Source organism: Taudactylus pleione, unplaced genomic scaffold (genome assembly GCF_031769625.1).
Source record: "Taudactylus pleione unplaced genomic scaffold, aTauple2 ptg000390l, whole genome shotgun sequence".
In the NCBI taxonomy this organism is placed as follows: Eukaryota; Metazoa; Chordata; class Amphibia; order Anura; family Myobatrachidae; genus Taudactylus; species Taudactylus pleione.
This window is the reverse complement of record NW_028284791.1, coordinates 3029163-3101251: the sequence shown is the minus strand read 5'-3', so window position 1 is coordinate 3101251 and position 72089 is coordinate 3029163. Positions and strand designations below refer to the sequence as shown.

Below are 72089 nucleotides of genomic sequence, written 5' to 3'. Positions count from 1 at the left end.
CTTATACAGGCACACACTGCTTATACAGGCACACACCGCTTATACAGACACACACCGCTTATACAGGCACACACCGTTTATACAGGCACACACCGCTTATACAGGCACACACCGCTTATACAGGCACACACCGCTTATACAGGCACACACCGCTTATACAGGCACACACCGCTTATACAGGCACACTGCTTATACAGGCACACACTACTTATACAGGCACACCGCTTATTCAGGCACACACCGCTTATACAGGCACACACTGCTTATACAGGCACACACTGCTTATACAGGCACACACTGCTTATACAGGCACACCTCTTATACAGGCACACAGTGCTTATACAGGCACACCTCTTATACAGGCACACACTGCTTATACAGGCACACACTGCTTATACAGGCACACCTCTTATACAGGGACACTGCTTATACAGGCACATGCCGCTTATACAGGCACACACTGCTTATACAGGCACACACTGCTTATACAGGCACACCTCTTATACAGGCACACTGCTTATACAGGCACACACTGCTTATACAGGCACACTGCTTATGCAGGGGCACACCGCTTATACAGGCACACCTCTTATACAGGCACACTGCTTATACAGGGACACACCGCTTTTACAGGCACACCGCTTATACAGGCACACACTGCCTATACAGGCACACTGCTTACACAGGCACACCGCTTATACAGGCACACCGCTTATACAGGCACACACTGCTTATACAGGCACACACTGCTTAAACAGGCACACTCCGCTTATACAGGCACACACTGCTTATACAGGTACACTGCTTATACAGGCACACACTACTTATACAGGCACACCGCTTATTCACGCACACACCGCTTATACAGGCACACACCGCTTATACAGGCACACATTGCTTATACAGGCACACCTCTTATACAGGCACACACCGCTTATACAGGCACACACTGCTTATACAGGCACACCTCTTATACAGGCACACCACTGCTTATACAGGCACACACCGCTTATACATGCACACTGCTTATACAGGCACACACTGCTTATACAGGCACACCTCTTATACAGGCACACACTGCTTATACAGGCACACTGCTTATACAGGCACACACCGTTTATACAGGCACACCGCTTATTCAAGCACACACCGCTTATACAGGCACACACTGCTTATACAGGCACACTCTGCTTATACAGGCACACACTGCTTATACAGGCACACACCGCTTATACAGGCACACACCGCTTATACAGGCAAACACCGCTTATACAGGTACACACTGCTTATACAGGCACACCGCTTATTCAGGCACACACCGCTTATACATGCACACTGCTTATACAGGCACACACTGCTTATACAGGCACACCTCTTATACAGGCACACACTGCTTATACAGGCACACTGCTTATACAGGCACACACCGTTTATACAGGCACACCGCTTATTCAAGCACACACCGCTTATACAGGCACACACTGCTTATACAGGCACACTCTGCTTATACAGGCACACACTGCTTATACAGGCACACACCGCTTATACAGGCACACACCGCTTATACAGGCAAACACCGCTTATACAGGTACACACTGCTTATACAGGCACACCGCTTATTCAGGCACACACCGCTTATACAGGCACACACCGCTTATACAGGCACACTGCTTATACAGGCAAACACTGCTTATACAGGCACACACTGCTTATACTTGCAGACTTCTTATACAGGCACACGCTGCTTATACAGGCACACACTGCTTATACAGGCACACCGCTTATACAGGCACACACTGCTTATACAGGCACACTGCTTATACAGGCACACACCGCTTATACAGGCACAAGCCGCTTATACAGGCACACTGCTTATACAGGCACACACCGCTTATACAGGCACACACCGCTTATACAGTCACACTGCTTATACAGGCACACACTGCTTATACAGGCACGCACTGCTTATACAGGCACACTTCTTATACAGGCACACACCGCTTATACAGGCACGGCGCTTATACAGGGACACGCCGCTTATACAGACACACGCTGCTTATACAGACACACACTGCTTATACAGGCACACGCCGCTTATACAGGCACGCCACTGCTTATACAAGGACACACCGCTTATACAGGCACACACCGCTTATACAGGCACACCGCTTACACAGGCGCACACTGCTTATACAGGCAAACACTGCTTATACAGGCACAAGCCGCTTATACAGGCACACTGCTTATACAGGCACACACCGCTTATACAGGCACACACCGCTTATACAGTCACACTGCTTATACAAGCACACACCTTATACAGGCACACACTGCTTATACAGGCACGCACTGCTTATACAGGCACGCACTGCTTATACAGGCACACACTGCTTATACAGGCATGCACTGCTTATACAGGCACACTTCTTATACAGGCACACACCGCTTATACAGGCACGCTGCTTATACAGGCACACACCGCTTATACAGGGACACGCCGCTTATACAGGCACACCACTGCTTATACAGGCACACGCCGCTTATACAGGCACGCCACTGCTTATACAGGCACACACCGCTTATACATGCACACTGCTTATACAGGCACACACTGCTTATACAGGCACACACTGCTTATACAGGCACACACCGCTTATACAGGCACACCGCTTATACAGGCGCACACCGCTTACACAGGAACACACTGCTTATACAGGCAAACACTGCTTATACAGGAACACACTGCTTATACAGGAACACACTGCTTATATAGACAGGGCTACATATTCACACACACACATACAGTACATACAGGCATGGTAACACAGAGCCACACACATACATACAGACAGACATGGATACATATAGAGACACACACATACTGTACATACATACAGGCAGGGTCACATACATACACACTGTACATACATACATACATAGACACAGGCAGGGTCACACATGCACATACATCATACATACATACAGGGATACATTGTGGGCCTGATTCAGCAGTGTACGCAAGTGCACTGCTGATCGCAGATTCCCGATTATCGGGAATCTGCGCGTGCGCAGGACCCATTCTGCAAGTGTGTGCGACCACTTAATACGTCTGCCTGATTGGCAGGCAGTGGCATTTAAGGGCTGGTGTGGGGTCATGGTCGGCCGCCGTTCCTGCAAACGGGGGCGTGTCTGTCCCATTTTCCAGGAGTGGCAAGCCCAGGATCGCAGTGTCCTGTACTCGCAAGCCGGCCAGCCTGAGTCAGCCGAGGCCCGGCGCCATCCACTATCACGACCATCGACCACCAATGGTCGCAATGGTGATCCCAGCCTGCGACCTCCGTGCGTCAGCCCACCTGGAAGCTTCCTCTCTGAGGTCTACGGCCAATCTGCCCCTTACGAATTAAATACTAAAGCTGCATACACACACAACGATTTTGTTACCAACGATTTTATGAACGATTTTCTGTCAGATTTTTTAAAGTGTAGTGAACGATTTTTTGAACTACGAACGATTTTTGTAATTTCCCTTAATGAAAATAGTTCAGTTGGTCAGTCAGAATGAACTACAAATGGGAACGCGCATTAACGATAATCGTTCGTCGTTATAACTCAGAAACTGCCCGATTTTTTCGACGATTGAACGATAACGACATCGTTAAAAAAATTGTTACGTGTGTATTCACCTTTAGGGATCTATTTATCAACATTATTTTTACTAAAATAATGTGAAAAAGGGTGTTTTGTGTTTTCACACCCTTTTCACATTATTTTAGTATCACCTATAGTTATTACAGGGCAATTGGAATAGAATTCAGAAAATTCTACTCCAACCCCTAAGTATCACTTATTTTTAGTAAAGCAGATCGCATTTCCCATAACTGTAATGGGAAATGTGATCCGACCATAGTTACTAAAAATAAATGTGAAAAAAATATCGGGGAAAGCCCTGTGATAATAACGCCACCTGGAGGTGGCGTTATCCAGGGTCTCCCCCGGTTACCGGACTCCTGGCCTGCTGTAACGGGGAGAGCAGAGCCGGGAGTCGGACCCAGTAATCAGCTGTGTGGTCTAAACAGACCGCAAGCTGATTACTGTAAAAAAAAGAAGAAAAAAAAAATAGTAAAAAAAAAAATTACTTACCTGACTCCAGGGACTGGTGATCGGGCCTCCGGTGATAACTCCCCCTCCGGTCAGCTGGTCTCCCACAGTGCACTGCGGCCCGGTCATCAGGTGATCGGGCCCCAGTGCAGTATGGGAGATCACCTGACCGGAGAAATGGAGACCATCACCGGAGGCCTGGAGCATGCAGGTAAGTGTAATTAAGGGAGGGGGGGTCGCGGGGGTCCGCAATCACGGGGACGGGGCTTAGCGTCGGGGGCGGGGCTTAGCGCCAGGGGTGGGGCTTAGTGCCGGGGCTTAGCGCCGGAGGGGGGTTAGTAGCGGCGACCGGTCGGCGCATGCGCGGGCTCTTAATCACGGTATTTTTTGTGAAAATACCGTGATAAGGCTCCGAGGGGGATTCGCAGGGACAGAGCTTTATCGCAAGCTCTGTCCCTGCAAGGGATTTGTAGTAAATCCCTGTGATATTGTCTGATTTCGCAATGCGAATTCAGTCGGTAATATCACACTACAATCTGCATTACCAATGCGGATTGTAGTAAATAGAGCCCTTTGTATTACTGCATGTCAGGTGGTACCTAAATGACTGATAACAATATACAGTGCTAATATACAGGTGCCAGTACTCCATACTTGCCGACATTCAGCTCCCTCCTTCCAGGCGGGAGTTGAATTTCTGCATACAGCGGGGGGCGTGGCCGGGCGGTGATAAAGTATTGGGGACTTGACCGTCATCGTGGCCCCACCCCCTCAAGGGGCTACGATGACGCGATTCAAGTGGTCGGCGGCCACCGGGAGGCTTACCTGCCTTTTCAGGGGGCCGGGAGCGGCACCCAATATTCGTGAGGCTCCAGGCCAAATCGGGAGGGTAGGCAAGCCTGCAGTACTCACCTAAAGTTACGAGTAGATCCAAGATTTATAGCAGCTCCCACAATCTGGATACAGTAAGTGCGCAGGTAATTATTGTATGAATATGTGAGATTTCACCGATTTCTTCCCGTTTCTGGTACCAGTTGTAAGAACTATAAATTATACCACAACAAAAAGGTGCCGGAAACGCCATGAAATAGCGCTGTTGTACTGAGATGACCACGCTTTGCTTTGCAGGTAGCGGAGCCATTCCTGCCATCTGGGGATGTGATCATTTCCTGGGGTACTGCCGCATTGCCTGCTTCGCTCGGGAGTCTTCAGTAGGCCCAAAGGACTGCACAGAGGGACTGATGTAAGTAACCTGTCATCTACCTACCTGGCAGCAACTACAGTACCGTGTCCCATTTCTGATGTTAGACTAGAAAGTTACAAAGGATATATATGACATAGAGATATATTTGTGATTAATGCTGTTATTAGGTATACTGTGTCACAGGTTATTACCACAACTGACATAATACTGGCCATAACACTAATGCTGACATTACTGGGAATCAACAATGTTGGCATCTTACTAATCATTATTGTGGCCTATTACTGGGAACCATTACTAACATTACCCAGGCCTGGCTGGTTTAAGCTGATTGGTCTGAAACCAGGGACAGACTGGGGCTGCTGAGCATGGCCTCGCCTCAAAAGGGGCGTGGCTTTTTCTCATTGGGTTTTCCGCGAGTCAAGGTGTGTGGCCTCATGGCACGCACGCCCCTTTTTTCAGTATATCGGCCGGATGGTCAGTCCGGCCCTGTCTGAAACTACAGTGTTCCAAACTGAACAGGATATCCCACTATATTGTACAGGGTTGCACTGAACAGAGCTTTCTCAATATATTCCTCTTATTAGGTAACCATTTCTAAGAAAAACTGATCTTCCACCGACAAAAGAAACCTATTGTGCTAAATGTATCTTTTCCACAGATGCTGCGTCCCAAACATCTTTGGGGATCTCTGGTGACGGAGGAGCGAGGAAGATGAGATCTCGTCAGGCAGTGATCTAGTGATTGCAATTTTGTGACACAATGCAAATAATCTTTCTTTTGTAAGCCAATGCCATTACAGAGCCTAGCGCCCAGCTCTGCCACCCACAGTGTATCTGTAGCCCCAGCCATTACACAGCCTAGCGCCCAGCTCTGCCACCCACAGTGTATCTGTAGCCCCAGCCATTACACAGCCTAGCACCCAGCTCTGCCACCCACAGTGTATCTGTAGCCCAAGCCATTACACAGCCTAGTGCCCAGCTCTGCCACCCACAGTGTATCTGTAGCCCCAGCCATTACACAGCCTAGCGCCCAGCTCTGCCACCCACAGTGTATCTGTAGCCCCAGCCATTACACAGCCTAGCGCCCAGCTCTGCCACCCACAGTGTATCTGTAGCCCCAGCCATTACACAGCCTAGCGCCCAGCTCTGCCACCCGCAGTGTACCTGTAGTCCCAGCCATTACACAGCCTAGCGCCCAGCTCTGCCACCCACAGTGTACCTGTAGTCCCAGCCATTACACAGCCTAGCACCCAGCTCTGCCACCCACAGCGTATCTGTAGCCCCAGCCATTACACAGCCTAGCGCCCAGCTCTGCCACCCGCAGCGTATCTGTAGCCCCAGCCATTACACAGTCTAGCGCCCAGCTCTGCCACCACCCACAGTGTATCTGTAGCCCAAGCCATTACACAGCCTAGCGCCCAGCTCTGCCACCCACAGTGTATCTGTAGCCCCAGCCATTACACAGCCTAGTGCCTAGCTCTGCCACCCACAGTGTATCTGTAGCCCCAGCCATTACACAGCCTAGCGCCCAGCTCTGCCACCCACAGTGTATCTGTAGCCCCAGCCACAGGGAGCTCCACCATATGCACAGTATTACACTAGTCTGTAACGGGACTGGGCAAACGGCATAAAATGACCGGGTCACTCAGACACCGCTGGATGACATTAGTCACTGTTTATCAAACACTATGCAGGGTTCTCTCACTCAAGTCTATATATACCGGGGGGCAATGCAGGATTGTCACAGGTGGCTCCCACTCTCCCCTTCTGTCACCTCCTCCAGGCCTCTCTCATGTAACCGGCTTAGTGGATTAATCGGCAGCATCCCCATCATAGACGCATATCTGCTATACAGTAGAACCGTCTCTCTTCATAAATAATTACATTTAAAAAAAAATATGAGTTTGATTGTTTTTTTGGGGGGATATTTTTGGAAACTGGTGTCAAGTTGTCTAACTTGCAGTATGAAGCTGGCCGTAAACTGCGCAGCTTTCATCCTACTGGCCAACCAACCATTGTCTAACCTGCAGTATGAAGCTGGCCATACACTGCGCAGCTTTCATCCTACTGCCCAACCAATCATTGTCTGACCTGCAGTATGAAGCTGGCCATACACTGCGCAGCTTTCATCCTACTGCCCAACCAATCATTGTCTAACCTGCAGTATGAAGCTGGCCATACACTGCGCAGCTTTCATCCTACTGCCCAACCAATCATTGTCTAACCTGCAGTATGAAGCTGGCCGTACACTGCGCAGCTTTCATCCTACTGCCCAACCAATCATTGTCTAACCTGCAGTATGAAGCTGGCCGTACACTGCGCAGCTTTCATCCTACTGCCCAACCAATCATTGTCTAACCTGCAGTATGAAGCTGGCCGTACACTGCGCAGCTTTCATCCTACTGCCCAACCAATCATTGTCTAACCTGCAGTATGAAGCTGGCCGTACACTGCGCAACTCTCATCCTACTGCCCAACCAACCATTGTCTAACCTGCAGTATGAAGCTGGCCGTACACTGCGCAGCTTTCATCCTACTGGCCAACCATTGTCTGACCAACTAAACCATCCTGCAGTTGGCCTCTTAAGCCACATATCCACTACACGACTAATGAACGATTGTACGATAACGACATCGTTATCGTTCATTGCACTGTGCAGTGGATATTGGGTCTCATTCAGACCCGGTCGCAAGCGCTGAGGGCTCGCAACCGGGTCGATGTTTTGGCCCTGCGCAAGCCCTGGAGCGAGAGAGAAATTCTCTCGCTCTGGAGCTCTCTACACAAGGGGCGGCTGTCGATGTCGAATGACAGCTCGCCCCGTTTTGTAGGCGTGGCGAGGGTTTTTTTTTCCAGAACGGAGGTGTTCCTTAAGGAACGCCTGCCGTTTTGTGGGCGGCCGCACTGACATCGGCAGTGATGTCAGTGGGGAGTTTCCTGCTCGATCAGAGCAGGAAGCACCCTGGGGCTTGCGGCTGCCGAGACCCAACCTTAGGGTCTGGTCGTAAGCCCCGATGGTCGCGATGGTCTTGACCATCGCGACCATCAACCTGGTTGGTTGTTAAGCTGTGGGTGTTAACCCACAGCTTAGCTAGCGACCAGGAGGCCGCACTTCGAAAGTGAAGCGGCCGCCTTCATTCAGAGAGAGCGGTCGCTTCTTGCCCACACTGAACGATATGTCGGTCAGTGCCGGCACCCTCCCTCATCCCCGAACATGCACAACCTGATGATATCGTCAGGTTGGGCAGTATGTTCAGGCGATGACAGATGCCGACAATGACCAGCAGGAGCGCGCATAGCTGGTGCGTTGCTGGCATATTCACTGCACGATTAATCAACGATTGAATGATATCGATGTCGTTATCGTTCAATCGTCCATTTATATCGTGTAGTGGATACGCGCCTTTACACCGCCATTGTTTTCATCAGACCTGCCCAAAATTCTGCCTCAAAAAAGTTGTTTGTCCGAAATGATTTCTCCCTCGTACACTCAGCAGATTATTGGCTGACTGCTGGCTGGATGTAAATATTGGGCTGGTCAGCAGGGTCTAGCCAAGTAGCAAGCTCCACTCTCTAGTATGTAAAAAAATTATAATGATAATATATATTTTAAAAATAAATGTGCGGGAAGTACCCCCACTTATTAACCAGCACTTTCAGTCTAGTGCTGGTTACCCCAAAATGAGGAGGAAAACAGGCATGGTGCCCCTCCTGATTTCAGGGTAACCAGCACTAGGCTTTGCCAGCCAAAACTGGCGGAACCATAGAGGGGAGCCCTGCTGTTTGGGGTCCCCCCACCATGCTTCCAGCCAGACCTGGCCACTCACATTTTCCCCAAGGTGGTTGGGCGCACAAAAATGAGAGTTGGCCGCATCTCCTGGGTATAACCAGCCCCGGTGCCCCATTACTGATATTCTCCCCACCCCAGGATGGTGAGAGAGGAGTTGACAATATCATAAAATAAAGACACTTTGACATTGGCGAATTACATGTCTCAGCATGGTCTGGTTGCTAAACATGGCTGCTTGGGCATGCTGGCACTTGGAGAACCACAGATACCAACTTGCCCTGGCACCAAGAGTTCACCAAGGGAAGATGTAAAAAAAGACAGGACACCAGTTTCGGGAAAAAAACATTATTTAGTAAATAAAGACACAATCGCAATTTACTTTCAGCCTTATTAATTAACGGCGTACCTATGCCAATGGGCGTGCAGTGGTCCAAGTGGAAAAGGGGGAAAAAAAGCAAGATAATGAAAATAGCCTGTCTAGTTCTTCCCGGCGCACTCTGCCATGAGTGCCATCAGGGACCCCAACCACTCCATTAGGCATCTCAGACCAATTGCCACCTCTCTGTGACGTGTTCATCCAAATCCATCCAGTGGAAGGGCCAGAACAGGCTCCCGGGGGTCACAGTTCTGGCCAGCGTACACCCACGGGAGATGTGACCAGGACACTATCCCCCCTAAAACCTGGCCAGGATCTAACTGTATCACCTCACGTTGGGTTCATCCCATTCGGTGCAGGAGTGTCTGAATGCAAAACCGGACAGACAGACAAACGGACCAATGAAATTTATATATAAGATAGAGATACCATGAGTATAAGGAAGCAGCAGCAGGAGACGTAGGGGGCGATTCAGACCCGGACGCTAATCCGCGATCGCTGGCATCCAAAAGGGGCCGGGTATGCAAATTCCGTGTTCGCACTGTCTGGTGTAAGGACGCCCTCTATGTCTTAGAGAGCGACGGAAGAGTGAGCGCACGCCGGTGTAATGACGCCCACTTTAATTTCTTAACACACGTCATCACCAGGAAGTGTATGATTAATCAGAACCATTGAGAACCATCGGAGCTGCACGCAGCGCTTGAGGTAGCCCCTACCCCACCGCAAGTACTGCGATAACTGCAGGCTGAAATACAACCAAGTGACGTGTACAATGACGCTTCCATGCTAATTATGCACACCCATAAAACGCAGTTTTGACGCCCAGATATACCTGCGTTCACAGCACCACTCCCCCGTTCACAAGCACCTTCCCGTTACCACCCACAAACGGCGCATTCTGTCACTCACAGTACCATCCAGTCTGTGTACGAGCGCACAATTCCCAAGCGCAGTGAGTGACTTGCACATGTGCATATTGACGCATGCGCAGACGGGTGACTAACGACCCTAGCGTGCTTTCGCGGCTTAGCATCCGGGTCTGAATCAGGCCCTTAGACTATTTCACGACCATTGGAAAAAGGTATTTAGTACAAGAAGGCCCCAGACTAATGGCAGATAATCGTTTGTTACCAGACACTGCACGATTATCGATCCATTCAGTTGGTAAGTTGGAATGATAATCGTGCAGTGTTTGCCCAGCTTTACTCTGAACTATGGAAACATAGTTTCGATAAATGGGGATAGAGTGCGATCACCCCCTTATGGGCACCATTATTAGTTTGTGCCTGACAATGATGTAAAGCAGTACAAATAGATAAATTACACAGATTGGGAGGAAAGGGGGTGGACAGTGCAGAAAATTGACGGGAACAAAAGGTCAAGAGTTTTCTTTGTCATTTAACCCTAATCCTCCCCCTGGTGCCTAACCCTAACCCTCCCCCAAGTGCCTAAACCTAACCTAGTGCCTAACCCTCCCCCAAGTGCCTAACTCTAACCCTCCCCCAAGTGCCTAAACCTAACCTAGTGCCTAACTCTAACCCTCCTCCAAGTGCCTAAACCTAACACTCCCCCAAGTGCCTAACCCCAAACGTCTCCACTGGCAGCCTAACTCTAACCCTCCCCCAAGTGCCTAACCCTAATCTAGTGCCTAATCACAAACGTCTCCACTGGCAGCCTAACTCTAACCCTCCCCCAAGTGCCTAAACCTAACCTAATGCCTAACCCTGGTGCCTAACTCTAACCCTCCCCCAAGTGCCTAAACCTAACCTAATGCCTAACCCTGGTGCCTAACTCTAACCCTCCCCCAAGTGCCTAAACCTAACCTAACGCCTAACCCTGGTGCCTAACTCTAACCCTCCCCCTGGTGCCTAACTCTAACCCTCCCCCAAGTGCCTAAACCTAACCCTCCCCCAAGTGCCTAAACCTAACCTAGTGCCTAACCCTCCCCCAAGTGCCTAACTCTAACCCTCCCCCAAGTGCCTAAACCTAACCTAGTGCCTAACTCTAACCCTCCTCCAAGTGCCTAAACCTAACACTCCCCCAAGTGCCTAACCCCAAACGTCTCCACTGGCAGCCTAACTCTAACCCTCCCCCAAGTGCCTAACCCTAATCTAGTGCCTAATCACAAACGTCTCCACTGGCAGCCTAACTCTAACCCTCCCCCAAGTGCCTAAACCTAACCTAATGCCTAACTCTAACCCTCCCCCAAGTGCCTAAACCTAACCTAATGCCTAACCCTGGTGCCTAACTCTAACCCTCCCCCAAGTGCCTAAACCTAACCTAACGCCTAACCCTGGTGCCTAACTCTAACCCTCCCCCTGGTGCCTAACTCTAACCCTCCCCCAAGTGCCTAAACCTAACCCTCCCCCAAGTGCCTAAACCTAACCTAGTGCCTAACCCTCCCCCAAGTGCCTAACTCTAACCCTCCCCCAAGTGCCTAAACCTAACCTAGTGCCTAACTCTAACCCTCCTCCAAGTGCCTAAACCTAACACTCCCCCAAGTGCCTAACCCCAAACGTCTCCACTGGCAGCCTAACTCTAACCCTCCCCCAAGTGCCTAACCCTAATCTAGTGCCTAATCACAAACGTCTCCACTGGCAGCCTAACTCTAACCCTCCCCCAAGTGCCTAAACCTAACCTAATGCCTAACTCTAACCCTCCCCCAAGTGCCTAAACCTAACCTAATGCCTAACCCTGGTGCCTAACTCTAACCCTCCCCCAAGTGCCTAAACCTAACCTAACGCCTAACCCTGGTGCCTAACTCTAACCCTCCCCCTGGTGCCTAACTCTAACCCTCCCCCAAGTGCCTAAACCTAACCCTCCCCCAAGTGCCTAAACCTAACCTACCTAACTCTAACCCTCCCCCAAGTACCTAAACCTAACCCTCCCCAAGTGCCTAACCCTAACCTAGTGCCTAACCCCAAACGTCTCCACTGGCAGCCTAACTCTAACCCTCCCTCAAGTGCCTAACCCTCCCCCAAGTGCCTAACCCTAACTTAGTGCCTAACCCCAAACGTCTCCACCGGCAGCCTAACTCTAACCCTCCCTCAAGTGCCTAACCCTAACCCACCCCCAAGTGCCTAAACCTAGTGCCTAATCCCAAACATCTTCACTGGCAGCCTAACTCTAACCCTCCCCCAAGTGCTTAAATCTAACCTAGTGCCTAACCCCAAACCTCTTCACTGGCAGCCTAACTCTAACCTTCCTCCAAGTGCCTAACCTTAACCACAAAAATGTTGAAAAACCATAAAAGACACGTGACCAGCAGCGCTATACATACTGTTAGCAGCAGCGCCTTCATGAAAATCGGTTCAGTATTTTTTGCACCAACCTGGAGCAGACAGGCACAATGTTCTTATTATATTAGTATAAATTAATTACCGGCCATGTTCTGTAATGCACATGCATCACTGTGAAGCCACGCCTCCTTTCCTATCCCAGATGTTCCTCCTCCTGGAGTAGGTTGGCGCATTTTGCTAGGCATGCCAAGCTGGGGAGATCTCGCGTTTGTGGGCAGCTCTGGATCGGTAGCAAAAACACATCTTCCGTTTGCCATTGGGTGCACCTTGTGTCCCACTAAGAGCAATGTAATAAATAGCTTCCCACAATCAGGGCGATGTGCACATATTGTGGGCGAACACTCAGCCTTTCACTAGCGACAATCCCAATGACTCCTTACTCACATGATTAAGGGTTTAAGTATAATCTGATGAAAGTGGTGACACGAGGGTGCATCACACTGGGCAAAGAGTACACTTCATAAATAAGGCCAAGTGACTTCTATCCATCTGTCGGTGATAACACTGTGCACCAGATAACCTATGTGTATCATTATGTTACTGGAATGTATCACATTGAACCTATCTCCAACCATTACCAGCGTATCAGCACAATTAGGCTGTTGCAGAATATACAGCGCCAGATAACCGACAAGGCAGGTAGGACGCTCACTCTGGGGCTCCCAAACAAGGTCATAATTATCCCTGGTGGGCCATACTGCTTTTGTTTGCCCCACCACTTACTGAGGAAAGGTGCCCAGCAGCAGGGGCACTGTGTGGCATAATATAAACTGAGGGCGCTGTGTGGCCTACAGATGGGCCCAGCTAGTTTGTTGCTCCATATGACATGTAGCGTGCCATGCATCTAGCGCCACACAGAAGCCTTGAGTCGCGCCATACAGTATGTTTTGTAACGGAATGTAGCGTAGCACTGGAAAAAAGTCATAGCGTGTAATACAACTTTTTGTCCACCAGGTGTCACTTTTTCTAAGCTATATAGCGCATGCGTCAGATTTCTAATGCATTTTCTGTATCACCTCCCGATGATTGACTGACAGAAGCTGTGATTTGGTACACTATAGTACAGCATTTTCCACATGGTATCAGAGCTGTAGAAAAATGTCTAATTAAGTTTTAAATCATTACATTAATTGTGTGAGTCCTGTACTTTTTTATAAAAATATTTCACACGCACGCAGTTTTTAATGAGGCAGGATAAATAATCACTAATGCCCCCCAACCATCATTCGCTTCTGTTCAATGCTGCCAAACTCAATACATTGCCCACAACTTCATACCACCTGGCATTTCTATGCTACTTAATGCCACTGTACTGCTGATGCACTGTGTGCTCAAGAAAGTGGTGTGCGGCTCTCCATACAGTACCCACATAGCACCCTGTGAGTTGCGCTATGGCGTTTAGAGTCTCATAGTACTGCGCATGCCCAGTGGAGTCGGTCGGGAGACACACACACAGTGCATCCCAGACTTAGATATTATAGTGATTTCATGACTTAGAAACTAGTAGTGGGCCGTTTGAAAAAGGGGTCTCTGTATTACAAACTGACTGTGCGTTTTAAGCCACACACTTGCGTCACTGTCAGCACTGTCGGCGCTGTACCAGACTTAGATACTATAGTGATTTCTTGACTTAGAAACTAGTAGTGGGGGTCTGAGTGAAAGAGGGGTCTGTGGATCACAAACTGACTGTGCGTTTTAAGCTGCACACTTGCGGCACTGTTGGCACGTTGGTGCTGTGGTGGCTGCCAGCTCCAGGGGTTGCACATGGGATCTCCGGTGCGTGCCCAGTGGAGCCACTCCATACGCCATGTAGTGCCCTGCATCAGGTCCCTTCCCCCAAAGCAAGCAAGAGCCTTTCATTACCATAATAAAGGACGCTTTGTTAGCCATTTAAGCTGTCAGCTCAAGGTCTGTCCTTGTGTCCTGACAAGGCGAGGAATGGCGACCATTGCCAATTACTGCGTACGGCATTTACACCACGGACACCTCCGAGTCACGCCCACTGCTCAGTGTTACACTGAGACGCCCCTGCAGCTCAGATAAATATTACCTCCACACTTCGCTAAACAACCGCCGCTCCTCGCTTATCTTTAGGACGGTCAGCAAGAGGTCTTAAGTTCTAATTAATACATACGGGTAGAGAGCTTAGCGACCTGGGCACAATGATCCCTGGAATGGATTGCCATTATATCGCGATTGATGCTACGTCCCCCTAGTCTGTTAATGGGCTCTTACACAAGACATAAAGCTGGTACTGTGTGCACTTGAGTTACTGAAACATCGCTGCCCCGGTAGATGCCTATATTCTGCATAGCTGTCAGTCACTCCCTGCCTGCTGTGTTAGTGAAGCATCTCCCTCCTAGCATGGTAACCTGCTGCAGGGGGATGTGTTAATACATTAATACATGGCGGTCATTTCAAGTAGCTGCGAGTCCCCTCATGCCATAAGTGCGGCTATTTCCCTCACCTATAGCACCTCAGGACTTAATATTCTGATTTACAGCCCCATAGGTCTGCGTAGACATGCGAGGGGGGGCGAATTATGATGCCGCTGGTGACATTTTAACGCTCGTTAAAAAAACAGCCACGAACCCCCTTGCGGCTAATTGAATTGACCCCCCCTTGTCTTTGATATATCTTCATGTCATATTTACAACCCCTGCAACGAATCTGTGATGTCAGCAGAGGAAAGAATTGGCAAACGCTTACCATGACGGTTACATAATCACCGGTGTGTAGAGTCTGCTACCTCCTCTTTCCTTCCCGTCATAGCCCAGGTCGTATTATTTTATTTATTTATTACCAGTTACTTATACATTATAGCGCCAGCACATTTCATTGCGTTTTACCATTGGGAACAAAACCGTAACAAGACGAGACCAGGTAATAACAGACAGAGGTACGAGGGGCCCGGCTTGCAGACCTAAGCTGGCCATACACCTGCACGACCAGCATACGTTCCGATACAGCATCCGACTCCCCGGAGCCAGGGCCGTAGAGAGCCTGGCCGGGCCCAGGTAAAGGAAGGGGCGTGGCCTAATCATGGGAGGCGTGACCACGCCCCATTGACAAAAAAATAAAGAATAAATTACTTTTGCGCGCACTGGGGAGGGGGGCGCTGTAAGCCCCCCAGCCCGGCACTAAGCAGGGGGGAGCGCAATCAGTTTGATCGCTCCCCCCCACAGCCATAGGAGACTGCTCTGGCTGCTGCAGCAGCCACGAGCAGTCTCGCACTGCAGCCCAGCACAAGCTGTGTGCTGAGCTGCTGAGAGGGAGGGGGGGCCCCTATAGCAAGCCCGGGCCCGGGTAAACTGTACCGCTCCCCCCCCCCTCTCGGCGCCCATGCCAGGCGCTCCCTGGCAGTCCCGGCAGCATGTTTGTTGTTTTTCTTAGCACAGGATCAGTCGTATGATCGATCCTGTGCCTCACGCGCTCATTAGGGAAACAGTCACGATGGATTGAATGAACAAAATAAACGGCACGATCTGCACACGATACGATGGACAAGATGGGCTGCACATCTGATCATAAGATCCGATTATAGGAGCTGCGGGAACGAGCATCGGATCGTCTCTTACTAAATAATACACGATTTTCAGAAGATCCATCATATGACTCATCGGAAATCAGGCAATCGGCCCGAAATCGTGCAGGTGTATGGCCAGCATTACAATCTCAACACACTACTGAGGTGGCTGAGCGCAAATATCACCCCACAAATAGTAAAATAAAGGATTATGGACACTGACAGCAGCGCTCTCCGGATTGCCCTAAATCTCACCTACATGCGCTTTCCTCTTGCCAGCTTTCGCCCACCCATAGGCGTGCGCAGAAGCTGGCACAGAAGGTGCCGATTCGGCACTTACTCCTCCGCCCGGGTCATGGACTACCCCGAACACCTCTCCCTTTGCACATTTGCTAACACTTAAAATCGATATCAGAAAATTGCCTTTTAGTAAATGTGTGATTTAGCCCCTGAAACACAACATCAATGTTGACTGATTTAGATTGACTTTTAATCGATTAAAATCGACCTTTAGTAAATGTACTCCTCATTATTAATGCCACGTTAAATTTTGAGGTCAAACACGACGAGAAGCGGCAGCTGGTAAAAGTCACCACTTCGGATATATACCAAATGGTTTATACGGCTTAAAAAGAATGTAAGCTCTTACGAGCAGGGCCCTCTACCCTCTTGTGCTTCTCCCTACTTTAGTTTCATCTACTTCTTACTCCCCACTAGGGCACCTAACACTTAGGCCCTCATTCAGAGCCGGACGCTCTGAGCAGAGCGCTCGCTCTGAATAAGGGCCGTCCTCCATAAAAATAGAGCGTCCTCCTGGACGCTCGTATAGCTGTGGGTCACCACCCACAGCACATACGAGCGTGCAGGATGATGGTCGCGATGGTCTTGACCATCGCCACTGCGAGCAGAAGCCTGTGGTCGGGTTTTTCGACCACAAGCCCTGGAGTGATTTTGGCTCTATCAGAGCCAAAATCACTCCCACTGACATCACTAGTGATGCCAGTGGGGCCGGCTTCTGACGGTAGGCGTTCCCTTGGGAAAGCCTCCGTCTGGGAGGCACGCCCACCAAAGGGGGCGTGCTGTCAATCAACATCGACAGCACGCCCCCTTTGATCAGACACAACGAGCGAAGGAAAGTCCTTCGCTCGTCACGTCTGGCGCATGCGCACGACGGAGCTCCCTCCGTCGTGCGCATGCGCAGTGCACACCATCGACCCACTTGTGAGCGGACAGCCGCTTGCGAGTGGGTCTGAATGAGGCCCTTAGTTGCTTATGCTCTGTTGCTTATCTGGGTGTTTTGGTCGCTAATGTAGCAATATATATTATCCATGTCCTGGTCCTGTATTGTTCTGTAAGTCACTTGTCTACAACTTGTTTATGTGCTTTGTAAGGCGCTGCGGAACACTTGTGGCACCATATAAATAAATGATAATAATAATAAAAGGAATAGTACATACTAATTTATCTCCACAATGCATTGGTCTTAATGATTCTGCTGTCCTCTAGTGGATGTTGATCATTCACGTTTCAATTTGTATTTTTGTATAGAGCTTTAGGGGAGAATTTAATAAGCTGCGCTGAAGTCCCGGCACAGGAGTGAAGAGACCGCTAACGCAGTCACTTCACTCCAAATGCATCGCAGGGACGGGCTCTGCGGGTGCTCCTTACTACATTTGCCCAACATAATTGCATACTGTAATGTGATTGTGGGTGCTAATATCGCATTGATAAATTGGGCTCCAAAATGTCTCATCTGGAGATACACAAATGGGTTCAATCTGGGAAGTCAAACTTCGACTGAATATTGGATATGCTACTGTTATTATTCATTGATCATCCGGGCAGCACAGATGGTGTAATGGTTAGCATTACTACCTCACAGCACTGAGGTTGTGGGTTCGATTCCCACCTCGGCCCTAACTGTGTGGAGTTTGTATATTCTCCCTGTGCTGGTGTGGGTTTCCCCTGGGTATGCCGGTTTCCTCCCACACTCCAAAAAACATACTGGTAGACTAATTGGCTCCCAACAAAATTAACCTGTGTGTAAAACATATGATAGGTACTATAGATTGTAAGCTCCACTGGGGCAGGGACTGATGTGAATGGCCAAATAATTCTCTGTAAAGCGCTACGGAATATGTGTGCGCTATATAAATAACTGGTAATAAATAAACTGGTTAACCAAGTGCCCCAATAAGCGGTAATCCCTCTTTTCTGTGTGGCTCTACTTTGATAATTCATCTGACATCTATAACGCCTTTGATAAATAGTATTCTGCTCCCTCACACCCCTTTCCTCTGCCGGGGCAATAGGATTGGGCACAATGTGGAAACTCTCTAGTTAGTGCACAAGGTAGGATGACAAAACAGCGTAAAAGGACAACTACAGTATAGCGAGAGTGAGAAACTAATGGCAGCTCCATGTTACGCGCACACTGGCGTGTGTAATGCCCGTTTTATCCTATATGGAAGTTATTATTTTCATCACACGCATGTAAATGCAAACACGCCTAAATCACCTCTCGCTGTTTACAGTGGACTCCCATCTACTTGTGCATGACTTACTAAAGTGTACAAAACAATGGATAATTGGCACGCCATGCAGGTAATAACACAAATATCTGCGCCATCACTTGCTGCAATGGTTTTTGTTTTCAGATCCATGTACTGTACATCATTCGCATTACACACATTAGAAAGATTCGGGAGGGACGGGTCCAAGCTGAAATCTGAATTGCCGTGTAAAAATAAAGCTATCACAAAAATAAGGAAGAGAAAGGTAAGTAGTTTCGAAGGTACACTAGTGACCACAAAAATATCATTTAAAAGTTATAAACTTTATTGGTATGTATTAAATATTTATAAGTTAAAATAGGTGAAATATAAAACGTAAGAACATGAAAAAAGTAATGAAAAATAGTAAAGTGTATTAAAATATATGTTCAACAAAACAACCGTGGTCTGTCTCGTTCCGTTTCTGTAAATCACTTATTACAGCTTATTGCTTATAAGTAATCACACACTGTTATGTCTTAAGGTGCGTACACACTGGGCGATATTACTAAGCGATTGCACGATTACGACATCGTAATCGTGCAATCGCTCAGTAATCGCGCACAAATCGTGCACTTTTATGTCAGAAATGACCAGCGACGCGCGTTCCTACTGGTCGTTTCCGACATTGTCCATCGCCCGAACATGCAGCCCAATCTGCCGATAACGACAGATTGGCATGTTCAGGAATGATGGACAGTGCCTGCACTAAATGACTGATCGTTCAGTGCAGACACTACAAGGGATGAGGAACAACGGTACGATTACGATGTCGAAATCGTACTGTCTTTCCTGATCGCTGAGTGTGTACGCGCCTTTAGATTCATTATGGCCAGAGAGTTTAATAGAATGTTATTCCCTCACGAATACCCTTTTTACACCGGAGCTAAAACCAGGGTTATTACAGGTTTAACCCGGGTAGCTCCTTGGTGTAAAAGGGATGGATTCCCGGGTGGAGAGACCCGGTAATCCAACCCAGGTAACTTGCAGGGTTTAACACGGGAGTAAGCCGTGAAACCCTGCAGTGTGAATGGCGTGCTTCGGGGTCACGATGACCTGGAGTGCGCCGCATGCCGGACGATTGGTCCGGCTTCAGTGGCGCTTGGAGATGACGTCATCTCCAAGCGTCCACTTCAACGCCAGAAAAGCCGGGTCTATGCAGACCCGACTCCTGTGTGAACGGCGCCGACTCGAGAACGTCCGGGGTCGGCGTCAGGGAAATTCCAGGTTTGATCCGGATTGGAACCATGGGCCTGATTCAGGCCCACTCGTGAGCACTATGCGCTCGCAAGCGGGTCGATGGTGGCTCAGTGCGCATGCGCACAACGGAGCCGGCTCCGTTGTGTGCATGCGCGAGACCCGGATAGCGACGGGCAATCCGTCGCTCCGGGTCTCGTACCAAAGGGGGCGTGCTGTCGATGTTGAGTGACAGCACGCCCCCTTTGGTGGGCAGGCCATGGGTATGGCTGCCCAGACGGAGGCGTTCCCATGGGAACGACTACCGTCTGGGGCCGGCCCCACTGACATCACAAGTGATGTCAGTGGGAGAGATTTCGGCTCTGTTAGAGCTGAAAGCACTCTGGGGCTTGCGGCAACGAGACCCTACCGCAAGGGTCTCGTCGCAAGCCCGATGGTCGCGATGGTCTTGACCATCGCGACCAGCTTCCTGGCCGCTCGCTATAGCTGTGGCTGGTCACCCACAGCTATGCGAGCGGCCGGGAGGCCGCTCTAAAAAACCAGAGGGCCGGCCCTGATTCAGAGCGAGCGCTCTGTCAGAGCGTCCGGCTCTGAATCAGGCCCCGTGTTCAGAACCAGAATTTAGGTGTAAAAGGGGTATTAGAAAGAGATGGGTATTGTGTAGTCTAGCCCTTTAAATGTATCCAATCAGTTTCTTAGGTAACTGTATAACTGGGCACTATCACCTTTGTAATTTCATCATTCTTATAACATTCTTTATTAACCACACGGTTTAGGGCAGGTTAGGGCTACATATGCAGTATCAATTAGCTTCTGCCAATCGATCCTAGCATATAATTGTTATCATTGCTTTTACTCATGTGCTTCTATATTACCCTGTCCTCTGCCAAAGCTGTCAGGAGCTCATTCAGAGCCGGTCGTGAGCGCTGAGCGCTCACAACTGACTCGATGCTGCCCCACAGCGCATGCGCGAGGCCCGGCTAACGACGGGCGCTCCGTCGTTAGGGGTCTCGTAGCAGACGGGGCGAGCTGTCGATGTTGACTGACAGCTCGCCCCGTTTGCTGGGCGGGCCGGGGGTGTGCCCGGCCAAACGGAGGCGTTCCAGTCGGAACGCTTGCCGTTTGGGGGCGGCCCCACTGACATCATTGCTGATGTCAGTGGGGAACTTCCTGCTCGAACAGAGCAGAAAGCTCCCTGGGGCTTACGAGTGCCCAGACCCTACCCTAGGGTCTGGTCGTAAGCCCCGATGGTCTTGACCATCGCGACCATCACCCATGTCGGTCGTTAGAGCTGTGAGTGTTAACCCACAGCTTAACGATTGACAAGGAGGCGGCCGTTCAGGATGCAAGCGGCCGCCCAGATTCAGAGCGACCGCTTGCATCTAACGACCGCCTCTGAATGAGGCCCTCAGTGCTTTCTCATTGCTTTGTTTGGAGGCGGCTAATAGTCACAAGGTATACAGTGCAACATATGTATCAATCTCAATCTAACAGCATTAACAATAACAGTGTGTTTCAATATATTCAGAACATAGACAACGGCTGCAGAGAGCCTACGGCCGTTCCACCATTCAGGCTTTGTCAGGGCATTCTATATTTGTATTTCACCTATTTTAACTTATAAATATAAAACATACCAATAAAGTTTATAACTTTTAAATTATATTTTTGTGGTCGCTAGTGCACCTTCGAAACTTCTTACCTTTCTCTTCTTATTTCTGTGATATATGTAAAAATTGAGTAGCGGGTAGCACCTCATAGAAGCCATATAACTATGCGGTAGAGACGTGTAACTACAGATTTTAGCTATTTTGAGATAAGGACCATTGAAGATATTAGTTAGGATAAAGACACTGGTGCAGGATTCATCCCTGTCTTGATTTTGGCGTAAAAATAAAGCTGTCCAGCATTTGTGGGCTACATGCAAAAGCAGTCCTTGGGCCTGATTCAGCTTGGATCGCTATTGCGATTGCCACTGCGATTACGAACGCAGTTCGTTGTGATCGCTATGCCGCTGCAGCAATCAGGGTTGGTGCCACCATTAGGCAGCTGCCTAGGGGCGCCGGCCACTGGAGGGCGCTGCTCACTGCCCTGTTATGTTAGTGACAGTGAGCTTACTAATAACCATAATGGCCGGCCCCCAGTGTCAGACTGGGGCATAAAGGGCCCACCGGGCGTATGAACTGATAGGGGCCCCTCCTTAGGGGTGTGGCCAGCCTTCAGAGGGGGTGTGGCTAACTATTACTCAGTGCTTGGCATGGTTTGGGCCCCTTTAAAAATATATGTATAGTAAATACTGTTAGTGCATGCATGATAATGTACCAGATTAATAACAGCAATGCATTGTAGAATATACACCATAGTCCTCTGCAATATAAATTAACATATGTATAACGTATAATTGAAGTGCACAGTCTGGAACCTGATCCCTTAAGGAGGAGGTGGGCCCTCAGGCAGTGGGGCCCACCGGGGGTTTCCCCTGTACCCGTGTGCCAGTCCGACCCTGCCGGCCCCTGTGTAAATTCTGAGCGGTGGCCACGGCACTTGTAGAGCCAGGCGCGGCCATGGCTATGTCCAGGCGCACAGTGTATTACTTTAATGGCCTGGCCGCCCCTGTAATGTCTGAGCGACGGCCACGGCACTTGTAAAGCCGCCCGCGGCCGCCGCGCTACGTTAGGGACAGAGAGTGTGACTGTAGCGTCGCCGCAGCGTCAGATGGCGGGTCACAGAAGTAGTGTCAGCGAGCGGCAGTCCATCAGACGTCAGCGATGCCGGTGACATAACGTGTCCCCCGGTCGCAGCGCTTGCTTTCCCTTCACCGTGCAGAACCTTGTTACTCACCATATACCGCGCATACCCGTCACCACTTATCAGATACTGGGCCGTATTCATTTTCGACAAAAAAAACTGCGGCATTTTCGCCATTTTTTTTGGCTAATGTGGGGATTTCTTTCAGAGCCCTTTGAACACTCATCCGACAGATAAATTACTGGGAAAAAAAATCCTCAGTTGCGTCAGTTGCGTCAGTTGCGTACTTTGGCGAAAAACGACCGCGCAAATTTTGGCGACAAAACCCCAAATGGCCCTTCCTATCAGTCCTGATCGCAGCGTCTGGTTCGCGCTCACCTGATGCATACGCATTCGCAGAATGGAACAATCGTGCTGTGTCACAGTGTAACGTACATGCTACATGCTAATAGCATGCTATGCTATGACACGTGACACCCAGCACAGGCTCCGGTGGTGAAAGCGTTAACCGAATTTAGCTCCTCCCACCGAGTACAATGGGCGTGGCTAGAGCAGTGCACACGTGCACGGCAGCCGGAGCTCATTGGTCAGCTGCTCTTCCCGGGATTCCCCCACAGCCAATCATAGAGGCGGTGAGGCGCCTGCGTGTTGCTGAGCTCGGTGCCCAGGTCCGCTCATCATCCTCTCCCGCCTGTCACCCCGAGCTCCCAGCACCATGGACGAGCTGTACCTGGAAAACATCGACGAGCTGATCGCCGACCACAACAAGATCGTGAGAGCCCCCCTCCTGCTATCCGTCACCCACCCTTACTGCACGCATTGCTCCCTACTGCTCCCACCACTGCCTATTCCCATCATTCACTGCTGCACACATCGCTCCTTACACCCCAACCGGCGCCACTGATACATCGCTCCCTACTCCCTGACCTGTGCCTCAGCCATCGCTCCCTACTCCCTGACCTGTGCCTCAGCCATCGCTCCCTACTCCCTGACCTGTGCCTCAGCCATCGCTCCCTACTCCCTGACCTGTGCCTCAGCCATCGCTCCCTACTCCCTGACCTGTGCCTCAGCCATCGCTCCCTACTCCCTGACCTGTGCCTCAGCCATCGCTCCCTACTCCCTGACCTGTGCCTCAGCCATCGCTCCCTACTCCCTGACCTGTGCCTCAGCCATCGCTCCCTACTCCCTGACCTGTGCCTCAGCCATCGCTCCCTACTCCCTGACCTGTGCCTCAGCCATCGCTCCCTACTCCCTGACCTGTGCCTCAGCCATCGCTCCCTACTCCCTGACCTGTGCCTCAGCCATCGCTCCCTACTCCCTGACCTGTGCCTCAGCCTTCGCTCCCTACTCCCTGACCTGTGCCTCAGCCTTCGCTCCCTACTCCCTGACCTGTGCCTCAGCCATCGCTCCCTACTCCCTGACCTGTGCCTCAGCCATCGCTCCCTACTCCCTGACCTGTGCCTCAGCCATCGCTCCCTCCTCCCTGACTTGTGCCTCAGCCATCGCTCCCTCCTCCCTGACCTGTGCCTCAGCCATCGCTCCCTCCTCCCTGACCTGTGCCTCAGCCATCGCTCCCTCCTCCCTGACCTGTGCCTCAGCCATCGCTCCCTCCTCCCTGACCTGTGCCTCAGCCATCGCTCCCTCCTCCCTGACCTGTGCCTCAGCCATCGCTCCCTCCTCCCTGACCTGTGCCTCAGCCATCGCTCCCTCCTCCCTGACCTGTGCCTCAGCCATCGCTCCCTCCTCCCTGACCTGTGCCTCAGCCATCGCTCCCTACTCCCTGACTGGCACCGTGCACATTGTGTCCCCTTCCTCTTATACAGCTCACACATTGTGTCCCCTTCCTCTTATACACCTCACCCATTGTGTCCCCTTCCTCTTGTACACCTCACCCATTGTGTCCCCTTCCTCTTGTACACCTCACCCATTGTGTCCCCTTCCTCTTGTACACCTCACCCATTGTGTCCCCTTCCTCTTATACACCTCACCCATTGTGTCCCCTTCCTCTTGTACACCTCACCCATTGTGTCCCCTTCCTCTTGTACACCTCACCCATTGTGTCCCCTTCCTCTTGTACACCTCACCCATTGTGTCCCCTTCCTCTTGTACACCTCACCCATTGTGTCCCCTTCCTCTTATACACCTCACCCATTGTCTCCTTGCAGGTGACCTACAAATGGCTGAGCCACACACTGGGCGTCCACGTCAACCAAGCTAAGCAGTGAGTAGCAAACGTTTGGCGCAGTTACACGCTTCCTATTGCACGCTTACCGCTACACAGACGTGGTCACCTGTCTGAGAGAAATCCTCCTTCAGGGTTACCGGGAACCTTGATGTCTCTACACATAAAATGATAATAATGTATTGTAACATCCTTCTATAAAGGTTATGGCTTATTCCACTTAATGCCGACGTTTCGCATTACCGTCATTCTGGGAATGTTGACACTCTGACTACTTCCCTGTGGTATGAAGGTTCCCGTCTACAGACCTGACTGCGCAGCTGACGACCGTCCCTTAAGAAGATAATGCGGCTGAGGGCTCATATTGGCGTTCTGCATGAAGCCTGTCACCAGGCCGGTGTTATTACCGGGAACGGGCGGCTGTAATGTTCTGTGTCCTTGCAGGATGCTCTATGATTACGTCACCCGGAAGAGGAAGGAGAGTTTAAGCGCCCAGGTTCACGTTACCTATCTGGTGACAGGGAAATGTGTGCAGGACGGGTATTCCGTAAGTATATCTAATCTAGTTTTATTAGCAGGATTAGACTGAATGTTCAGGGTGTTTACAAATGGAGAAGTAATAAAGAATCACAGAGGTTTTTATGGTACAGTTATGGTGCGTACACACTGGGCGATAAAGTGGATGACTGAATGATATCGTTATCGTTCAGTCGTCCACTTTATCGTCCATCTTTATCACCAAAACTATGAACGATAACGACGATGCGCGTTCCCGCGGGTCGTTCGTCATTATCGTTCATCGGGTAAACATGCAGCCCAACCTGACGATATCGACAGGTTGCTGCATGTTGGGGAATGGGGGAGAGAGCCCGGCGCTGAACGATATCGTTCATGACATTGAGCACACCTGCTGAACGATATCATTAACGACACTGAGCACACGCTGCCGGGGTCACACTAGACGATATCGCTCAGGGAGCATATCGTGTAGTGTGTACGCTCCTTAAGTGATTTACGCTATGCTCACAGTGTGCTTGGGAGAGTATGAGCACTGATGACTTGGCTCTCTGATCCTGATTTAGACCCGGTCACAAGTGCTGAGCGCTCGCAACCGGGTCGATGGTGGCCCACAGCGCATGCGCACGACGGAGCCGGCTCCGGCGTGCGCATGCGCGAGACCCGGCTAGCGACGGGCACTCCGTCGCTCCGGGTCTCGCACCAAAGGGGACGAGCTGTCGATGTTGAGTGACAGCTCGCCCCGTTTGGTGGGTGGGCCGGGGGGGTGGCTGCCCAAACGGAGGCGTTCCCATGAGAACGCCTGCCGTTTGGTGGCGGCTCCACTGACATCACAAGTGATGTCAGTAGAGAGCTTCTGGCTCTGTTAGAGCCGAAAGCTCTCTGGGGCTTGCGATGGGCGAGACCCTTCCACAAGGGTCTTGTCGCAAGCCCTATAGTCGCGATGTTCTTTACCATCGCAACCATCAACCTGGCCGCTCGCATTAGCTGTGGGTGGTCACCCACAGCTATGCGAGCGAGGTTTTGCGCGCGTCACCACTTATCGCCCTATTCAATTCCACAGGATCAATTCCACAGATCAGCACATATCTGTCATCTCAGGGATGTCCTCTCATAGCTCCGTGTACTGTAACATGCAGATCAGCACATAGCTGTCATCTCATAGCTCCGTGTAGTGTAACATGCAGATCAGCACATATCTGTCATCTCAGGGATGTCCTCTCATAGCTCCGTGTACTGTAACATGCAGATCAGCACATATCTGTCCTCTCATAGCTCCGTGTACTGTAACATGCAGATCAGCACATATCTGTCATCTCAGGGATGTCCTCTCATAGCTCCGTGTACTGTAACATGCAGATCAGCACATATCTGTCATCTCAGGGATGTCCTCTCATAGCTCCGTGTACTGTAACATGCAGATCAGCACATAGCTGTCATCTCAGGGATGTCTTCTCATAGCCCCGTGTACTGTAACATGCAGATCAGCACATAGCTGTCATCTCATAGCTCCGTGTACTGTAACATGCAGATCAGCACATAGCTGTCATCTCATAGCTCCGTGTACTGTAACATGCAGATCAGCACATAGCTGTCATCTCATAGCTCCGTGTACTGTAACATGCAGATCGGCACATATCTTAATCTCAGGGATGTCCTCTCATAGCCCCGTGTACTGTAACATGCAGATCAGCACATAGTTGTCATCTCATAGCTCCGTGTACTGTAACATGCAGATCAGCACATATCTGTCATCTCAGGGATGTCCTCTCATAGCTCCGTGTACTGTAACATGCAGATCAGCACATAGCTGTAATCTCAGGGATGTCCTCTCATAGCCCCGTATACTGTAACATGCAGATCAGCACATATCTGTCATCTCTGGGAAACGTAGAGCTTTGAAATCTTAAATCTAATGGTTGGAAATATGTGTAATTGCTGTCAGTTGTAGTTGATGGCAGAATGTTTCTATACACAGGCAACATCCCGGGATGGATACTAAGGGCCATATTCAATTTGAGGCGTTAAGTCCGGATTCGCAGTAATTTACCGTCGATGACGTCATTATCGCTGTTTTAGTTTTACCCGTATTCAATTTCAAAGACTTTCCGCCTAGGCGTTAAGTCAATGCAATGTAATAGGTGGTAAAGTATCGCCTATGAATGGCAGGCGGTAAAAAGTGCAGAATTGGGGTTTTTGGGGTGCAACGTTTCGGGAACCCCCGTGCAGCCTTCAGACAGTCCCCCAAAGGTAATCTGTCACAATTTAAAAAAAAAAAAAAAAACTTAAGGACACTCCAAAAATTTACTTTGAAAAAGGGGGCGAAAAAAATAAAAATTGTGGTACCAACTTAAAAACGAGCGAACTTGACTCTGGGGGGGGGGTCCCCAGGTATGCCCCAAGTGTTTTTTTGATTGCAGGTGTTTGCTGCAGGTGGATTTTTCATGATTTTTTTTAAGTCACTTTAGCAAGTTTAAAATATGCTGAACCCCATTTTCAAGTACCCCTAATTTGATGCCATAGTTGTTTTGCCCGAAAAAAAATTCTAAATGCAGCTTGGAATAAGGATGCACAAGAGCATTTATGCACCTGCCTCGGCTATTAGAAACCCGACTTCCTTCAGGAGTTAAAAATGGGGGTACTCTTTGTCCTCCCCTATGTCTACACTTCTTTAGGGGGGTCCCTAGAATATTTCCCGAAAATTCTTGGTTTGTTTAACTTGTAAAAATTTACAAAAAAAATGACATAAGGTCCCCCCCCAAAAGCCAAACCAGCCCCAGGCTTGCCAGCCAAAGGTGGTTTCTAAAAATACAGGGAACAAAATGTGTAGGGTTCCACCGTATTTTAGAAACCAACCCAAGGCTGCAGGGACTAGTGCTGGTTTTGAATATAGGGGTAAAAAAATATGTGTGGATCCCCCTATATTTAAGACCAGCACCAGACCTTATGTCATTTTTTTTTGTAAATTTTTACCCCGTTTTTTTACAGGTTAAACAAAACGGGAATTTTTGGGAAATATTCTAGGGACCCCCCTAAAGAAGTGTAGACATAGGGGATGACTATGGGTACCCCCATTTTTAACTCCTGAAGGAAGTCGGGGTTTCAAATAGCGTGGCAGGTGCATTTTTGCAGAATTTAAAAAAAAAATGCGTTTTGGGACTTAAAAATATGCTAGTACCCATTTTCATGTACCCCAAATTTGATGGGACCATTTTTAAAAACGAAAAAAATAAGCGAAATGCACTTCTGCATCACTACTTCAAAGTCGGGGAAGAAAAGCACCTGCTGCGGCTATTTAAAAACCCAACTTTCTTTTGCAGCCAAAAACGGGGGTACCCATAGTGATCCCCCATGTCTGGACATCTTTAGGGGGTCCTAGGATTATTTCCCAAAAATTCACGTTTTTTTTAACGCTGATCCAAGTATCGCCAGATCCCGTTTTCACCTACTTTCAAATTGAATACGGGGATACGCGGCCACGCGCGCAATACTTTAACGCCTACAAAACAGGCAAAGGCAGCGTTAAGTTCGGGCCGCGTTAAATTATCGCGGCTCGGCTCAAATTGAATACGGGCCTAAGTATATGAAAACCCAACCTCATGACTGTGGGGTCTAAGTACCAGCCAATCTGCTCCTGTCTGTCAATTTTCAAACACAGCCTGTGACATGGCAGTTAGGAGCAGATTGGCTGGTACTTTATCTCAGTTCACTCAATCTCCATCCAAGGCTTAGTAAATAGACCTGCAAGTCCTGTACCTACATGAAACATCAAATAAAAAGGCAACAATATCTTGCGCCAATCTTGTTCCGATTATGTAGTCCGTCTTCCATCAACGTATCGTGTATATGTTTATGCTAATTCTTCCGGTTAGCTTTAGGCACTAACAGGGAGGGTTGGGGTGCAGGGTAGGGAGGGTTAGAGTTAGGATACAGGAAGGGACGGTTAGGGTTAGGGGGTGAAGGAGGTAGGGTTATAGTACTTACTGTACCCCTGTCTGGATTCTCAGCATTGGGATACCGCTGTCTGTATATTGACAGCTGGCATCCCGAGTGCCGGGCTCCCATACCCAACCTGTGACATGATATAGCAGATGATGCACACGCTGTATCCTGCAGGTATGCTCATAGCAAGGTATCTTTAGCAGAAGTACTGATCCACCTCCTGTATAAGAGGGTGTGGTATAAGAGGGAGACAGTAATTAGTTAGACCATGTCTAGATAGACACCAACTGTTAGACAGTCAATAATTAGAAAGTCAGACACATTAAAGGTAGACATGTAAAAAGGTCGACAGGGTCAAAAGTTCGACATGAAAATGGTCGACGCATAAATGTTCGACAATTTTTTTTTGTTTTTTTAACCCTCACCCTCCAGTACGTGCCTAACCCTCACCCTCCAGTACGTGCCTAACCCTCACCCTCCAGTACGTGCCTAACCCTCACCCTCCAGTACGTGCCTAACCCTCACCCTCCAGTACGGGCCTAACCCTCACCCTCCAGTACGTGCCTAACCCTCACCCTCCAGTACGTGCCTAACCCTCACCCTCCAGTACGTGCCTAACCCTCACCCTCCAGTACGTGCCTAACCCTCACCCTCCAGTACGTGCCTAACCCTCACCCTCCAGTACGTGCCTAACCCTCACCCTCCAGTACGTGCCTAACCCTCACCCTCCAGTACGTGCCTAACCCTCACCCTCCAGTACGGGCCTAACCCTCACCCTCCAGTACGGGCCTAACCCTCACCCTCCAGTACGGGCCTAACCCTCACCCTCCAGTACGGGCCTAACCCTCACCCTCCAGTAAGGGCCTAACCCTCACCCTCCAGTAAGGGCCTAGCCCTAAACCTAATCCTAAAAAACAAACAAAAAAATGTGTCGACCATTTTTGTGTCTATCTTTTTCATGTCGAACTTTTGTTCCTGTCGAACTTTTTACATGTCTAACTTTAGTGTGTCTGACTTTTGTCTGTGTCGAACTTTTATCCTTGTCTAACTATTAACTGTCTAACATCTGGTGTCTATCTAGACATTGTCTATCTAATTACTATCTGTCTATAGTCTGGAGCCCGTATAAGAAGCCTCTTATTGTGTAGATATGGTAAAACAGTACTTGAATAAAAATGTACACACACAAAAACAAAGGAGACATTTGTACCAGATAGATGTAAATTAGGATCAGCATAGAGCAAACGCCAGTGTAAAGTTATAACCCGGTTATTTCTATAGCTGAAGCAGCGCTGGATCCTGTGCTCACGAATCGTAGGAAACCTTGCCTCAATAATGAGGTCTAAGAATGTGACCACTGACAGACTAGCATTATATGTTAGATGTATATAGAGAGAGTTTATATTTTAAATATTCACAGAAACTTTATTGATCCCGTGTTAGCCTAACATTCTACGGTATATTTGCCGGGCGACTGAATGGAGACACAGAGCTTCGGACTACACAAGGTAATGTGTGAGCGGAACGGTGCGTGTTCATATTGCTAATGAAGGTACTGCTTGTATATTATATAGACAGATCCTAATTGAGGAATTGTGACACTATTGAAGACGGTACCATACACAAACTCAGCATGTGTTGAAGGAAGACTGACTACATGATTGGCACAAGATATTGTTTCCTTTTTATTTGCTGAATCCTGGGGTGGAATGGGGACTGCAGCAGTTGTAGGCGTCAATGGTCCTCTGGAATACTTGTAGTAGATGGCACGGACGGTGGGTATATGTCACTCCTAGGATTCAGAGCACAGGGAGAACATCTTTGCAGGAACGCAGGCATCCAGGGCCATCTCCTGCAGAATCGTCTTCATTTCCAGTTACAGACATGATATAAGATTTGTCGTCCCCATAATGAATGTACACTTTAATCCAGTGCTTGGCGCGGGCATGCGGGTTCTGTGGCATACGTCGCTTCCTCTCAGCAGGTCTCTGTGCTGACCTCTTTCCCGGGAACGTTGATGCGATGCGCACTGTAACCGGGAGATCGCGTGTGGGTGAGCCCCGGATCTAACCAGGTCTAGATCATCTTCATTAGAGAAATGTTTTCAGTGCCAGCCTTGTCCCATGGCCACATAACGACATAAGTGCTGATACGACAACGTAACTCAGGTGTGATTTAATATTCTGCCATTACCGTTTCAGTACCACAAGGTGGCAGTAGTGAAAGAAGAAAAGCTGGAAGGTATTACGCTATATTTCACGTCTTCTCAGTTATTTATGGGAAATGTATCATTTTCTCGCTGCTCTTTTAACACTTCTCTCCCTTTGATTCCTCGTAGCTGCCAAATCCAAGCTGGCGCTGGTGGCTAATGTCCACGTCTACAGCATCCAAAAAGCCACGCTAAAGGACAGCGCTCCCCTCTTCAGTACGGACTATGACATCATCAAGAACAACCTCCAGAACTGCAGCAAGTAAGTTAGGAGCGGGTATCGGGAGCTGGCGGTCGGCAGGTCGTGTATGGCGAGAGTGAAGGGGGTGGTATCTCATTGCCGCGCCAGACGGCTGCTAATCGCCACCTTCCTTTAATTAGGTTCAGCGCCATTCAGTGCGCAGCCGCTGTCCCGAGATCCCCCGACGAGATTGCACAGCTCCAGAGGAAAAACTACGAAGCCGAGGAAGTGACCGTCCCGAGCAAACCGAAGGTCAACGGTCACGCTTTACCGCCAGCTGCCAAGGCTGCTCCCCAGCCCAAGGGCATCATGGGAATGTTTTCACGTCCAGCCGCCAAGCCCCGGGAAGTGCAGAAAAATGCTGCGGCGGAGGCTAAAGCAGCGGCTGTAAGTCGCCTCAAACTGTATAACCCACCCCCCACTCTGCGGAGTCTGATTATATGTAGCTGGGCAGAAATTAGGCCATTTATACTCTATTACAGGGGTGGGGAATCTTTTTTTCTGCTAAGGGCCATTTTTATATATATATATATATATATATATATATAACATTATTCACGGGCCTGGTGCAGGCCACGCCCCCTCTCTTTGATGTCACAAGGGGCGGGGCCACAATCACCAGTGATTACAGCAATACTCGGAGCATCCTGAGGATGCTCCGGGAAGCTGTAAGGGCAGCGGTGCGACCGTCTGAAGTGTCCTAAGGAAGCTCCAGGCGGCATTGCTGCATAGATTCTGGCTGCCATTCTAGGCACCCTGCTAGCCAGATGAGGATAGCAGAAAAAAGCTCTGAGGGCCAGTCCAAATGGTTCTGGGGGCCTTATACGGCCCCCGGGCCTGAGGTTCCCCATCCCTGTCCTATTAGTAGGAACGCATTGCCGTCATCGGCACCAAAGCTCTATGTAGTCCGGCCGTTTTAGGCAACCTCAGAGCTTGTAGTGAACCCTCAGTAATGGTCGCTTGGGTGGGGAGGGGGCCCGACTAAACATGTTATGAAGCCAATTTTATATATAAAAAGTATGAGATTTGCAGCAAAATGCCCGTTACCAAGCTCTAAAGCCGAGGTTCCCAAACTTTCTTGAATCAAGACACCCTATAGCAAAGATGGGGAGCGTCCGGCCCGGGGGCCATATAAGACCCATTGAATCATTTGGTCTGGCCCTCGGAGCTTTTTTCTGCTAGCCTCATCTGACTAGCATGTGCCTAGAATGTCCCTCTGCAGCCAGAATCTATGCAGCAGCGGCTGTAATTGGAGACTGTGACGCCCCCGCCCCGTGTGACATCACGTGGAGGGGCGTGGCCTCCGGGCACGTGAATAATATATAAATCATAATGGCTCTCACCGGTAAACAGGTTCCACACCCCCTGCCCTATAGCTTGTGCATCTTCACCCCACCCCCTCGGCCAAAAGTTGCTAATTGAGAAATTCAGCAAAAATTTTTAAATTAATTAAATTGTGTTTTTATAGGTCATCCTTGGGGTCAGTTATATGGGGGTGATCAGGGCTGGGCTTCTGGTTGTACACATATTTTATGACAGGCAAAACCAGTGCTGGTGTCTGCTAATCACATTGACCATGAATAATTTGATTTGGTCTTGGAGCCACCATCCCGCTGCGCCCAGTTAGGGAACCACTGCTCTAAGCAGTATCATGGTACACGGGGCCTGATTCAGAGCCGCTCGTAGCGGCCGCTCGTGCGCTCCGAGCGATGTTCGCACGTCTGCGTATGGATCGTAATGCGCATACGCCAACCAGTCAGTGCGGTCAGAAATCGTGTTTTCGCAAAATAGCGAGTGCCTGCTAATTTGAGTGACAGGAGGAGGCGTTTGTGGGTGGTAACAGGGGAAGGTGCTTGAAAACGGGGAGTGGAGATCCGAACGCAGGCGTGCCAAACGGTCAAAACGGGCGTTTTAAGGGTGTGCATAATCAACAAAGCAGCGTCATCGACCACGTCACTTGGTTGTCTTTTAGCCTGAACTGCTCGCAGTGATTGCGGGAAGTAAAACCTACCACAAGCACTGCGAGCAGTTCAGACGCCTTTCGATGTACTCGATTAATCTAATAAATAGCGGAGATGACGTATGATGCGAGCGGCCAAGGGGCGTCTTTAGAAAATAGCGAGCACATGTTTTGTTTGCTCGTTCAGACATAGAGGCGTCAACAGACCGCAAAGAGCGAGCGCTCAATTTAAATAGCCAGCCCCTTTTTCTGAACGAGCGTCCGCAAATAGCGTCCGGCTCTGAATCAGGCCCAGTATCCATAATTCGGGAACAGTGTCTGAGCTGTTGGTGTCCCAGTTTCTGCCAGTACCCTCCCTATAATCCACCGTGTCTGATTGCAGGTTAACGGCACTAATAATGAATTTCTCTCTGCTTTATTCAATCCCGGGTGGTTCCACATTCTTCAGGCCCCAGAAAGCAGCAACAAGTCCTCTACTAAATCCGGTGCTATGGACAACTTCTTTGGGAAAGCTTCTCTGAGTAAGTACAGAAAGTGCCGTCTCTATTACCCCCAGCATTATGCCGTTACCGGTCCTCTGACGCTGCGAGCAAGTCAGCTACTCGGCGTAAACTCTACATTTCTTTCTTTTCCTCCTCCTTTTTTTTTTTTTTTTCTTCTTGTTGCATAACTGTAAAAGTGTGTATGTTAGTTCTCACTGTGCTTATGGCTGAAATACAGCACTTAGAAGTTCTGTTCTTTATCACATTATTCCCAAGTGCAGCCGTTTTCAGCCTAAGTGGGGTATTCAATATGGGAATTTTCCTGGGATAAAGTATCGGGCGCGCGCCCGCTTTATCCGCGTATTCAATATAAAACCTCCGAAAACGGGACCCGGCGAAGTGGGATTTGCGTAAAAAAACGAAAATTTCCTGCAAAAAATTGTAGGACCCCCCTAAAGTTGTAAAAATATGGGGGATCACTATGGGTACCCCCGTTTTAGCCTTTAATTGAAAGTCGGGGATTTAAATAGCCGCAGCAGGTGTTTTTTTCCCGACATTGAAGAAGTGATGCAGAAGAGCACTTAGGTTATTGTTTTCCTTTTTTTAAGTGGTCCCATCAAATGTGGGGTACATGAAAATGGGTACTAGCATATTTTTATGTCCCTAAAGTAAGTTTTTAAAAATTCTGCAATTGTGCACCTGCCGCTAATAATCTATTCTAGAATACACCTGCCGCTAATAATCTATTCTAGAATACACCTGCCGCTAATAATCTATTCTAGAATACACCTGCCGCTAATAGTCTATTCTAGAATACACCTGCCGCTAATAATCTATTCTAGAATACACCTGCCGCTAATAGCCTATTCTAGAATACACCTGCCGCTAATAATCTATTCTAGAATACACCTGCCGCTAATAATCTCTTCTAGAATACACCTGACGCTAATAATCTCTTCTAGAATACACCTGCCGCTAATAATCTATTCTAGAATACACCTGCCGCTAATAATCTATTCTAGAATACACCTGCCGCTAATAATCTATTCTAGAATACACCTGACGCTAATAATCTATTCTAGAATACACCTGACGCTAATAATCTATTCTAGAATACACCTGACGCTAATAATCTATTCTAGAATACACCTGACGCTAATAATCTATTCTAGAATACACCTGCCGCTAATAATCTATTCTAGAATACACCTGCCGCTAATAATCTATTCTAGAATACACCTGCCGCTAATAATCTATTCTAGAATACACCTGCCGCTAATATCCTATTCTAGAATACACCTGCCGCTATAATTCTATTCTAGAAAACACCTGCCGCTAATAATCTATTCTAGAATACACCTGACGCTAATAATCTCTTCTAGAATACACCTGCCGCTAATAATCTCTTCTAGAAAACACCTGCCGCTAATAGCCTATTCTAGAATACACCTGCCGCTAATAATCTATTCTAGAATACACCTGCCGCTAATAATCTATTCTAGAATACACCTGCCGCATACTTGCAGAATAGCCCTGAACCTATTTCTCTATTGTTAAACAATTTTTTCTCATTTTTTTTTTTTTTTTTCACCCCATTTTTTAAATAAATTTTTTGGGGTGTCCCTATTTTTTTTTTTTTTTTTGACAGTTATTTTTAAAATGTCATTCCCAGGGGTGCAGGCTATTTGTTTTAAGCCTGCACCCCTTTTTTTCGACACCTATTCAGTGGTGAAAAGTTATCCCCGTTTTTTATCAAAGACTTTTCGAACCTGCGAAAAGTCTTTGAAATTGAATACAGTGTAAAACCAAAACCAGCGATAATTACGTCATAGGTGCGATATTAACGCAAAAGAGTTATCGCTCCCATATTGAATACCCCTCTAAACTTTATATCCAGTGATAGTGTCTGGTCTGGGCTTGCTCAATGATCAATGTGAGCTGTTGTCCTTGTACAGACTAGTAGTTACTCACGGCTGCCCAATAAGCACTTTACTGAGGCTGGTTATCTGTATGTCACCATTAGGCAGAGGAATGACTTTCTACTTCAGGGTCCATAGGGGTCCACAGGGTTGACCTTGGGGTATAGCTGGATCTGGATCCATGGGCACCACGCAGTTAAAGCTTTAGCTGCTCCCAGGATGCACTTGGGTCCGTCCTCTATACCCCGCCCCCGAGCCACAGCACCTCAGTTTGAGTTGGTGCCCAGCTGGAGTCGGGTCACCTGCCCCCAAAAGCTTTCTATAAAAAAAAAAAAAAAAAAAAATAGCCTGTTAGATTTTCCTTTGAAAACAGAGGCTCTAGTGTGGCAGCGACGGGCTGTCTATGCAGACGCCCACGCTGCCGCTCTCCTTCCCAGTACTGCACTGGGGATCGCGGCGGGGGGGCCAGAGTCCGTACTAGCCGGACTCTGGGTCCCTCCCTGGACTGCTGCCGGAGTCGCCGGGGATAAGGTAAGCCACGAGTCGCCGATTAGCGGTGGCTCACGGGTATTACCTGCACATGCAGTCCTTTGCCCCCGGTCCTAGGGGACAGACCGGGGGCCGCTAGCGGTGGCGGCGGGCTCCCCCTCTGAGGAGGAATACCCCGTGGGACCACTAGACCACCAGGGATATATTGGCAAGCGGGAAGCCGGCAAGCCCTGGGGTTCATAGGCTAGCCAGGGGAGGAAACCTTCCCTGTCTTGCAGCTCCTCCCCTCAGCTCAGCGCGCCTTTCAGCACGCAGTCTGGCGTCGCTGAGCTGCAGACTCTTCGGCCACTCCTCCTCTGAGGTCTCTGGTGGCCATTTTCTCTGTGGCAACGCAGATCTCGGGGAGCACGCGGACCGGTCCCCCTGTGTACCTCTCCCCCGATTTAAGGACAGCGTACACCGCACTATAGCCCTCCCAGACACTGAATCTGGGAGGTTGATTGTAGTGGAAAGGTGCAGTGAGTATATCTTCCTGCATGGTATGTGACTTTTGCTAGTGCTGCCTGTCTGTGCTTATTTTCCGCTTACTGTCAGCTTATACCTGTCCCTTTCCTTCTCCTACAAGCCCTACAGGTGTGTGGGGGAGGGGCGTTTCTACAGACATCACCTATATAAATCACGTAATTGTGAGGTTCGTCACATACAGTTGTGTGCTGCACAGTGCCATATTGTGGGCTGTTGTTCAGCACACCAGTGAGTGCGTTTTCTTCTGCCCTGTTGCCAGATATATTTTTTGACTATATAATATATTCTGTCATGTCAGACGAGGAGGTTGAGCGCTCAGTGGCTCCGGTGTTGGCCTCCTGCGGACGCTGTTCTGCAGGAGTGGATAGGGAGGATTTGTCACAGGATGGCCTGTGTAGTCGGTGCAAGGTGGCTCCTGGCCCATCCAGACCTTCTCTGACGCAGGAACCACCGTGGGCGATGTTTTCTCAAGTGCTAGTGTCTATTGTGGACCGTCTGTCGGTCCCGACTGCTCTCCCTACTAGGGCGTTACCCCAGCCGACCATCCCCCATTCCCCGGGTGTCCCACAGTTGTTGCGGAGTCCTCCTGGGTTTCAGTCTGTGGGTCCATATACGGGGTTGCCTATGTATATACAGGCTTCCCCTGTGCCGCAGCTGCCTGCGGTACCGTTTCAGGCCCCTATGGCGACTCCTCCACCCTGGGTGGATGTGCTCTCCAACTCCGTGCAAAATTTGGCGGCCGCATCCTCTGCTTTTCAGTCAATGTTGCAGACTGACATGCCTTCTAGGGTTTCAAAACGCCCACTCATGGCGCGGGCGGCTCAGGTATCGGACTCAGAGGGTTCCTCAGATGATGGGGAGGTCCCTGATGACACTGACTCGGACGCCTCGGTCCAGGAAATGGATACCAAGTCGTCCATTAATGTGCGAGCACTGGTTAGGGCGGTGCGAGCCATTCTTCTTATAGAGGATGAGGCACCGGCTCCTAAGTCGAAGTATCCTAGTTTCAAAAAAACTAAGGTGGCTTCTGCGGTGTTTCCCCTGTCGGATCAGTTGACTGATCATATGGCGGTAGCTTGGCAGGCGCCCAGTAAGAGATTCCTTCCTCAGAAGCGGTTGGCTTCTAATTATCCCTTCCCTGAGGCACATTGTAAAAAATGGGAAACTCCACCGGCGGTGGATTCCCATGTCACCCGTTTAATAAGGAGCTCTACTTTGCCATTACCGTCTATATCCTCGCTGAAGGATCCCACGGACCGGAAAGTTGAGACTTGCTTAAAGTCTATTTACTCCCTCTCCGGGGCGGTGGCCCGACCATCCATGGCCATCTCCTGGGTGGCCAAGGCCATTGAGGGGTGGGCCAATGCATTGGAAGATACCTTCCCGGACGACGCTCCGGATGTCCAGAGGGCGTTGTTGGGCCAGATGAGGGACTCTGCTTCTTACATTGGGGATGCCTCTTTAGATGCTAGTTTGCTGACTTCGCGAGTATCGGCTGCAGCGGTGTCTGCCCGCCGATTCTTATGGTTGCGGTCCTGGAGAGCGGACTCTGATTCAAAGAAAGGTCTGGAGGCCTTACCTTTTAATGGGGAATTACTATTTGGTCCGGACTTGGACAAAATAGTGGATACTCTGGCTAAATCCAAGTCGGCTTTCCTCCCTTCGGCGGTACTGCCTGCTAAGGTTCGGAGTTCGGCTTTTCGTTCCTTTCGGGTTCAGGGTAAGGCAAAAGGTCAGTCCTTCCCGAGACAGTTGGCGAGTAAGACTGCCTCTAAACCCAACAAGCAAGCCTGGAGTGCTCGGCGCCCTTCTTCCAAGCAGGAAGATAAACCTGCGGCCTGATGGGACGGGCCTCCCTCTGGGGGACCTCAGAGTGGGAGGCCGACTTCTTCAATTTGCCCAGTGCTGGCACAATACCACCACGGATGCCTGGGTTCGAGAAGTGGTCTCCCAGGGGTACGCCCTGTCTTTTCGGCACAGACCACCCCACCAGTTTTTCTGCACGAGTCCTTCTCAGGACAAGACCAAGGCGTTACAGATTCAGGAGGCTATAGAGTCCTTGCTGAAAGCAGGGGTCATTGTTCCTGTTCCTCAATCACAACGAGGGACGGGGTATTATTAGTCTCTGTTTCTGGTGCAGAAACCCAATGGTTCTCATCGCCCTATCCTCAACTTGAAGTCTCTGAACAAATTCCTCAGAGTTCCCAAGTTCAGGATGGAAACGTTACGCTCCATCATTCTGGCGATGGAACCGGGGGATTACATGGTGTCCCTGGATATCCAGGACGCCTACCTCCATGTTCCGATAGCACCTTCGCACCAGCGGTATCTGAGGTTCGCTATCCTTCAACACTACTATCAGTTCCAGGCGCTACCCTTTGGTCTCTCCACTGCACTGAGGGTGTTCACGAAGATGATGGCGGTCATGGCCGCACATCTTCGGAACCAGAATGTACGGCTGCTGCTGTATCTGGACGACCTCCTGTTGCTGGCGAGCTCCCCGGAGGTACTGCTTCAACATCTCCACCTGACGATCGCTTGCCTGCAAGCACACGGGTGGTTGATAAATTGGAAAAAGTCCTCCCTGATTCCATCTCAGCGGATGGTTCATTTGGGAGCCCTGCTGGATTCGTGTCAGCAAAGGATCTTCCTGACTCTGGAGAAGGTCGCCTCCCTACAGCTGCGGATACGCAGTTGCCTGAGCAGTTGCCGCCTGTCGGTCCATTCGGCTATGAGAATTCTGGGGTCCATGGTGTCGACATTCGACATGGTGGAATTTGCCCAGTTCCATTCCCGGCCCCTGCAGGGGTTGATTCTATCGGAATGAAACGGGTTACCTCACTGGATCCGCTCTCAGGTGCTGGCGTTGTCTCCGGACGTTCGGCAATCTTTGGCTTGGTGGCTTCAGACAGCTCATCTGGTCGAGGGGCGTCACTTTTGGATCCCGAACTGGGTCCGCTCACGACTGATGCCAGTCTCCGGCGTTGGGGGGCAGTGACCGGCTCTCCAGGGTCGTTGGTCTGCGGAAGAAGCACTTCTTCCCATCAACATCCTGGAACTGCGGGCAGTATACAGGGCCCTGCAGTCGTCCGGCCCCGCTCTTCACGGAAGGGCGGTACAGGTGCAGTACGACAACGCCACCACGGTGGTGTATATCAACCACCAAGGAGGAACTCAGTCGGGCAGCGATGTCGGAGGTGTCTCGCATCCTGACTTGGGCGGAGGGTCACATTCCAGCGATCTCAGCGATCTTCATCCCCGGAGTCCTCAATTGGGAAGCGGACTTCCTCAGCCGTCACGACGTGCATCCTGGGGAATGGTCGCTTCACCCAGAGGTGTTTCAGCTACTCGTGGACAGGTGGGGACTGCCGGAGCTGGACTTGATGGCCTCCCGTCACAATCACAAGTTGCCCGTTTACTGGTCAAGGACAAGAGACGCAGGCGCAAGTCTGGTGGATGCGCTGTCGGTGAAATGGATGTTTCACCTGGCGTATCTGTTTCCTCCGATATCCCTACTTCTTCGGGTTCTGCGGAAATTCAAGCAGGACGGCGGCACGCTCATGCTGGTGGCTTCGGCGTGGCCCAGACGTCCTTGGTACTCCGATCTCAGGGGCCTCTCCATCGATGCTCCGTACCTTCTTCCTCAGCGTCGGGACCTGTTGTCTCAGGGGCCCTGCCTTTGCCCGGATCTGGGTCGGCTGTCTTTGACGGCGTGGCTCTTGAGACAGCCGTCTTGAGGTCTCGGGGCTTCTCCAGTTCGGTTATTGGTACCATGCTCAGGGCACGCAAGCCTGCTTCAGCACTGATTTATCACAGGGTGTGGCACACTTACTTTCAGTGGTGTGAGTCCAGACATTATGATACTCAGGTGTTCCGAGTTTCTAGGATCTTGTAATTTCTTCAATCAGGATTGGACCTCGGCTTACGCCTTGCATCTCTGAAGGTTCATGTGTCCGCCTTGTCCGTGTGGTTTCAACGGCGGATTGCAATACTGCCGGATGTTCACACCTTTTTCCAAGGTGTTCTCAGGATCCAGCCTCCCTTTGTGCCTCCTGTGGCTCCTTGGGACTTGGCGGTGGTTCTACGGGTCCTGCAGGGTCCTCCGTTTGAGCCTCTTGAGTCGGTGGAGCTCAAGTGGCTGACATTTAAGACTGTTTTTCTCCTGGCAATTGCTTCGGCCAGGAGGGTGTCTGAATTGGGGGCGCTTTCCTGTCGCCCTCCTTTCCTGATTTTTCACCAGGACAGAGCGGTGCTCCGCACTCGTCCTGAGTTTTTGCCCAAAGTGGTCTCGAAGTTCCACATTAATCAGGAACTTGTTGTGCCAGCTTTTCAGTCCCCTGATCTTTCAGCTGGTGAGACTTCCTTAAATGTGGTCCGGGCGCTTAGAATTTATGTAGACCGGACGGCTTCGGTTAGGAAGTCTGATTCCTTGTTTATCCTCTTTGGTTTTCACAAGAGGGGTTGGCCTGCCAACAAACAAATGTTAGCCCGTTGGCTTCGTTCCATTTGTGAGGCTTATGCACAGGAGGGTTTACCTGTTCCAGCCTCCGTTAAGGCTCATTCCACTCAGTCTGTGGGTCCTTCTTGGGCTGCTAGACGTGGCGCCTCTGCTGTTCAGCTATGTAAGGCGGCCACCTGATCTTCCATTCAGACATTTTTGAGGTTCTATGCGTTTGACACCTTTTCCTCTCAGGATTCATCCTTTGGGCGCCTGGTGCTCCTTTCTGCTCAGGAGCGTCCCCGCCCTTAGTTGAACTGCTTTGGAACATCCCCAAAGTCAACCCTGTGGACCCCTATGGACCCTGAAGTAGAAAACAAGAGATATGGTAAGAACTTACCTTTGTTATCTCTGTTTCTACGAAGTCCATAGGGTCCACAGGGCGCCCGCCCTGACGCACCTGGCTTCAAATGGGTTGTGTGGCTGGTCACCGGTTTTCCGTCTCCCATTTCTGTGAGTATGGTTTCTTGTGTGTTCCAGTCTTCCTTCTCTCTGTTTAGTCTCCTCCTCCGGCCTTGGCTGCTTACCAACTGAGGTGCTGTGGCTCGGGGGCGGGGTATAGAGGAGGACGGACCCAAGTGCATCCTGGGAGCAGCTAAAGCTTTAACTGCTTGGTGCCCATGGATCCAGATCCAGCTATACCCCAAGGTCAACCCTGTGGACCCTATGGACTTCGTAGAAACAGAGATAACAAAGGTAAGTTCTTACCATATCTCTTGTTATCCGGCTTACCTTCCATCGGTATGCAGGGCTCCCGGCGAAGGTATAATGACAGTCGTTGGGATTTCGGCGCCTGTCATAAGTGCCCTGCCGGGATTTGACGGTGGGGAAGCCGGCGGTCGGAATTTCGACTGTCGGCTTCCTGACTGCGTCCCCATACAGGTCCATAGTGCGGGAGCTGTTGCCGCAAAGCAGAAAAACTGCGGCATATGCGTTTTTTTTTTCTTCCGCGACAAAATGCGTTCACAATATAAATGGAATTTCTCTAAGCCTGGGGCTGTACAGTATAGTTGCCTAGACGACTACTGGTGCATAAATGTGGCTTCCCCCAAACTGGGGGAGATTCCACTGTTTTCCCGGCGGCTGGTAGTGCGAGACGCCAAACAGAGCAATTCAATTTTGGGGGCGAACAGAAGTTATGCGATAAATCCTGGTTTGCCGCCCTAACCTGGACTTTAGATGGTTTTAGCCGTTTTACACGGCTCACGCAGGTCTTATTACCAGAGTGTGATAATTAATGGGCACCCAAAACAATTGAATTGCAACATTGGGCGCCCATTAATTACTGCGACATAAACAATTAAATCGACCCCCTCTGAGCTCTGGATGCTGCCCTCGGACTAACCGCGGCTGCCGGTGTCTGGTTACCTTATCTACGTTAGTTGTAGCTTTCGGGCACTGTGCTCTGATTGTACGCAGTATCCGCTATGGCTGATAACTGTATAACTGTACTTTATATGGTGATCAGGGTTTTTGTTTTATATTATACAGTTCTAGATGTGGTGCATAGTGATATGCAGATATAACGCTGGTTACTGTTATGTGCTGTGCAGCTACATGAAATGTTTGCTAGGAATGTTCGTCAGAAAATAGTCGCCCACTAACTACAGCCAAACGCTGCTAACGTGTCGCGCTACGTATAAGTGTCATTGCCGCTGCTAAGATTATCTCCAGGCCTGCCTAGCCGATCTCTGCACCGATGGATTGTTGTGATGACCCTGCCTGCGGATCAGTGCCTGCATGGTAATCGCCCTACAGGCTCCTGCGTCCATGCTGGCTTCCTGCCTCTCTAATACAGAGGTGATGGATTTAAACCCGGAAATGCTGACAAATGTTACATAACCCACGCTGATTAGAGATGGAGGGAGAGGTGGAGACTTTCTCCTTTCTCCCTGCTGTGTATACACGAAGAGCAGAGACCGCGTTCAAAGAGCGCGTCCGCGCACTGTGACCGTGACTCGCTGTTTACCTGTACATTGTGGCAGGCGCTGCTGATATAATTTTACCTGTGTATATGGAGAGATGCCTCTGTGCGATGGGAATTCTGTGCCTGACATACAGTAAATGCTGTTTCAGATAAGTTTAAAGAAGCCGCTTCCACAAATGAGCCGGTCAAAGCCGAGAAACCCGCAGAGCCGCCGGCTGACGCGCCTCCCCCAGCGAAAGAAGTCAAAGAAATTGAACCCCCCAAAACAGCCGCTAAGGAGAAGAAAAGGTGATGTTACAGTAACAGCCGTATAGGCCCTAAATGTCGTATATCGTATAGTTTCTCCTGTCAGAGCCAGGGATGGAGGGTGGGGGGTCCTCCCATTCTTACAGCCAGGGATGGAGGGTGGGGGGTCCTCCCATTCTTACAGCCAGGGATGGAGGGTGGGGGTCCTCCCATTCTTACAGCCAGGGGTGGAGGGTGGGGGTCCTCCCATTCTTACAGCCAGGGGGGGAGGGTGGGGGTCCTCCCATTCTTACAGCCAGGGGTGGATGGCGGGGGTCCTCCCATTCTTACAGCCAGGGGTGGAGGGTGGGGGTCTTCCTATTCTTATAGGCACGGTTTTCTTCTAGTAGTAAGCCCCGGTATTTATTACTCCCCCTGACTTCTCTGCAGCCCTTATATAGATCAGTAACACATTGTACGCGGAGGGGGTACTCCGACATCAGGAGCTGTAGGTCTCATTTCCTTGCACTGGTGCTGTCAGACATTGCTCCGCGTGGAAGCGGTCAGTAATGCGGTATCAGCACCGAAGATTCCGTTACAGGGTAGAAATGGCTTCGGTACTTGGTCGCAGAACTAGTCCAACCAGGAACCGGCTCTCGTTTCTTCTTGTGTTCCTCTACAGATGCTGCGCCTCGGAGGCGCTAGTGCGAGATGCTGCGCCTCGGAGGCGCTAGTGCGAGATGCTGCGCCTCGGGGGCACTAGTGCGAGAAATGTGGTGCTTGTGTGACGAAAGGCAGAATGGGACGCGCTCTTTTTCGGGGGGGTTCTCTTTGCTTTGTACACCAGGGATGTATTTGGATGCGATGTACATGTTTTTTGTTTCCCATCCCCGTCCAGCAGGAATAAGAGGGTGGAAATGTCGGACAGCGATGACGAGCAGGTTAAACTAACGAAGAAGAGGAGGCGAATCAAGAAGCCCCGACCTGACAGCAGCGACGAGGAGGACGGTAAGCGAACGCGTCTGTCTGTTCTGAGAGACGCAGTCACAGTGAGGTAAATGAGGGTCCCAGCCTCGGCGTGTTAAGTTTTGCAGCCTTCTCCTCTCACACCCACACACTGTTTACTGTGCTCCCTGTAATTTCCTGCTGTGCCGTCTGCCAAAACACCGCCATTCATCCCATCAAAGGGCAAGTGGCTGCTTCTCCCGTCCACGTCAGGGCACCACGCAGGCTCCGCGTCGCCTGCTAGAAGCCCTCACACCGTTTGATGTGTTTGCTTTCCTCGCTGTCCCGCTGAGCTGTGGGATTTAGTCGCAGGTGGGTTCCTTGTCTGTGGTAATGAGAGCTGGCAGTGGCTGTTGTGCCAGGGCAAGGTGCGCATTAGATAGCGGCGTTTGGGGCCTCTCTGCGCAGCCAGAGCTCTGGGACAGGGTCGTATTATCTCTGCTCTTGTCCCCATCGCTCCCTTGAGTAACGATCGGAGTGTCGCTTTATACTACGCTGGAAAAGGTCACTGCTTCACAGCTTGTCACAAGTCGTTTGCTGGGAATGCCTGGCAGAGCCAGAGAGGCTTTCACTCGTATAACAGCTAACACTGTGTGGCTCGGCCTCGCTGTATGTGTGTCTGTACGTCTACATATGAGCAGGGTTCTGTCTACGTATATTCCCGACAGGTGTGTCCACATACATCCAGCCTCCTTGCGGGTTAAACAGTCGTACCATGCCGTGGAGCGATTCGGTAGCGCTGAGCGTCTTTACGTGCAACTTTTTCCCTTAAAACCCGTCTTATTCGCAAAGCGATGGGAGTAGGACACACAGGCAGCTTCTGCTGCTGCCTGTCTATATTCTGTGTGTGACTGCGGCTGTATCTGCATGCGGAATGCTACGTTACGGTGTCACAGCCGCTGATCCTGTAACGTAGCATTTCACGTGCAGATGGTCGCACACAGAATATAGACAGGCCGCATATATTAATCAACAGAAGCTGCCTCTGCGTCCTACTCCCATCGCTTTGCAAATAAGACTCACTTTTAGGGAAAAAGTTTCACGAAAAGACTCTCTGCACTACCAAGTCGCACGGTGCTCACACGTTATGTGTAACACGACTTGTAGCGCAGAGGATAGATGTATGTGGACACCTCTATGTGCCGCTGTCTGTATATATCCCCAGGAGCAGTGTGTCTGTTTGCGTAGAACTGTGGTTCTCAACTCCAGTCCTCAAGTACCCCCTTCCCAATTGGTCATGTTTTCTGGATTTCTTTAATCTTGCACAGTTGAGTCGATCTGTGTTGCTGAGTCAGTAATTACCCCACCTGTTTCTACAGACAGAAGTCCTGAAAACATGACCCGTTAGGAGTACTTGGGGACTGGCATTGAAAACCACTGGTGTCAAATCTATTCTCTCACTCAGTGATGTGCGGTGAGGTGAGGCAGAGCCTCTCCTGTCATACTTACATAGATATACTCCAGAGTTTTGACTATAAAAAGTATAAGAAAAATGTAAAGAAAATAATATTATAAATATCTTTTCTTCTTCAGGTTCCATAGGGTCCACAGGAACTACCTTGGGGTATGTGATTGGAGAGATCCAGGCACCAAACAGTCAAAGCTTTAGCTCCCAGAATGCACTGGTCCTCCTCCATATATACCCCGCCCCCAGCCACAGGCATTCAGATTTTTGTTTGGGGCTCAGCAGGATTCAGATCGCACCTTTTGAACAGGGGACAGCTCTGGCAGTGCCAAGCTTTCAATTTATGATTTCTCTTCTATGTTACTGGATTAGCAGTGCTGAGCATCCTAATCAGACACGTGCACTGCGACTCCTTCTACGTCTGCCGGTGCCGCAACACCAGTAACTTCTCTGGTGATTTTGGCTGGTCACAGCGGAGCTTAGCTAGCAGCGACGCTGGAGGCCCGGACTGCAATCGGACGCACGGAGAGGTCTGGTAAGGCGATTCCTCGTTTATGGGGAATCGTGCGTAGCAGTCCTTCCGGCGCCGGAGATGCACCAGAAACCGCTGCAGCGAGGGCCCGAGACAGTCCGTGTCCTCACTAGATTACTTGGGGCCTTATCGCGTGATGCCGGGGATCTGCAGTAGACGCATCTGCAGTAGATGCCAGCGTACGCGGCCGGTTGATGCAGCCTAGGGAAGGTAGGCTCTCCCCCGACCCAGACGTGCATCCTGCGAAGACTTCCCGCTTCTGGGTCGCTCCTCCTGCCCGCCTCGTGTATATGAGACGCTCGCAGTCCACCATCGGTGCTCTGCTGAAGCTGTTGGTTCTCAGAAGGTTTGGGTTTGTATCCCTGTATACCTCTCTCCTGGGTCAGGTATATAGTGCTCTATACCCTACCAAGCCTTTGGTGTTGGTCAGTTGATTAAGAGCTCATTGCGATTTAATTGCATACGCATTGTATGTGACTTGTGCTAGCTGCTGTATTGATTCTGCCTCTTATTTCTGACTGCGCGTTATAACCATCACTGTTTCTCCTCATCCCTCGGTACAGGGTGTGTGGGGTTTTCTGTGTACTTCACAAATACTGGTACTTGTGAAGACTGTCGCATTGCATTTATACCTTGTACCTTTTATACATTGATATGTCAAAGGTTAAAGAGAAGCAGGAGGTTGAGGCTCCTGTGCTGGTTTCATGTAAATCCTGTTTGGTGGGCCAGACAGCTCAGGATTTCATGCATGATGGTTTGTGCGCTGGCTGTTATAAAGAACCACCTCTTCAATCAAGTACACCAGCTCCTGTACAAGTGCCACCTCTTGGTCTCAGGTTATGTCGTATTTAGTGGAACGTGCAGCAGCTCCGGTAATGCCTCCTACTATGGGGTACCCGCAGCAATTACATCGTGCTATGTATAATACCCTCCATGCATCCTTTCTGGATGGATGCCTATGCTCACTCAAGTTCAACTGTCTACCGCAGGTCAGCAAGTGGTGCAAGCGATTAGACCAGTTACCATTAAGCATGGGCATAAGAGAGTATCCCATCAGGCGCAGCCTGGGGATTCTAACTCATTGTCAGATGATGATACACATGGTTCATCTTCTGGGTCTCTCTTGGCTGAGGAAGACCACCAATCCTCTGTGGATGTCCCCACTCTGGTAAGAGCGGTTAGATCCGTCCTTAAAATAGAGGAAGAGGAGGTCCCGCCTAAATCTAAGACTCCGATCTTTAGGCTTCAGAAAGTGGTAAAGGATTACTTTCCACAGTCTGAGCAGCTGACGGCCCTCATGGCTGAAGCATGGAGCACTCCAGATGGACATTTCCATGCTACAAGGAAGTTAACATCTTTGTACCCATTTTCACCAGGTGAATGTACTAAATGGGAAGTCCCTCCGACTCTAGATGCTCATGTCGCACGGTTGATCAGGAGCTCTACATTACCTATTCCATCCGCATCCTCACTCAGGGATGTTACAGATTAGAAAACTTGAAATATGTTTGAAATCGTTTTTTTCATTATCTGGAGCTTTTATCCGGCCATATCCTGGGTATCCAAGGCTATGGAGGAATGGATGGCAGCACTGGAAGACAGTATGCCACAGGCTACCAGAGAACATCTGTCCTATCTCTCCCAAATGCGAGAAGTTGCTGCTTACGTGGGGGAAGTGGTTATTGACGCAGGACTTCTGGCTTCTAGAGTATCGGCAACTTCGGTTGTTGCTCGCAGAACCCTTTGGTTAAGATCCTGGAGGGCAGATGCGGGATCCAAGAAAGCTCTCGAATCTTTGCCTTTCACTGGAAAAATACTGTTTGGACCAGAATTGGATAATATAATGCAGTGGTCTTCAAACTTGGCCCTCCAGCTGCTGTGGAACTACACATCCCAGCATGCACTGCCACCTTTTTGATATAACAGCATGCTATAACTATGTGCAGTACATGCTGGGATGTGTAGTTCCACAGCATCTGGAGGGCCAAGTTTGAAGACCCCTGATATAATGGCTACTTTGGCAGCATCAAAATCTACCGGATTGCCATCTGCGACTCCCTCCGGGTGGGAGGCCGGCTTCTCCAGTTTTCTTCCGCCTGGCATCAAACATCAACGGATGTTTGGATTCGAGAAGTGGTCTCGCAAGGATATGCCCTCACGTTTCGGAGGCATCCCACTCAGAAGTTTTTTTTTATGTAACTCCTCCATCAGACCCGGTAAAGGCCCTGGCCCTCCAAGAAGCTATTCGTGCCCTTCTTAGTTTAGGGGTCATAATCCCTGTTTCTGTGGCCCAACAAGGAAGGGGTGGTTATTCAAATGTATTCTTGATTCAGAAGCCAAATGGGTCTCATCGCCCTATTCAGAATCTGAATTCTCTCAACTGGTTTATCCATGTGCCCAAGTTCCGTATGGAAACCCTACGGTCAATTATGCTGGCAATGGAGCCTGGGGATTTCATGGTTTCCCTGGACATACAGGATGCTTATCTGCATGTGCATATTGCACCAAAGGGTTCTGAGGTTTGCTATTCATCGGCAACATTACCAGTTTCAGGCTCTGCTTTTTGGTCTGTCCACAGCTCCTCGGGTGTTTACTAAGATAATGGCACTCATGACGGCTCATCTCAGACGACAAGGAGTCAGGATCCTGCCATACTTGGACGACCTCCTGATATTGGCGCAGTCTCCGGAGATTTTACAACGTCCTCTCCATCTGACCATTGCCTGTCTACAGGCGCACGGCTGGATAGTCAATTGGAAAAAGTCTTCTTTCTCCAACTCAACAGATGTTATATCTGGGGGGCACTACTACATTCCCGGGCACAAAGGATATTTCTAACAGGGGACAAGATTTCTGCAAGATTTCTGCTCTACAATTGCGGGTGCGCAAATTGCTCCATAGCCGAAGAGTATCAGATCACTCAGCAATGCAGGTTCTGGGGTCCATGGAATCCACTTTCAACATGGTGGCACATGCCCAATTCCATTTTAGGCCCTTGCAGCGATGTTTCAGTGGGATGGTCAGTATCATCTGATAAGGGTTCGGCTCTCCCTCTCATGGTGGCTGCAGACAGCTCATCTGAACAAGGGTCGCCCAAGTCTTCGAGGATGGAGTGCAGTGACATGTCATCACACCTTTCAGGGAAGATGGACAGCTCAGGAATGTCACCTGCCCATAGACATTTCTGGCGCAGGACCTTCACAGCAGGCCTGTCCAGATTCAGTCCGACAACTCGACCACAGTGGCCTACATCAACCATCAGGGAGGCACACTAAGTCCGGCAGCCATGAGGGAAGTGGCGAACATTCTGGTTTGGGCAGAATGCCATCTTCCAGCTATCTCGGCAATATTCATCCCAGGAGTCCTCAACTGGGAAGTAGACTTCCTAAGTTGTCAGGACATAAATGCCGGAGAATGGGCTCTCCACCCGGACGTCTTTCAGCTCCTGGTGGACAAGTAAGGGACTACCGGACATGGACCGCATGGCATCATGGCACAACCACAAGGTCCCCAGGTACGGGTCTAGGACAAGAGAGCCCTCAGCTGCCTTCGTATACGCTCTGGTTGTGAGGTGGGCATACCTGTTTCCTCCGATCCTACCAAGGGTCCTCAGAAATTCAAGCAAGAAGGCGGCAGGGTGATACTAAATAGCTCCTGCTTGGCCCAGACAACATTGGTTCACCAATCTGACATGTCTTTCTATAGACAATTCACTTCCTCTACGGCAGGATTTGTTAGTGCAGGGTCCCTGCCTACACCCGGACCTATCTCGTCTGGCTTTGATGGCGTGGCTCTTGAGTCTTCCGTCTTAAAAGCCAAAGGTTTTTCTACTTCTGTGATTTCAGACGATGCTCAGGGCAAGAAAGCCTTCTTCTACCCGCATCTATTACAGGATTTGGCATTCCTTTCAATGGCGTTCCCACAGAGAGTATGACCCTAAAGTTTTCAGAGTTTCCCAAGTTCTTGCTTTTCTCCCGGCTGGACTAGACTTGGGTCTTCGCCTGGCCGACTTGAGAGTTCAGGTTTCTGCATTGTCAGTTTGGTTCCAGCGCAGAATCTCTCCCCTGACGGATATTAGAACATTTTTGCAGTGTGTTGTCCACCTTCAGCCACCGTTTGTCCCTCCGCTGGCACCGTGGGATTTATCCTTGGTTCTCAGGGCTCTGCAGGCTCCTCCCTTTGAGCCCTTGGACACAGTGGACCTCAAATGGTTGACAGCGAAGACACTTTTTCTCCTCGCTATCTCCTCTCAGCTCGCAGAGTTTCTGATTTTCAGCACTTTCGTGTAGATTCCCATTTTTGATTTTTCAAAGCTGTCCTCCGTACATGGGCTCTTTACCTTTCGAAGGTGATGTCCTGTTTTCATATGAATGAAGAAATTTATAGTTTCGGCCTTTCAGTCCTCAGACCTTTCTGTAGGTGAAGCTTCCCTGGATGTGGATCGTACCAACTCCATCAAGAAATCAGATGCGCTTTTTGTGTTTTATATGGCTTTCATAATAATTTTTATAGTCATAACTCTGGAGTGAAAAGTGTGTGGCAGGTGAGGCACTGCCTCCCCTGTCTACCTTTTCCACACATCCCTGATCAAAACACACCAAATGTCCAACACTATATACTGCTGCACCTTTGTATAATGCCCACATGTACCCTCAGGTTATATATGTATGTGTAACTCTGGCTCTGATACTAGCCAGTGCCTCCCCAGCCATTTACCTCACCACACGTCACTGCTATCAGTGCCTCCTCAGCCATTTACCTCACCGCACGTCACTGCTAGCAGTGCCTCCCCAGCCATTTACCTCACCACATGTTACTGCTAGCAGTGTCTCCCCAGCCATTTACCTCACCGCACGTCGCTGCTAGCAGTGCCTCCCCAGCCATTTACCTCACCGCACGTCGCTGCTAGCAGTGTCTCCCCAGCCATTTCCCTCACCGCACGTCACTGCTAGCAGTGTCTCCCCAGCCATTTACCTCACCGCACGTCGCTGCTAGCAGTGCCTCCCCAGCCATTTACCTCACCGCACGTCACTGCTAGCAGTGCCTCCCCAGCCATTTACCTCACCGCACGTCACTTCTCTCACTATGTGGATGTGGTTCAGGACTTGCTTAGTAATGTCTCCTCCAAGCTTTGCACAATGATCAGCATAAAGGTGGCGGCTATACCAGGTCCCTCACTGAGGACTAACTGCCGCCACTCCTCGCTGTTCTCAGTATTGCGTTGCAGGGTTTGTCTGGTCGTGGTAGATAATCCCGACGTATACATAAAGGTTGTTGCCTCAGTGGGGAGCGACCTCCATGAGGAAGGTACTCGCACCGCGGCCTCCTAATGGCTGTTTCTTCCCACACAGTATGGAGGCAGGGTGTTCTATGGAGTTAAGTTCAGAGTTGAAGTAAAGTAGAAACAACATTGGTTTTTCTGTGAAAATAACCACCATGGAATCACTGCAAGTCTCCGATCCATCGCCCCTACTTCCAAGGGGCATATTAATAAACTGTTAAATCCTTTTATAGAAAGTCAATGAGGGACAGAGACCGGCCCAGCCGTATTGTGCCTCCTGTCCTGTTCTCCCTCCTTCTTTACCTTTGCTATGTAAAATCACCCTGGCTTTACCAGAGCTAAGTGAATATTCCAGGATGTCGTGTGTCCTGTGTGGAGCTGGTGATGTTTGTTGACACAATGCTCTTTTACGTTACATGTGTTACCTGCAGCGGTTCCCATTCCACCAGAAGTGAAGACCCTGTCCCCCCCTCCTGCCCCGGAGCCTGTTGTGAAGAAGGAGACTGAGGCGGAACCACAGGTGAGAGGATTATGCTGCTGCTGTCCTAGTATGGAAGTAGTCTCCCACATAGCCAGTGATACTTATTCAGCCATAAAATGTAATATCTGCCTGAAGCACCTGACCTGTCCGCCCAGCGTGCACTGTTCCGAGTGTTGCTGTGCTTTAGTACCATACCGATCAGCTTACTCCCATACAGGTGTAGGATTTGGGACTTTTGTACATTGCAGGAATGAAAATGAGGTTTGTTTGTATTGGCTGTTGAGCCACATACATATATAAGCTTCAGCCTGGGAATAATCTGCATGCCCAGTTTGGGGAAAAAAAAATCATCTTTGCAATACTTCATCTACACCACTAGATGGCAGTTTCCTCTAGTGAAAATGTCATTGTTTAGAGCAGTGGTTTTCAAATCCAGTCCTTTAGACACACGAACAGTGCATGTTTTCCATATCTCCTTGTTGGTGCATCGGTGTATTCATTACTGACACGTTTTAAAAGATCCACAAGTGGTTCTCATTTCGCTTGTGATTCTGTGAGAAGACCTGGAAAACATGCACTGTTGAGTGAGTCCCAAGGACTGGATTTGAGATGCACTAGTGTACTGTTCTAACGTCTATCTATCTGAGATCGTAGGTGATGGCCTGCCTGCACAACGCATAAAGTGCCAATTAGAGGTGCCAGGCCTTTGCTTCCGTTTCTCAGACTGATTGACAGTAACGCTCGTCTTCCATTGTCATTAGACGCAGTCTGGAGAAAAGAGGAGGAAACGAAAACGTGTTCTAAAATCCAAAATGTTCCTGGATGACGAAGGCTGTATGGGTAAGAGCTTACATTCTACTTGTTTTAATTACTTATGGGTTTTTTTTTTCTGGCAAACTATAATTTTTATTGCTATATAATCGTTTCTAAGCTCGTTAAGTGAAAATTGTATATGGTCAGCGGTTACAGCCCATTGCGCAGTCTTGTGGTGGCGCCACTGTTTGCTGACCACATTGTCCATGTTCCCTAGTGACGGAGAAGGTGTACGAGAGCGCATCCTGTACAGATAGCGGAGAGGAGCTTCCAACTTCCAAACCGGCAGCAGCAAAACCATCAACCTCCACAGCCGCCAAACCGGAGACTAAAGCCTCCAAGAAGATGGCTGCCGCCAGCAAAGGAACCAAGCAGCCGTCCATAATGGGCTTTTTCCAGAAGAAGTGAGCATTAAACATAATGGCTTCCTCTATCTGCCAGACAGTAAGATGGCGCCCGTCATGTTTTCATAACATTATGCTAAGCCAGAGAGCGGGGAGAGCAAGAGGCTGATTACACTGTGGTGGTCTAATGGCACAATCTCAGCTTGACTGTCTCATCGGGGGACACAGTGGCCCTACACAGTTTGGCAGATAGGCCAGAGACTTATTCAGCGATTACTCATTTCAGCAGTGACGTTCAGCTCGGCAGAGGGAAAGGATTCAGAAAATGTTACATATCAACTTTATACATAAATATATCGTTTTTCTCTGAGCCTTGTGTAAAGTAGGAACATTGACATTCGCTGGTTTTAAGACTATTGTTTTAAGTTTACAGAGGTCTGAGAACCTAATCTTGGGAAAGTTTCCTTACAATATATCGTCTGTATCGCCCTAAATTGTGACGTGTAACCCATGTCTTGTGGGTCAGAGCACATTACGGCCGTTCATTACCTGTAATATAGTTGTTACTGTACACCAAGGTCTGTCTATTAAAGTATTCGTTTTGAGAGGTACAGATTAGCGTGAGCCCAGTTTTTATACACATCACTCATCTCCTGATATACTCTGTGCTGCTGGGTACTCTGCTCCTCCCCCTATATAACTGTCTGTGGCTTCCTGCTGCCTCCATTCCCCTCCTCACATCATGTCACTGCCCCTGTCACATGCAGCCCTGTCCTCACTAACACATCACCCATTTCCTGATATACTCTGTGCTGCTGGGGACAATGTTCCTCCCACTATATAACAGTCTGTAGCTTCCTGCTGCCTCCAGTCCCCTCCTCACATCATGTCACTGCCCCTGTCACATATAGCCCTGTCCTCATTAACACATCACTCATCTCCTGATATACTCTGTGCTGCTGGGGACCCTTACATTTATTTCTGAACGCCTATTATTCTGTAGCTCTTTATAATTGGGAACAAAACTATGATTAAACGAGACTGCGTGAGAAGAAACAGAGAAAGCGGGGGGCCCTGCTCACAATCCTTAGTCACATGCCACTGCGCCTGTGTTCTGCTGTAGAAGGAAGGGATTTAGGCAGCGTATGAAGGGGTCATGGACATCTCTCTAGAGAAGCCTGTGCTGTGCATATTATCTTTCTTCCGAAATGCACAAACCGTAATTGCACTGCTGTAATAGGATTATGAATATCCATTTACATTTCTGTATGCTTACAGCAGATTTCAACCCTTTATTTTCCCATCTCAGAGCGCTTATGCCTCCCCTGTACACTAGAGGGCAGTAGACGCACATGTCCGTGTAAGAAGCCGTCACATACATGGAGAATGTATAACGCAGCTTTACACTAAGCTGGCTCACTGTGCGTGTGTCTTATTATAGTTCTATCGCTAAAGATTGATGACACGATGGCGTAACCTTGGACTCTGTCAGTGTCTCTAATTTCGTGCGAGTCCTATGTAACATACAGAGCTTGGTGTGTGTGCACGTTCTCAGCTGTTATATGCAGAATATTTTATACTGCAATGATTGTATGACAAGCAAAGCCAGTTCTGTCCCTGCTCTATGAATGTGAGTGTAGGGAAGGGAGCTATGGGCCTGATTCAGAGCCACTCGCTATTTGCGGTCGTTCGTTCTAAAACTAGGGGTGGCTATTCAAATGAACCGTTCGCTGTTTGCGGTCTGTTCACGCCTCTATGTCTGAACGAGCGAACAAAACTTGCGTTCGTTTTTTGGAAAGATACGCCCCCTGGCCGCTCGCATCCTACGTCATGTCCGCTATTTATTAGATTAATCGAGTACATCGACCAGCGTATGAACTGCTCGCTATTCTTGTGGTTGGTTTTTCCTACCACAATCTTGCGAGCAGTTCTGACTATAAAATAACCCAGTGACGTGGTCAATGACGCTGCTGTTTTAAATATGCTCACCCATAAAACGCCCGTTTTGACCTTTAAGCACGCCTGCGATCGGATCTCCACTCCCCATTTTCAAGCACCTTCCCCTGTTACCACCCACATACGCCTCTTTCTGTCACTCAAAATAGCAGGCATTCGCTATTTTGCGAGCACATGAATTTCGGCCGCACTGACTGGTTAGCGCATGCGTATAACGATCCGTACGCATGCGCAGATGGCCAAACATCGCTCGGAACGAACGAACTGCCGCTTACGAGCGGCTCTGAATCAGGCCCTATGTACGTATATGACATTGGTTCTAGGCCTATAAAGTGCATCAGTATGCCGGTGCTATAGAACTACACCCAATAGATACTGACACACTATGCTACTATAGAACAATGGCCCTCATTCAGAGGCGGTCGCAAGAAGCGCTCGCTCTGAATGAGGGTGGCCGCTTGTATTTTCAAGTGCGGCCTCCTGGTCGCTAGCTAAGCTGTGGGTGACCACCCACAGCTTTAGCGACTGACCAGGTTGATGGTCGCGATGGTCAAGACCATTGCGACCATCGGCGGCTTGCGACGAGACCCTATGTTGGGTCTCGGCAACCGCAAGCCCCAGGGAGCTTCCTGCTCTGATCGAGCAGGAAGCTCCCCACTGACATCATTGCTGATGTCAGTGCGGCCGCCTGACGGAACGCCTCAGTTTGTGTAGCCACCCCCCCCGCCCCGCCTACAAAACTGGGTGAGCAGGCGATCAACATCGACAGCCGCCCCTTTTGTAGTGAGTTCCGGAGCGAGACAATTTCTCTCTCGCTCCGGGGCTTGCGCGCGCGCAGAGCCTAATCATCAAACCGGTTGCGAGCGCTCAGCGCTTGCGACCGGGTCTGAATGAGGTCCAGTATGTGCTGGCGTTGGGCCTTCTTCACAGGTGGACACTGTTTAGATTTGTTTGTTTTTTTTCTGCAACTGGCCGATGTTTTCTCTACTGTGTCTGAGCCGCAATGAGCATGTGCCGCGACAACAGGGACCATTAGGGGGCAGTAATGGGAGAGTGGTGACTAAAATGTAGGCGTTGTACAAGTGTTTGGGGGCGTACTGCATCCAGTAAATGCATCTTCTTACGTAGTGCCTCCGGAGCTGACATCTTGCGCAGGGTTGCGCAGAGATCCGATGTTGCCGCCGATGTTTGTCTTTGCACGCAAGTGAAAGATCTGAGAAGCTGCCGTCTCTGTACGAAGGACTGCGGCTGCGACATTTGCAGAACTTCTCAGATCCCATGTGAATGCAGATGCAGCGATGACTGGCTTCCGCCCACTCCTGAATCGCGCCCTGTGTTTGAAATATTTCTGCATATAAAAGCTGCTATTAATCTGTATCTGTCACATACAGCGGAGAGGAAAATCTATCTATCTAAAACTTTATCTATTCTCTAATAACTAGTGCGATTACTGAGGTATGAGGCACGAGGTGAGACTTGGGGCCATATTCAATTAGGCTGCGAAAAGCCATTATCGGCGATAATTTATCGCCGATGATGTCATTTTCGCCATTTTCACTTATCCCCATATTCAATTACAAAGGTGCGAAAAGTCTTTGTAAAAAAACGGGGATAAGTTTTCACCTATGAATAGGTGGCGTAAAAAAGTGCAGAATTGGGGTTTTGGGGTGCAGAGTTAAAAAAAAAAAAAAAGTAACCTGCAGCCCTTGGAACCGTCCCCTTAAAGTTATCTATGTCAAAAAAATTAACATAGACACCCCATAAAAAGTGGTTTCGTTTTGGGGGTGAAAAAAAAAGTTGGGGGACAAACTTAAAAACTAGCGAAATTGACTCAGAGGGGTTCCCCAAGTATGCTGCAGGTGTTTTCAAGAATGCGGGTGGCTGCGGCAGGTGTTTTCTAGAATGCGGGTGGCTGCGGCAGGTGTTTTCTAGAATGCGGGTGGCTGCGGCAGGTGTTTTCTAGAATGCGGGTGGCTGCGGCAGGTGTTTTCTAAATGCGGGTGGCTGCGGCAGGTGTTTTCTAAATGCGGGTGGCTGCGGCAGGTGTTTTCTAGAATGCGGGTGGCTGCGGCAGGTGTTTTCTAGAATGCGGGTGGCTGCGGCAGGTGTTTTCTAGAATGCGGGTGGCTGCGGCAGGTGTTTTCTAGAATGCGGGTGGCTGCGGCAGGTGTTGTCTAGAATGCGGGTGGCTGCGGCAGGTGTTGTATAGAATGCGGGTGGCTGCGGCACGTGGATTTTTGAAGAATTTTGGAAATTCACTTTAGGGACTTCAGAATACGCTTACACCCATTTTCATGTACCCCAAATTTAATGGGACTAGTTATGTAAAAAAAAAAAAGTTTCTAAATGCTATTCTTCACCACTTCTTTAAAGACACATGAAAGCACCTGCCGACAACGTTTAAAAACCCCAAATACCTTCAGCAGGCCAAATCGGGGGTAACCATAGTGATCCCCCCCCATGTCAGACCATCTTTTGGGGGGGTGACAGGCTGATTCCCCCAAAAAGTGAAAGGATTTTCCGCTACTTTCCTTTCCGCCGGGTCCCGTTTTCGCTGAATCCTAATTGAATACCGGGCACGCGCCTGATACTTTATCCCCAGGAAAAACGGCGATGATGGTGAAAAGTCCGACCTCGGTGACTTTTCGCCTCAAATTGAATATGCCCCTAAGTGCTTGGGGAATTGATAGGATTCATCAATACAGGGCCTGATTCAGAGCCGCTCGCTAAGATGCGTATGCTCGCTGCTGCCGATGGTATGCAGTGTGTATGCATTGTGCGCATACCTTAGTGAAAGGTCACAATGCGTTCGCTCGCTGCACATAGACAGCCCAGCAGAGTGAGTGACAGGAGAAGCCATCTGTAGGTGGTAACAGGGGCTGGCCATTACAAACAGGGGAGTGGAGGTGCAGACGCAGGCGTGCCTGAGCATCTCAGAGGCGTGTTAGAGGTGCGCATAATTATAAGACAGCGTCATAGTACACGTCACCTGGCTGGTTTTTACACTGAGGTGCTCGCAGTGCTTGCGGCAGGGTATGGTCAACCTCAAGCGCTGCGATCGCATCCGATGTACCGATGGTTGCATACACTTCCTGGACATGACGTGCACAAGTGGGCGTCTTATAACAGGCTGGTGGGCGTCTGCGTACACTATGTGATCGCTCTGTAAGAAATACTGGATATGCTAATGCATTGCTGTGCGATACCACTGCCTACGCAATTTGCATACACATCGTGCGAGCGGCTCTGAATCGGGTCCTCTGTTCCTGACCGCAGGGTGGCAGATTCCACTGTGTGTAGGAGACCTGTACCGAGTTCCCACTGAGGCAGCATGGGGGAGAAATGCACTATTACAGCACTTAGAGTACCACTAAAGCTCTTCCTACTCGTTACTTATCCAGCTAAAGCGGGAACCAATAACAGAGAGGTATTAACACCTTAGCCGCCAAGGTGGGCGAGAGGAACCTCTGTACCCCACCCCTCTTCAGAACTGATGTGCTGTGTCCTAATTCCTGGCCGGCCCATTGCGCATGCTCGAGATCTCGCACGCATTGCCCGAGACCCTCGGGGATGCCGCCCAGCCACCGTGTGTATGTACACATGCTGGCGAGTAATCCTGACCATATCTGAAAAAACAATACACCACAAAAGGTGATTAGCTCTGTAATCTGCTTTCATACATAATGAGGTTTGTTGTAAGTATGATTATAGTGCATATGGCACTTACCACCTCCCCCGATGTATCTATCTAATACCCCTTTTACACCAACCGAATAACTCTTGTTATTGCCGGGTCGGGCCTCGGCCAGATTCAGACCCGCTTGCTAGGAAGCGTTCGCACGCAGACTGCCGATGTTTGCATTGTACGCATTGCAGTGCTCGATCCAGTCGTGTTTAAGTAAGACGCAGCGTCATAGTACACGTCACATGGCTGAATTTTACACTGAAGTGCTTGCGGTAGGGTACAGTCAACCACAAGTGCTGCGTTTCGCTTCCGATGGTACCGATGGTTGCATACACATCCTGGATTGTATTGTATTGTATTTATTGTTGTCATCAGCAAAACAAGTTTGACAGACGAAATTACATTGCACTTTTTTAAAACAGTGAATAGCAATCCATGGTAAAGGTTATCACAAACAATTTCACAAAAATAATAAGATGGAGATGACGTGCGTAAGTGGGCGTCTTGAGACAGGCTGGTGGGCATCTGCATACACAGCGCGATCGCACGCCAAGACATAGCGGGCGTGCGAATGCCTTGCCGTGCGATCGCCTGCCTTGCTGTGGGCTTGCTGGATTTGGATACGCTGGCTGCGTGCGAATGCATTTAGCGAGCGGGTCTGAATCGAGCCCTCCGTGTGTTAACGGCTCACAAAAAAATAACCCGGGACGATTTACTTTGCAATCTTACTCTAGTCGAGAGCAGGGTTGAAAGCGGGTTGGTCCCAGGTCATGCAGCGGTGTAAACGGGTGCTAGCCGGATTTTCTACTTCAGGGTCCACAGGACCTTTACCTTAGGATATAGGTAGGCTGGGCAACCGGTCTGGGCACCACATAGTTAAAATCCTTGAGCCTCCCAGGATGCAGCAGGCTCCCCTCCTATACCCCGCGTCACGGCACCGTCGTTTCGTCAATGCTCGGCCGCAGTCGGGTGTTCCACATGCAAGGGGGTCTGATCACAGTCCCTGAAGATTACTATGAGCGGTAATGTGGACAGTCCGATGGACGTCTGCTTCACCGCCCCGCCGAGACCCCAGTACTGATCTGGGGATCTCGGCGGGCCTCCGGGGACTTTTTTTCTGCTGACAGGGACCCCGGAGGATCTCTGACTGTGGCCGGATTTACGGGGGATGGGTAAGGAACGGCGGACGTCCGCAGTGGGCGTCCGCCATCACATTCGTATGTTCACCCAGGGCTGGGGGCTCCCGGGGTGCTGGTCTGCAGGTGGAGCCAGGCACTAAGTCCTGCACTCCACCTAGCCTCCAGGGACAGCGGGCCAAAACAGTAGCGGCCGCTCTCACGTCCCTGGGGGTTAATTGCTGGCCGAGGGAGGATGCCTTCCCTGTTTACAGCCGGCTCCTCCCCCGCTGCTGAGCGCTAGACGCGCTCATTGCTGGGCTCCTCCTTCTGTCTGAGCTCCAGCGGCCATTTTATGAGACAGGAGCTTCAGACAGCGGTGGAGCCAAGTCCCCCTCCTGCATACCTCTCCCTCTGGATCTGAGAGGTGCAGGTAACAGTGCGGTCCTACTAGGTCCGGTGCCTAGATAGTTGACGGGAAGCGCTGATACACTTGTTTCTGCTGCCTGTGTCTGTCTTTTCTATCGCTGTCAGCCATTTTAGCTATCCCTGTTTTTTTCTCTCTCCAGAAAATTGACCCTTATTGTACAGATAGGGCTGGGATATATTGTTTTTTAGGCCAAGTCTGTGTTTGGTGTCACATACATTGTGTCTAGTTACCGTTATCATGTCGGGCTGACAAACCTGTGCAGCTTGCTGCACCTGACCTATATTCCTGCATTAGATGTAAGGCAGGTATTGGGGAGGAAGAAGCAGAGAGGGGGGGCCTATGTATTACATGTACGCTACCTAGCCCTTCTCAGGCCGCCTGCGTGCCGCGAGAGCCTCCTTGGGGGAAAAGTCTGGCTCAGGCTATCGGCTCCGCTTGTATACCCCTCTATGGGGTTCACACAGCAACCGATTGGTACCGGGCCCTTCTCAGGGGAGCCCAGGTCAGATGATGGTGGCACAGAGCCAGCCGTTACCTGCGCCTCAGGTGTCCCCTACCCCTAGTTGGGTGGACAACTTTCCTAAGGCGGTTAATTTCCTTACGGAGGCATCCCCACTCAGACCAGCGAAGAGGCCATTATTGTCATCCCAGCCTCAGTATGACGAGGATGATGTTACCTGAGATGTTGGGGAAATCCTAGATTTGTCTGACACTGAAGCTCCCGCCAAGGAGACGGAAGCTGTGTCATATATATATAAAAAAATCTATCCCGGGACTTATACGGGTGGTCCGGGAGATCATGGTGATTGAGGATAAGACTTCTGCTGATACCGAGCTTACACATGCTTATTTCAAGAGTGTTAAGAACACTAATGCGTTATTTTCTTTATCTGGTCAGTTAGTTCATCATCTAGATGAAGCGTGGAAGGCTCCTGGTAAAAGGTTTCAGCCGCAAAAATGTTTGGCTTCTGCATACCCTTTTGCGGACAATTAGTTTTCTAAATGGGCGTCTCCTCCTCAGCTGGATTCCCATGTGACACGGTTAGTGAAGAGTGCGACTCTGCCTATGCCGTCAATGTCTTCTCTAAAAGATCCTACGGACCGCAAGGTGGAGGTATGTCTAAAATCTATATTTATTCTCTCGCTGGTGGGGTCGCCACACCTCCAATGGGTGGCTAGGGCCATGGAAAATTGGGCCGATGCCTTGGAAGCCTTGCTATCTTCCGGGGCTACCAGCGAGCAGATCATTCTGATAGGCAAACTCAGGGAATTCGGCTACTTATCTAAATGAGGCAGCATTGGATGTAAGTTTACTTCCAGGATTTCTACGGCAGCGGTGTCTGCACATCGATCCTTGTGACTCAGATCTTGGAGAGCAGAAGCGGATTCCAAGAGTGGCCTGGAATGTCTTCCTTACAATGGACAAGTACTGTTTGGGCCGGCTCTGGATAAGATTGTGGACACGCTGGCAGCGGCAAAATCTGCATGCATGCCTTCGGCTCCGTCCACCTCTGGGTCAGGGACGTCGTCCTTTCGGTCCTATGGGCCTCCGGGTAAGTCAAAGGCCCAGTCTTTCCCGAGGTCATCAGGAAACAAGAAGCCCTCTAAGCCTAGGAAACAGGCTTGGAGCACCAGATGTCCGACTACCAAGCCTGATGACAAGCCCACAGACTGACTGGGCGGACCTCCTCTTAGGGGACCACAAGGTGGGAGGCCGACTTCTTCAGTTCGCCCAGTGTTGGTGTCAGACCACCTCGGACACTTGGGTAAGGGAAGTGGTCTCTCACGGGTATGCCCTCTCTTTTCGGAAAAGACCTCCTCATCAGTTCTTTTCCACGGATCTTCATTCAAATCCAGAGAAGGCTCTGGAAATTCACAAGATTGTACGATCCATGCTCCAGGAGGGGGTTATTGTGCCGGTCCCGCAACCCCAGAGGGGGTTGGGTTATTACTCCAATCTCTTCCTGGTGCAAAAACCGAATGGATCATACAGGCCTATCCTTAACTTGAAAGCTCTAAACAAATATTTGAGGGTGCCTTGGTTCAGGATGGAGACCCTGCGTTCCATTATCTTGGCTATGGAACCTGGGGACTTTATGGTGTCTCTGGACATTCAGGATGCCTACCTTCATGTCCCAATAGCGTTTTCTCATCAGCGCTTTCTCCGATTTGCGGTAGCAAACCAGCATTCTCAGTTTCAGGCTTTACCATTTGGCCTTTACTACAGCCCCGAGGGTGTTTATCAAGGTCATGGCGGTAATGGTGGCACACCTGCACCTGCAGGGGGTACGCCTCCTGCCTTACCTGGACGATCTGCTACTTCTGGCAGGATCTCCAGAGGTACTTCACCAGCACCTACAACTAACTATACAAGTGTTGCAGAATCACGGATGGCTGATGAATTGGAAGAAGTCGTCCCTAATGCCATCTCAGAGGATGCTTCATCTCGGAGCTCTGCTGGACACTCAGCAACAGCGGATCTTTCTGACGGAGGAAAAGATCTCAGTGTTACAGGCAAGGATTCGCACTTGCCTGCGGGATCACAGAATCTCGATCCATTCTGCAATGAGGTTACTGGGGTCCATGGTGTCGACGTTCGACATGGTGGAATATGCCCAGTTTCACTCAAGACCTCTACAGAAACTGATCCTATCCAACTGGGACGGGATACCTCTTCGGCTAAAGGTTCAGACGCTGGTGCTGCCTCCGGAGGTACGTCTATCATTGACCTGGTGGCTTCAGAAGTCTCATCTCCTCCTGGGACGCCCCTTCTGGGTATCGGATTGGACTCTCCTGACGACGGATGCCTGTCTCGGGGTGGGGCGCTGTCGGGTCCACATGTGTTTCAGGGCCGGTGGACCTCGGCGGAGTCTGCTCTTCCGATCAACATCTTATAACTTCGGGCAGTTTTTCGGGCCTTACAACAAGCGAGACTGAATCTGTACAGGACAAGCCTGTAGAAACAGTCAGCCAACGCCACGACTGTTGCTTATATAAATCATCAGGGAGGAATTCGAAGTCAGGCAGTTCTAAGAGAGGTGTCTCGCATTCTGACTTGGGCAGAAAACAACCTACCGGCCATCTCGGCAGTGTTTATTCTGGGAGTACTCAACTGGGAAGCGGACTTCCTCAGCAGTCACGACGTGCATCCAGGGGAATGATCTCTTCACCAGGAGGTATCTCCTGGTGGACAGGTGGGGACTTCCGGAAATAGATCTCATAGCATCCAGACACAATTGCAAACTGCGGGTGTACGGCTCCCAAACAAGGGACGCAGAAGCTCTCCTTGTAGACGCTCTGTCGGTACGATGGACCTTTCAGTTCGCGTACCTATTTCCTCTGTTCTCCCTGCTTCCTCGTGTGTTGCAAAAGTTCAAGCAGGACGGAGGCATGATTCTACTGGTGGCTCCGGCATGGCCCAGACATCGCTGGTACTCCGATCTACGGAGTCTTTCCATAGACACTCCGTTGCTACTCCCTCAGCGTCCGGACCTGTTATCTCAGGGTCCGTGTCTTTACCCGGATCTGGGTCGGCTGTCTTAGACGGCGTGGCTCTTGAAACATCCCTCTTGAGGTCAAAGGGTTTTTCAAGCTCGGTGGTTACCACCATGCTCCCGGCTAGGAAGCCGGCTTCGGACAGAATTTACCGCAGGGTCTGGCACGCCTATTTTGTGTGGGGCCGAGCTCAGAAATATGATCCTTTTGGTGTTTCATGTTTCTAGAGTCCTCGCCTTCCTTCAGGCAGGCTTGGATAAGGGTCTGCACCTTGCTTCTTTGAAGGTGCAGGTGTCTGCCTTGTCGGTGTGGTTTCAGCATCGAATTGCTCCTTTGGCTGATGTCCGCACCTTTATGCAAGGGGTTCTACGCATTCAGCCTCCCTTTGTCCCTCCGGTGGCACCATGGGACTTGGCGATGGTGCTGAAGTCTCTGCAGGGTCCTCAATTTGAACCACTGGTCTCAGTGGACCTCAAATGGCTTACGGCTAAAGTTGTTTTTCTTTTGGCTATTGCATCTGCCAGAAGAGTGTCAGATTTGGGAGCTCTTTCTTATCGTCCCCCTTATTTGATTTATCATCTAGATAGGGCAGTGCTTAGGACTCGCCCTGGTTTTCTCCCTAAATTGGTATCCAGTTTCCACATTGAGGAGATCATTGTTCCGGGCTTTCACTCTCCTGGTTTGTCGGTGGATGCAGTTTGCGCTCTTTGCATTTATGTGGAGCGCACCTGTTCTTTGCGGGAATCTGATTGTTTGTGTTGTACGGTTTTCGGAAAAAAAGGTTGGCCGGCCAACAAGCAAACTTTGGCCCGTTGGATTTGTTTGGCGATTTCCGAGGCCTATGTTCATGAGGGCATTCCTGTTCCGCCCTCCGTCACTGCTCATTCTACGAGGTCCGTCAGTCCCTCGTGGGCAGCTCGGCGTGGCGCCTCGGCTGTTCAGCTATGTAAGGCGGCCACATGGTCTACGGTTCAGACCTTTGTGAGGTATTATGCTTTCGATACCTTCGCCTCTAAGGATGCTTCCTTCGGGCGGCGGATTCTCCTTTCTGCACAGGACCGTCCCCGCCCTTGAAGGGTATTGCTTTGGGGCATCCCCAAGGTAAAGGCCCTGTGGACCCTAAGGACCCTGAAGTAGAAAAGAGATATGGTAAGAACTTACTTTTTGTTATCTCTGTTTCTACGAGGTCCTTAGGGTCCACAGGGCGCCCACCCTGACGACCTGTGCTTCAGAAGGGTCTGGTTCTGGTCGCCAGTTTCCTGTCTCTTGTCTGTGAGTATGGAATTCTTGTGTGTGCCGGACTTTCTCCTTTATATTTTCTCCTCCTCCGGCCTCTGGCTTGGTATCGTAACTGACGGTGCCGTGGCCGGGGGGCGCGTTATAGGAGTGGAGCCTGCTGCATCCTGGGAGGCTCAAGGATTTTAACTATGTGGTGCCCGGACTGGTTGCCCAGCCTACCTATACCCCAAGGTAAAGGTCTTGTGGACCCTAAGGACCTCGTAGAAACAGAGATAACAAAGGTAAGTTCTTACCATATCTCTTGTTATTTGACCCGGCTAGCTCCGAAAGACGCTGATTTTGAGCTTGTGGGGCACTGGCAAATGACGTAATTTGTCAGTACCCTGCAGAGAGAAACTGCACCTGCAGCCATCGCTTGCCTGCCTCACCTCCTGCACCACAACAGCCTGACCAACAGCCACAACAGCAGGCAGACACACAGCCTGCCACAGCCAGAACTGCAGTCTGCCATCATTGCTGCGATGCTGTGAGCAGTCCCCATCCCTACCTTTTTGTTGCCTTTTGTGATCTCATCTTTGTCAGCCCTATATTTTTAATGACATCTATAGGAAAAAGCAAGGATTACCCGGGTTCGGTGTAAACGGGGCCAACCCGGGAACAACCCAGGCCGAGTTGCAGTGTAAACGGGGTCTGAAGCTGGGTTCGACCCAGGATTGACCAGTGGGCCTGATTCAGAGCCGGACGCTCTGACCAGAGTGCTCGCTCTGAATCAGGGCCCTCCTACCTAAACTTGGAGCGGCCTCCTGGCCGCTCGCATAGCTGTGGGTGACCACCCACAGCACATGCGAGCGGCCAAAAAGATGGTCGCGATGGTCAAGACCATCGCGACCATCGGGCTTGCGAAGAGACCCTGCGGTAGAGTCTCGGTGACCGCAAGCCCTGGAGTGATTTTGGCTCTGTCGGAGCCAAAATCTCTCCCACTGACATCACTAGTGATGTCAGTGGGGCCGGATCCAGATGGTAGGCATTCGGCAGCCCCGCCCCCGGCACGCCCACCAAAGGGGGCGTGCTGTCAATCAACATCGACAGCATGCCCCCTTTGGTGCGAGACCCATAACGACGGCTACCCCGTCGTTATTCGGGTCTCGCGCATACGCACGACGGAGCTCCCTCCGTCGTGCACATGCGCACTAGGGCACCATTGACCCGCTTGCGAGCGCTCAGCGCTCGCGAGCGGGTCTGAATCAGGCCCAGTGTTCAAATTCCTGGGTCGGACCCAGGATTTTGGTGTAAAAGGGGTATGTCTTTATAACCCTTTTATTTAATTTGCACCAACATATTTAGAGCGCAGATTAAATAATTCACTTCTGCTCACTTTCCAGATTCAAATCTGTTCACTTATATTTTCCTGACCGGTGTGAAATTGTGTTCCCAAATGTCCTCTTGTAGTAACAGTTACCCGTCTGCTCTCTCTGTTCTCCTATGTGCGACCGTCACCCGTCTGCTCTCTCTGTCCTCCTATGTGTGACCGTCACCCGTCTGCTCTCTCTGTCCTCCTATGTGTGACCGTCACCCGTCTGCTCTCTCTGTCCTCCTATGTGTGACCGTCACCCGTCTGCTCTCTCTGTCCTCCTATGTGCCACCGTCACCCGTCTGCTCTCTCTGTCCTCCTATGTGCCACCGTCACCCGTCTGCTCTCTCTGTCCTCCTATGTGCCACCGTCACCCGTCTGCTCTCTCTGTCCTCCTATGTGCCACCGTCACCCGTCTGCTCTCTCTGTCCTCCTATGTGCCACCGTCACCCGTCTGCTCTCTCTGTCCTCCTATGTGCCACCGTCACCCGTCTGCTCTCTCTGTCCTCCTATGTGCCACCGTCACCCGTCTGCTCTCCCTGTCCTCCTATGTGCCACCGTCACCCGTCTGCTCTCTCGGTCCTCCTATGTGCCACCGTCACCCGTCTGCTCTCTCGGTCCTCCTATGTGCCACCGTCACCCGTCTGCTCTCTCGGTCCTCCTATGTGCCACCGTCACCCGTCTGCTCTCTCGGTCCTCCTATGTGCCACCGTCACCCGTCTGCTCTCTCGGTCCTCCTATGTGCCACCGTCACCCGTCTGCTCTCTCGGTCCTCCTATGTGCCACCGTCACCCGTCTGCTCTCTCTGTCCTCCTATGTGCCACCGTCACCCGTCTGCTCTCTCTGTCCTATGTGCCACCGTCACCCGTCTGCTCTCTCTGTCCTCCTATGTGCCACCGTCACCCGTCTGCTCTCCCTGTCCTCCTATGTGCCACCGTCACCCGTCTGCTCTCTCGGTCCTCCTATGTGCCACCGTCACCCGTCTGCTCTCTCGGTCCTCCTATGTGCCACCGTCACCCGTCTGCTCTCTCGGTCCTCCTATGTGTGACCGTCACACGTCTGCTCTCTCTGTCCTCCTATGTGCCACCGTCACCCGTCTGCTCTCTCTGTCCTATGTGCCACCGTCACCCGTCTGCTCTCTCTGTCCTCCTATGTGCCACCGTCACCCGTCTGCTCTCCCTGTCCTCCTATGTGCCACCGTCACCCGTCTGCTCTCTCGGTCCTCCTATGTGCCACCGTCACCCGTCTGCTCTCTCGGTCCTCCTATGTGCCACCGTCACCCGTCTGCTCTCTCGGTCCTCCTATGTGCCACCGTCACCCGTCTGCTCTCTCGGTCCTCCTATGTGCCACCGTCACCCGTCTGCTCTCTCTGTCCTATGTGCCACCGTCACCCGTCTGCTCTCTCTGTCCTCCTATGTGCCACCGTCACCCGTCTGCTCTCCCTGTCCTCCTATGTGCCACCGTCACCCGTCTGCTCTCTCGGTCCTCCTATGTGCCACCGTCACCCGTCTGCTCTCTCTGTCCTCCTATGTGCCACCGTCACCCGTCTGCTCTCTCGGTCCTCCTATGTGCCACCGTCACCCGTCTGCTCTCTCGGTCCTCCTATGTGTGACCGTCACAAGTGTAGCACTTCAAAAAAAAATCTGTAACTAGTGAGTAATGAAAAATTTTATTTTATAGCACTGAAGACAAATAATTGTTTTATATTAGAATATTCTGATTTTGTATTTGTATTAATCTGTCTTCCGCTACGTATTTACCACAAGTACACATAATTACCCTTCCGTTGCACAATATATCACCGTGTTTGCTTACAGTTACTGGTGCAGCTTTTAGGATAGGGCGAGGTTATATGAAATATGCAAAATCAACCCATGGCTTTCGCAGTAAAACCGATGCCGCGAGTCACTCAGCTGTAACCATGACCACTGCGCGGTGTTATTGTAGGACTACAGCATGGCTAGAGGTAGTGCTATCGGAGCACCTACAGACAGGTACCTAACTGCCCCATTAGTCTGGGTTAGACTTGTTCCATCTGTAGACTCCTCCTCCATAATGGAGCTGTATTAGTAGTGGGATATTTTCTACTTCAGGGTCCATAGGGGGTCCACAGGGTTGACCTTGGGGTATAGCTGGATCTGGATCCACGGGCACCACGCAGTTAAAGCTTTGCTGCTCCCAGGATGCACTTGGGTCCGTCCTCCTCTATACCCCGCCCCGGCCACAGGCACCTCAGTTTTAGTTGGTGCCCGGCCGGAGTCGGGTCACCCTGTCGCAGTGGGGCTGCAGGAGCAGCCCCTAAGCTTTATTTTAAAAGAGAAATTTTTTATTTTTTTCTACTTTTTTTTACACTGTTAGAGCGGCAGCATCAGACTGTCCTTTAGGACGTCCACGCTGCCGCTCCTTCTCCCCGCTGGCGCCGCGACGCCAGTACAGCTCTGGGGATCGCGGCAGGACCCCAGAGCCTGTACTAGCCGGGCTCTGGGGACTCCCTTGACTGCTGCCGGACGCGACGGGGATCAGGTAAGCCGCAGGTCGCCACGTGCGGCGGGCCGCGGATACTTCAATGCAGTCAGGAGCCTCCGGTCTCTGGTGACAGACCGGAGGCGCTAGCGGCGGCGGCGGGCTCCCCCTCAATTGAGGAATACCCCGCGTGTCCGCTAGACCACCAGGGTATCAGGCTGGTAGCGGGACCGGCAACCCGGGGGTTAATTGCTAGCCAGGGGAGGCAGCCTTCCCTGTCTAGCGGCTCCTCAGCTCAGCGCGCCTTTCAGCAAGCAGTCTGGCGTCGCTGAGCTGCTCTTATCTCTCGGCCACTCCTCCTCTGAGGTCTCCGGCGGCCATCTTTACTGGCACATCGCAGACTCCCAGGCGGTATCAAGTGGACCGGTCCCCCTGTGTACCTCTCCCCTGCAAAAGGACAGTGTACACAGCGCTATAGCCCTCCCAGACACTGAATCTGGGCGGTTGATTGTAGCGGAAGGTGCAGTGAGTACTAACTTTTCTGCATTGTATGTGACTATTGCTAGTGCTGCCTGTCTGTGACTTATTCTCCTTACTGTCAGCTTATAACTATCCCTTTCCTTCTCCTACGGCCCGGCAGGTGTGTGGGGGAAGGGCGTTTTTCTGAGACCCTCACTTATATAAAACACGTATTTGTGGGGTCAGTCACATACTGTTGTGTGCTACACAGTACCATATCTGGGCTGTTGTGTCGCATACTGGTGAGTGCGCGGGTGTTAAAACCGTAATTCCTCTGGTGATACCTATTTCTTGTGATTTACGGTATCATGTCTGATGAGGAGACTGAGCGCTCTGTGGCTCCTGTGCTATTTTCCTGCAGACGTTGTGCTGCTGGAGTTGATGGGGAGGACTTATCTCAGGATGGTCTGTGCGGGCGGTGCCAGCTGGTACCGGGCCCCTCCAACCCCCCTGTATCACAGGACCCTCCTTGGGCGATGTTTTCACAGGTGCTGGCGTCTATTGCGGACCGGTTATCGGTCCCATCAGCGGTCCCTTCTAGGGCGTTACCGCAGCCCACCATCCCCCATTCACCGAGGGTTCCACAAATGTTGCGGTCTTCCCCCGGGGCCCAGACTGTGGGTCCTTACTCGGGACTGCCTGTGTATGTGCAGTCTTCCCCAGGGACGCGTCAGTCTGTAGTGCCTTTGCAGAGTTTTGCTCCGACGGCTCCTCCGCCTTGGGTGGATGTTCTATCCAGCTCCGTACAGAGTCTGGCGGCTTCATCCTCGGCGTTTCAGTCCATGTTGCAAGGTGATGTGCCACCAAGGGTGTCTAAACGTCCGGTTGTGAGTTCACTAGCTGCGCAGTTGTCGGACTCGGAAGTGTCCTCAGATGATGGAGAAATCCATGAGGACTCTGACTCTGATGTCATGGGGCAGGAGGTGGAAGCTAAGTCCTCCATTAATGTTCCAGCCTTAGTTAGGGCGGTGCGGGCTATCCTACATGTTGAGGATGATGCGCCGGCTCCTAGGTCGAAGTTTCCTAATTTTAAAAAGGCCAAGGTGACCTCAACTGTGTTCCCCCTGTCTGATCAATTATCGGATCATATGGCGGCGGCCTGGCAATTACCTAGTAAGAGGTTCCATCCACAGAAGAGGTTGGCGGCGAACTATCCTTTTCCTGAAGCTCATTGCAGGAAATGGGAAACTCCGCCGGCGGTGGATTCCCACGTTACCCGCTTGATCAAAAGCGCGACGCTGCCATTGCCGTCTATCTCCTCTTTGCAGGATCCCACGGACAGGAAGGTGGAGACTTGTTTAAAGTCCATTTATTCTCTTTCCGGGGCGGTGGCTCGCCCGTCCATGGCTATCTCCTGGGTGGCTAAAGCCATTGAGGCATGGGCCAATGCCTTGGAGGATACCTTTCCTGATGAGGCTCCGGATATCCAGAGAGCGTTAGTGGGACAGATGCGGGATGCAGCTTCCTATATTGGGGAAGCGTCTTTGGATGCCAGCCTGCTCACTTCTAGGGTGTCGGCTGCAGCGGTGTCTGCTCGGCGCTCCCTGTGGCTGAGGTCCTGGAGGGCTGATGCAGATTCAAAAAAGGGTCTGGAGGCCTTGCCTTTTAATGGTGATTTACTATTTGGTCCGGATTTGGACAGAATAGTGGATACTTTGGCTAAGTCCAAGTCGGCTTTTCTCCCTTCGGCCTCTGCGCCGGCTAAAGTGAGGAGCTCTGCCTTTCGGTCCTTTCGGGTTCAGGGTAAGGCCAAGGGCCAGTCCTTCCCGAGACATTCGGCGACCAAGGCCGCACCCAAGCCCAAGAAGCAGGCATGGAGTGCTCGGCGCCCTTCTTCCAAGCAGGAGGATAAGCCTGCTGCCTGATGGGACGGGCCTCTCTCTGGGGGACCCCAGAGTGGGAGGCCGACTTCTCCAATTCGCCCAGTGTTGGCACAATACCACCACGGATGCCTGGGTTCGAGAAGTAGTCTCTCAGGGGTACGCCCTGTCTTTTCGGTTCAGGCCGCCCCACCAGTTTTTCTGTACGAGTCCTTCTCTGGACAAGACCAAAGCTGGTCAGATTCAGGTA

At 50.4% G+C, this 72089-nt stretch overlaps 1 protein-coding gene across 2 annotated transcripts; it reads left to right on the top strand.

Annotated features, from left to right (window-relative positions):
- The first annotated feature begins 23375 nt into the window (after positions 1-23375).
- Positions 23376-54371, top strand: POLD3 (DNA polymerase delta 3, accessory subunit). Of its 2 annotated transcripts, none has more exons than XM_088445853.1 (12): positions 23376-23562; positions 24956-25011; positions 25417-25519; positions 31632-31671; positions 31769-31901; positions 32021-32267; positions 34289-34361; positions 43830-43968; positions 44807-44913; positions 52560-52648; positions 53371-53449; positions 53640-54371. In XM_088445853.1, exons 1-12 carry the CDS (start codon positions 23506-23508, stop codon positions 53828-53830), a joined length of 1314 nt encoding a protein of 437 aa, XP_088301979.1. In that variant the 5' UTR covers positions 23376-23505; the 3' UTR covers positions 53831-54371. The 2 variants fall into 2 exon arrangements, with proteins under 2 accessions (XP_088301979.1, XP_088301978.1); XM_088445852.1 differs by having other exon boundaries at positions 44804-44913.
- Positions 54372-72089: the final 17718 nt, after the last annotated feature.

Coding starts and splice junctions, on each gene's coding strand:
- POLD3 (XM_088445852.1), top strand. CDS start 23,506: ATGGACGAGCTGTACCTGGAAAACATCGACGAGCTGATCGCCGACCAC. Junction 25,012..25,416: donor CACGTCAACCAAGCTAAGCA/GTGAGTAGCAAA, acceptor GTGTCCTTGCAG/GATGCTCTATGATTACGTCA. Junction 53,450..53,639: donor GGATGACGAAGGCTGTATGG/GTAAGAGCTTAC, acceptor CATGTTCCCTAG/TGACGGAGAAGGTGTACGAG.